This window comes from Bos javanicus, chromosome 28, assembly GCF_032452875.1.
Source record: "Bos javanicus breed banteng chromosome 28, ARS-OSU_banteng_1.0, whole genome shotgun sequence".
Lineage (NCBI taxonomy): Eukaryota > Metazoa > Chordata > Mammalia > Artiodactyla > Bovidae > Bos > Bos javanicus.
Window position 1 is genome coordinate 17,944,026 of NC_083895.1, and position 60,948 is coordinate 18,004,973.

A 60,948-nucleotide genomic window follows, 5' to 3' on the forward strand; every position below is an offset into this window, starting at 1 on the left:
AGTGAAGTTGCTCAGTCGTGTCTGACTCTTTGCGACCCCATGGACTGCAGCCTACCAGGCTCCTCTGCCCATGGAATTTTCCAGGCAAGGGTACTGGAGTGGGTCACCAGTGCCTTCTTCATTCAAATGTCACTACTTACTTTAAAAAATTTTTTTAATTTATTTGACTTCACTGGGTCTTAGCTGCGGCATGTGGGATCTAGTTCCCTGACCAAGGATTGACTCTGGGCCGCCTACATTGGGAGTGTGGAGTCTTACCCTCTGGACCACCCACGGACGTCCCTCAAGCGCACTTTCATCCAGCATGATCAAGCTCCCTTCATCAATCTCATGCAAGCCAGATACATCTCTGACACTATGCCACCTGTTATGTATGCTATTCTCTTTGCCTGGTTGTTCTCCTCAGGTGTCTCTCCTTCAATTCCCATTTAAACTGACATTGGCTTTCCTTCCCAACCCAATGCAAGGGTCAGGTCATTTAATGAAGACTGACCTGCCTCCCGCGATTATTTTTGCTTCTCTTCTGTGACCTTAGCAATTCACCCAAGTCTCTGTTTTAGTACCTACCACCAGAACTATTTTTGTGATCAATACAATCAGGAAAAATCCTGCATGTGAAGTGTTTACCAGGGGTGAGGCATTGGTCTAAGTAAACATTTAATGGATTACCTCATGTCATGTTCAAAGCAACACAGTTGGTTGCTAATACTATTGGCATTTGAGTAAATGAGGTGCAGAAACTTGAAGTGACTTGCCCAAAGCCACAGCAAAGTTAAGGGCAAGAACCAAGATTTAAAAGGATTTGAGCCCAGGTGATCTTTGGGCCTTGAGCTTTTTTTTTTTTTTTTTAATTGAAGTATAGTTAATTTACAATGTTGTGTTAGTTTCAAATGTATAGCAAAGTGATTCAGTTTTTCATACATACATATTTTTTCTTTTTCAGATTCTTTTCCATTATAGGCTATTACAAAATATTGAGTACAGTTCCCTAGACTACAGAGTAGGTCCTTATTGTTTGCCTATTTTATATATAGGAGTAAGTATATATTAATCCCCAGTTCCGAATTTATCTCAACTCCCCTACCACTACCTCCCCACTATCCCTGTTGGTAACCATAAGTTTGTTTTCTATCTGTGAGTCTATTTCTATTTTGTAAATAAATTCCTTTGTATCATTTTTAGATTCCACGTAGAAGTGATATAGTATGATATTTGTCTTCATCTGACTGATTTCACTTAGTATGATTCTAAGTCCATCCATGTTATCACAAATGGCATTATTTCATTCTTTTTTATGGCTGAGTAATGCTCCTTTGTATATATGTATCACATCTTCCTTATTCATTCCTCTGTTGAAAGACTTTTAGGTTGCTCGCCTGTCTTGTCTTGGCTACTGTAAACAGGGCTGCTATGAACATTGGGACCCTGAGCTTTAACTGTGATGGTATAGCTAGCCATTCCAGAGGGGCTTTTTGTCAGGACAGTATCTCCTCCTCCTCCTTTTCATTTTGAGTGTGCTGTTTGGGATTGGTTGGGGAAGAAATAAAAAACAATTTCTGGGGTAGGAAAAGGTATTTATCTTGTCTTATTGAATGAAAAGCTCTACTTTCCTCTTTTTCATTTTATGTTTCCCCGTCTGGACTTTGAAGTTTGGGGGCTTGCATTTGATTCTTGCTTGTTTGCCAATTATTTAAGTTAGTGCTTGGGGCATAATAAAGGCTTCATAAAGTTATCAAATGTTATTGAGACAGCAGGTATCTTTCTCTCTTTGTCTTCAATTCAGTTCAGTCCCCTCAGTCGTGTCCGACTCTTTGTGACCCCATGGGCTGCAGCATGCCAGGCTTCCCTGTCCATCACCAACTCCCAGAGCTTACTCAAACTCATGTCCATCCAGTCGGTCATGCCATCCAACAATCTCGCCCTCTGTGGTCCACTTCTCCTTCTGCCTTCAATCTTTCCCAGCATCAGGGTCTTTTCCAGTGAGTCAATTTTTCACATCAAGTGGCCAAAGTATTGGAGTTTCAGCTTCAGCATCAGTCCTTCCAATGAATATTCAGGACTGATTTCCTTTAGGATGGACTGGTTAGATCTCCTTGCAGTCAAGGGGCTCTCAAGAGTCTTCTCCAACACCACAGTTCACAAGTATCAGTTCTTCAGTGCTCAGCTTTATTTACAGTCCAACTTTCACACCCATACATGACTAGTGGAAAAACCATAGCTGTGACCAGGTGGACCTTTGTTGCCAATGTAGTGTCTCTGCTTTACCTATGCTGTCCAGGTTGGTCATAGCTTTTCTTCAAAGGAGCAAAAATCTTAATTTCATGGCTGCAGTCACCATCTCCAGTGATTTTGGCGCCCGTCCAAAAAATAAAGTCTGTCATTGTTTCCACTGTTTCCCCATCTATTTGCCATGAAGTGATGGGACTGGATGCCATGATCTTCATTTTCTGAATGTTGAGTTTTAAGCCAACTTTTTCACCTCCTCTTTCACTTTCATCAAGAGGCTCTTTAGTTCTTCTTTGCTTTCTGCCATAAGGGTGGTGTCATCTGCATATCTGAGGTTATTGATATTTCTCCCAGCAATCTTGATTCCAGCTTGTGTTTCATCCAGCCCGGCATTTTGCATAATGTACTCTACATATAAGTTAAATAAGTAGGGTGACAATATACAGCCTTGACATACTCTTTTGCCAATTTGAAACCAATCTGTTGTTCCATGTCTGGTTCTACTGTTACTTCTTTACCTGCATACATATTTCTCAGGAGGCAGGTAAGATGGTCTGATATTCCCATCTCTTTAAGAATTTTCCACATTTTGCTGTGATCTACACAGTCAAAGGCTTTGGCATAGTCAAATAGCAGAAGTAGATGTTCTTCTGGAACTCTTGCATTTTCGATGTTCCAATGGATGTTGACAATTTGATCTCTTGTTTCTCTGCCTTTTCTAAAACCACCTTGAACATCTGGAAGTTAACGGTTCACGTATTGCTGAAGCCTGGCTTGGAGAATTTTGAGCATTACTTTGCTAGTGTGAGAGATGAGTACCAGCTAAAGGAAAATATTTAATTAATTAGCACAAAAGAAGCATGATCACTTGCTGCATTTTTCTTATCTGGGCCTCTCCTGTCAAGCTCAATGAGAATAGATATAGAATTCATCTTTGGATATTTGGTTGCCACCAAATTATGCAAGATAAACTGAAGAAACTCAAATATTTGGTGAGTGGAGCTGATAGAGTTTGGTTTGCTGTCATATTTCATTCTCACATCCCTGGTATAAACTGATGTACAGCCAAGAGCCAAACAACTAATGTTCATGGTGGAGAGGAAAGCCTCGGGTGCCACAAGGCTCTCAAGTGCCTATCTCATTTTGAAGGATACAGTAAATTTTGTTTCATAACATCTTAGCAGTAAGAGGATGTTACTCTTACTTTGTTCTTTGAAACTTGCCAATTATAGTAAACATTTTGCATGAAGCAGAATATTTCATGGTATGAAATTGCAGGTCTGTATCAGTCCAGATGACAGTTTATTTAGGTAAAATAGAACCTCATTTCATTAACACCACTAGAAAAGAGACTTTTACATTAATCCCTTAACTTATTGATTAGAGATATAGTTACAGTCCACTGCCCGGGTTTATCAAAGTGACTTTTCAAAGAGAATGATTTAAATAATTACTTCTCACTATAAATTTTTAGCTCTGGCAGAAAGCCCTATGCTGCTGCTGCTGCTGCTAAGTTGCTTCAGTCGTGTCTGACTCTGTGCGACCCCATAGATGGCAACCCATCAGGCTCCCCCGTCCCTGGGATTCTCTAGGCAAGAACACTGGAGTGGGTTGCCATTTTCTTCTCCAATGCATGAAAGTGAAAAGTGAAAGTGAAGTAGTTCAGTCGTGTCTGACTCTTCGGGACCCCATGGACCGCAGCCTATCAGGTTCCTCCATCCATGGGATTTTCTAGGCAAGAGTACTGGAGTGGCATGCCATTGCCTTCTCCGAGAAAGCCTTATACTAGGTATTAATGGTATTGTGATAAAATTTAAGAGACATTACTAATTCATTCAAATTAGTAAAAGAATCTCAGATATTCAGCTAAAACAACAGGCCTGATAGTTTCTCCTGGCTCCAAATATGTATGAAAATGATTGCCAGTTTCAGAGTTCAATTCTCCATGAAGCTCATGGAACTTATGTGTCAGGATTCTGCCTTTGCACAGCCCCTTCTGGGCTCTGAAAGAGGTGTTCACATGGTCATGTCTTTGTAAAATGTATAACAAGATATTTTAAACACAGTTTGTTCACACTGCTGTTTTTTTCCTACTTCAATTCCCAGTCAGTCACACTTCCCCACCTGCCCAGTGACCTGTCCGTGAACACTGTTGAAATTCAGCTCAGGAGATGCTAAATTGAAGATACAGGTAGTTTAGGATGAGTGGTATCTAACACTTCCAAAAAACACATTACTTTTGTTATCAGATAAATGCCTAACTGAGAAACAGTCATGATAGTTCAGTGTTTTCAGTCATGATTAAAAGATCTTGGGACCTTCCTCGGCAAGGGGGCCGGGGGAAGGGTGGTGGGGGACTTCCTGGTGGTCTGGTGGTTAACTCTCCATTCTTCCAATGCAGGGGGCATGGGTTCAATTCCTGGTCAGGAAATTAAGATCCCACATGCTGTGCAGCATGACCAAGAAATTAAAAAAAAAAAAAAAGGTTTCAAAACTGTGTGTCTTGCTTTATCTACTATTTTACTTTCTGAATTAATGAAAAGGAACAGTCTTTTCCTTTTGGATACATGTTTTAAAAACTGCTCTGAATTTTATCCCATAGCAAAAGAGGCCTTGGCAAGATTCATTTCCTCATACATGCATTTCTTCATACATTCATCCATTTATCCATTTATTCACTTTTGAGCTAGGTAACACACCCAAATGGAGAAGGCAATGGCAACCCACTCCAGTACTCTTGCCAGGAAAATCCCGTGGGCTGAGGAGCCTGGTAGGCTGCAGACCATGGGGTCGCTAAGAGTCGGGGACAGGACAGAGCTACTTCACTTTCACTTTTCACCTTCATGCATTGGAGAAGGAAATGGCAACCCACTCCAGTACTCTTGCCTGGGGAATCCCAGGGATGGGGGAGCCTGGTGGGCTGCCGTCTATGGGGTCGCACAGAGTCGGAAATGACTGAAGCGACTTACCAGCAGCAGCAGCAGCAGCAACACACTCAAATGGTTCAAAATTCAAAAGCTCCAAAGCCTTCCTCCCATCTCTGTGCCCCAGGCATTCTTCAACTCCACACAGGCATGTTGTTATTAGTTTCTTGCATCTCCTTCCAGGTATTTTATGTATTTACAAGCAAATGTTTCTCAAACATTTTTATCTGAAAAAATACTTGTGTTTGCTTGGGCTTCCATAACAAAATACCACAGACTGGGTGGGATAAACAACAGAAATTTATTTCCACACCATTCTGGAGGCTGGGTCACAGTGTTGGCAGGGTGCGATCTGGTGAGAACTCTCTTCCTGCTTTGAAGATGGTGATTTGTTCTGTGTCCTCACGCGGAGGAAACAGAGTGATCGAGGTCTTATAAGGCCTTATAAGAATGTTCATCCCACAGCGTGCTCTCCACTCACATGATCTTATTTAAATGTAATTACTCTCCCAAGGGCCCATTTTAAATAACACCATATTTAGAGGTGTGTTAACACCAGAGGGCTGCAGTGCACAGATGAAAGGGGTGGGGGTGAGGAGAAACACAGTTCAGTCCATAGCAACACTTGTATTTCAAAACAAAGCCAAACAAAACTTCTGTGCAATGCCAATGGATCTCTGCACACCCCCTCTTCTAAATGGAGGTCACCAAAATATGAATACGAAAGTTTGGGGAGCACATGCCTTCTTATCCTCTCTGTTTTAGTTTTTTTTTTCCCATGCCACTTTATATACATTTAAAAATTTTTACTTTTCTGGTCCCTCCCTGAGGCATGTTAGTTCCCTGACCAGGGATCAAACCTGTGTCTCTTGCAGTGGAAACAAGGAGTCAACCGCTGAACCACCAAGAAAGTCCCCTAGTTCTAAAATACTGTTGCAAAACTAAACCTCTTCCGAGCAGCTTCTCAGAAGAGCATTCAGGGCTCTTTTAGATTCTGACTCCAAATTCCCTTCCCTGCTTAACACCTAAGGGGCCCTCTACCCTCTGATCAAGGCACCCTGAATTATATGGGCAGACTTCAGGGCTTTACTCATACAACTTCTGCTTGGAAGGCCTGCTTCACCATTCCTTCTCCAGTGTTCCTAGAGAATGTCACATCCAATATTTCTTCAAATGTCACATCCTCTTTTTGAATTAATAATTTCCTCCTCTATATTCTTATGTCACCTTAGAGCATAAGCTACAGCGTTAAGTGCCAGAAGCAAGTTACAAGTAATGGTTGTGTTCTCCCACTCCCAACATCTCAAGCAGGAAAATATCTGACTTATTTTTGTGGCACTGCATAGAAGTTGACCCAATGAACACTAAATTGTATTTGCCAAGATGAGAGCCTAAATTTAGAATATCCCCTGAACCCTTGTGGCTCAGCTGGTAAAGATCCCCCCTCAGTGCAGGAGACCTGGGTTCGATCCCTGGGTTGGGAAGATTCCCTGGAGAAGGGAAAGGCTACCCACTCCAGTATTCTGGCCTGGAGAATTCCATGAACTGTATAGTCCATGGGGTCGCAAAGAGTCAAACATGACTGAGTGACTTTCACTTCACTTCACCCCACCTGAAGCTTAAAAAGATAACTAAAAACAAACAAAAACAAGCTGAAAAAATAGAGAAAGATAACTGAGTTGCTCAACATTCAGAAAACTAAGATCATGGCATCTGGTCCCATCACTTCATGGGAAATAGATGGGGAAACAGTGGAAACAGTGTCAGACTTTATTTTTCTGGGCTCCAAAATCACTGCAGATGGTGACTGCAGCCATGAAATTAAAAGACGCTTACTCCTTGGAAGGAAAGTTATGACCAACCTAGATAGCATATTCAAAAGCAGAGACATTACTTTGCCAATAAAGGTCTGTCTAGTCAAGGCTATGGTTTTTCCAGTGGTCATGTATGGATGTGAAAGTTGGATTGTGAAGAAAGCTGAGCGCTGAAGAATTGATGGTTTTGAACTGTGGTGTTGGAGAAGACTCTTGAGAGTCCTTTGGACTGCAAGGAGATCCAACCAGTCCATTCTAAAGGAGATCAGTCCTGGGTGTTCTTTGGAAGGACTGATGTTGAAGCCGAAACTCCAATATTTTGGCTGCCTCATGCGAAGAGCTGACTCATTGGAAAAGACCCTAATGTTGGGAGGGATTGGGGGCAGGAGGAGAAGGGGATGACAGAGGATGAGATGGCTGGATGGCATCACCGACTTGATGAACGTGAGTCTGAGTGAACTCTGGGAGTTGGTGATGGACAGGGAGGCCTGGCGTGCTGCGATTCATGGGGTCACAAAGAGTCGGATTCGACTGAGCGACTGAACTGAACTAAACTGAGTTAAATTTAAATAAAAATCTAGCATGAAAGTGTGGAAGCTTGTGGTCTTCTTTATGCTGAATGTCAAATGTATATAATGAATTACTAGCTGTTTTTAGATGATATAAATTAAATCCTTTGCTTAAGCCTCTCAGAGAGAAAGCTATATATATTTATTCTTTAAAATTAGTACCCTAAACTAGCAGAAAATAGTCTTCTCTAGAACACAATTTTCATTTTATTTAAGGCAATTTAAGGCAGTTTTCATTTAAAATGTGAATTTTAGATTTTAAAAATAAGTTTTAAAAATTATTAGGTTCAGGCCAAGATTTCCCAAATCTCCTACTTCTACTATGAATTCAAAATATTCTGTCACCCAGGAGCACAAAATTGCCAAGGTTGAGTGTTTGTGCCACATATAGGGGGCCATGTGATAAACTTATTCCATTCCTTATCCTAATCTGGATCATCAAATACACAGTTGTAGAGGGCATGGTAATCAATATTTGTTCCATATCTCAATACAGTCAGTGGAAAGACTCTTACTATGCCCAGTTCTATTTTACTTTTTTATTTTCTTAAAGACTTAAGAATGATGTTCAGGTGCAGAAATCTCTTTAGGATATGGTGTAGGGCAATGAAAGAGTTTAGGGATACTGGATTATTTAAAGCATAATTTAGATCTTTTTCTTCTCCCACGGAAGTGTGAATTTTTGTTTTTTCAAGAACATTTAAAATTCTGTTGTGAGAATATTTTAACATTTAAGAAAAGAAAAATTCTGTTTTTTAATTTTTAATTAAAATGTTACATAGATTAAAAAATTGAAATTAAAAAAAGTGAAGTGAAAACATAGCACAGCCATATATGTGTGTGAAATGTGACAAAAATGTGTCTAACTTATACTCATATATATATATGAAAAGTTTCTTTACCCTGTTGAGGACATCTTTCCTAGTTTTCTATTACCTCTTTCTATTAAAACAAAGTTTATTTATTTTGTTTTTTGGCTGCCTTGAGTCTTAAGTTGAGCATGTGGGATCTTCCCCTTGGGACATGCAGAATCATGCTCCTTTGGTCCAGATTGAGATTCATTATTTTGGAAAAGCATAAATATACATTAGCTTTAAGTATCAGAAATAAAAGTAATGGGATCTGGATTACGTGTAGTACCACTTTTGTGATGAACTATTTGAATACCTCCAATTTTTATTGTGCCAGAATTGGGAGAGAAAAAAACCCAACCCAGAGAGGACAGTAGATTTCTTATGACTAGAAACAATGGGACGACCCTGTCTTGGAAAGCGCTTGCGCCCAGACTCAGTTGGCGCCCGCCCTTCTGCTTTTTCTCCAGCCGCCGTTTCCTCCACCTTTCGCGCTCTAGCCACCCGGGAAGCCCAGCGTTAAGGGCAGCTAGGCTCTGATTGGCTCCTTTAAAAGTCTACGGACTATCTGATTGGTGAATCCAGGACCCTTTAGCGCGGTGAGTTTGAAACTGCTCGCACTTAGCTCCAAAGCTGGCGCTTGGAAGTTAGGGACAGCGTCGCCGACTTGGTAGCCGCCGCAGCATTCGCCGCGGGATAAAGCCGGGTAGCGTTGGTGGGGTCAGGGTGTTGCCTATGGGGTGTCGACTCGGAAGGGCCGTCTTGCGGACCTTGGAGGGGGAGTATTAATGAAGCAGGTGATAATTGGGAGGCTGGGTTCCGGGCGGTGGGGTTCTGCGTACCGCCAAGCCCGGCCTTAACCGGAGGCCCCGGGCCTGCGCGTGAGGCGACGCCAACCCCGGCTTCAGTGGGAGGCTTGGGGGAGCCCAGCCCGGCCAGGGTTGTTCAGGCAGGGCTGGCATTGCTCTGGCCTCTGAATTGCAATCTGGGGTCGCGGGTGGCTGAGGAGGCTTTCGGGGGTTGATGGAAGGCAGATTTGTGCCAAGCGCTTGTGGAGTGCCAGGCTCGGCCCTGCAGCTCCTAGCCTCGCCTCCGGGAGTGGAAAGCAAGACCGCAACTCAGCAAGGTGCTCGCGCCTGCTTCTAATCTCAGCTGGTCCCAGGAAACCGACCGGAAGAACTAACTTGTGGGCCTTCTCAACTTGCCTCTCTGTTCCCAGGACCCTAGCCGACGTAGAGCTTTTAAGAACACTTATCCTGGGCATAGACCCCAAGAGAACTTGGATTTTTTGGATTTTATTTTATGCTTGGTGGTTGTTACATACAGTGGAATTGGCAAAAACTGGAAGTCTAAGAAACGCCGAGAGTTAGAAACGTGTCTTTTTAAGTCCTTTTATCAGTTTTAACATGCAGGTCTTGCTTTCTTTAAAGACCTGGAGGTGTCTGGGTGGATGAAGCCATTGATATTTTACATCCTGTCACTAGGAACAGAGGCATTCAAAAGGCATTACGAAGCCACATCCTTTATTTAAAATAGTTGCAACCAGGAAAAGGTGGAAGAGTAATTGAACCCAGCTTTGAAATTGAGTTAGTTTTCAGTGATTTTGTTTAAAATAAGCTCCACAGTTTCATTGTGATTTGGGCATATTACAGCTGGATATTGAAGAAAAGATTAGTTAATCCTAATCCGTTGCCATTTGTAAAATTGATTTTTAAGATGGCCAGTGTAGTGCAATTTTGTTTATTTAAAAAAGTTTATCTCTGCTTATGTCTGGAATGATTTTGAAAAAGAATGTGAGAAATTTAACTTAAGGTTCAGTGACCTTTATGATTTTATCAGTGATATAAAACGATGGTTTGGGCCTCTGAAGTTAATGTTTCCGTGGCAAACTTACCAGGAAGTCTTGAGTATCTGGTTGTGGTTTCGGCTTTTTTTTTTTAACCATTTTTTTTTTTGTGATTCAAGTATATGGACATTCTTTGTTCTTGACATTGCATGGGGTATAATTAAAATAGACTTTATGTATGGAATTGCCCATTTTCTTTTAGAGTGCTTAGTGATATTTCCCACTTTACAAAAGGTATCTTGAAAGTTTTTTATCATCTTTGTGTTACGTGACTCCTGACAACAAGAGAAAGATTAAAACTGTCATTTGAGCAAGTTGAAATGAATATACTTTGGCTGCTTTAAATATTTTCTAATGGTTGAACAGTGTGACCACGTTTTAGCTCCCTACTTCATGTCTTTAACTTCATAAAAGTATCATGAAGCTACAAATTCAAGTAGCATTCATTGTTAAACTATTTGGGTATAATTGGCACACATTGATGAGCCTTAGAAGTCTTATGTAAAGAACATCAGGGTTTGTTTGGAACGGATAGATAAGTTGATGTCTGAATTTGAAGGTTAATTTTGAAAGAAGTTCCCAGGTGGCTCTAGTGGTAAAGAACCTGCCTGCCAGTGCAGGAAACATAACAGACAGTGGTTTCCATCCCTGGGTCAGGAAGATACCTTGGAGGAGGGCATGGCCATCCACTCCAGTATTCTCTCCTGGAGAATCCTATGGCAGAGGAGCCTGGCCATAGGATCACACAGTCGGACACTGAAGTGACTTAGTATACCAAAGTTATCCAGGTATAGGATATACAAATATTTCCAATGTTTCAGAAGCTAAGAAAGGTGGGAGAGTCTTGAGTTCTTCCCCTTGTAAATACTGTTTTAATAGAATAGCTAATCTTATGGAAAATTTTTAAAAAGTTTATTTGTATTTGGCTGCACTGGATGTTCATTGCCACAAGTGACTTTCTCTAGTTGAGGCCAGTGGATGCTATTCTTTGTTGCTCTGCACCAGCTGGGTGCACAGGCTTCGGTACTTGTGACTCTTGGGCTTAGTTGCTCCCGGCGTGTGGAATCTTCCTGGACCAGGGATTGAACCTGTGTTCCCTGCATTGGCAGGTGGATTCCTATCCACTGCACCATGAGGGAAGTCCTATTGTGGAAAGTTAATACTGCTCTAGGCATGATGGGAAATTCTTTACTTGTAATATCTTATCAATAACTTAAAAGCACCCTTTGACTTAGTGGCATGTAATCAAATAAGTTTTTCTTCTCATTTTAGGGTCTACCATACCCACTGATTAACTATGGAAGACTATACCAAAATAGAGAAAATTGGAGAAGGTGAGTGGTTTTAATAATATAAAAGGATTTTTAAAAAATGATTTAATGATTTGACATCTTTGACATGTAAATATTCAAATTCAGTTTTTAAAGTATCTAACAGTACATTAATTAGTGCATTAATGTATATGTTTTCTACATAATAGCACAAGCAAAAAAAAAAATAGTTAACCTTTCAAGAGAATTGAAATTATTCTGACATGTCTCCCTACCAGCATCCCTCCAATAATCTTACATTCTTCTAATACTAAACAATATATCTATATATTAAAGCAATATATCTATATATTTTTAAAAAAACACTATTGCTATTTTGTAGGTGTGTTGAGGAGAGTGTTAGGGCAGTGAAATTATGTGCTTTAGTTTAAAGTACGTCTGCATATACTCTCAGAAGTTCTAGTCAGGGTCATGTATTTCATTTAGTGGTTAATGTCTTCTTAATGTCTTTTGATTAAAATATATTAACTCTTATTTCAATTATTACCAAATTGTTCTGTGATTTTCTTCTGAGTTAACAAAAATAATTCATTGAACTCAGGTTATAATTTGAACCCCTTTCTGGCTTTTTAGATCATAGAGAACATAACTATATGCATGATGTGGAACCTTAGTTGGCATTTAGCAGACACTCTATAACCATTTGTTGATAAACAGTTTTTCTGTTTATTGTTCAGTCTCCATGCTGCTGCTAAGTCGCTTTAGTTGTGTCCAACTCTGCGACCCCATCCATAGACGGCAGCCCACCAGGCTCCCCTGTCCCTGGGATTCTCCAGGCAAGAATACTGGAGTGGGTTGCTATTCAGTCTCCATAATTTGCCTGTATTGAAGATTTTTAAATTTTATAATGCTTAGTTCATTTCAAAGTGCAAGTCAGGAGAGACAGAGCACTTGTGATGTCTAAAACTCAATTCAGTATATATTGAGTGTTCACTGTAAGTTAATCAGTGGCTCTTATGAGTAAATTTTAGGACCAGGTGAATGTTGTACACTTGAGTGAGAGGTAAGAATACTTTAAAAAGTTTGAATTTACCATTAACTACTTATTTGACTATATTATGTAAATTACTGATCTTCCTGAGTTTGTCTTAACAGTGTGCTGGGTGAGGGTGCTACTGGCTTACCTACTTCTGTGTTTAATGCAAGTATAATTTACATCTGAAAAATGTACAGATTTTAAGTGTACAGAAGGTCCACCCATGAAGGATGTTGGTGAAGATCAAACAAGATCAGTTCTCCTTGATTTTTTTTTGACCTCACAGTGCGACTTAAGGGATTTTAGTTCCTTGAATCAGGGATTGAACCCAGGCACTTAGCAGTCAAAGTGCAGAGTCCTAACCACCGGACCATCAGGGAATTCCCAGATCAACTGGTTACCCAAAGCACAATTGCTCCAAATTTCGTCAAAATAATATACAATGGATTTTATGTTAACTTACGTTTTTAAAATGACACCATGACATAGACAACTGGATAGAATTTCTCTATTTAAAAAAAGAGAGTTTATATAGCATCAGTTTGTCACTGAGCAAACCATCCTTAATATTCTGATCAAACAAGTAGATCATTTATTTGTTAGTGGTTCTTATCCTTTTTTGAAATACTACTAGTTTTGGAGAAACTCTTAAAAAACTGTAAAATAGACTTGCCTAGATATAAGTCCCTCCTAATCGCTTTTGAAGTTACACTGATGTCATACAAAAAAAAAGTAAAGCTATTTAAGAAAATTTTCTTATAATTAAGGGAGTCAAGACCTCCCTTAAATTGTCCAACCCCAGATTAAAAATCACTTACCCGGGGGATTCAACATATCATGCACGTGAACTTGTTTTTAGCTGACTAGTCCGTCTCGATTACTGCTTTTTCTGTTCCGTGCACCCAACCACCCCAGGGTCCCTTATATTGAAATTATTGCTCACTAGCTAAAACCCATACATCGGAATCCATGTTCTCAACTTCCAAATGGATGTGAGGCTTCCTGCATTTATTTTATGCCTACCTTGGGGAGGATATTTGATAGGACATACATTCCAATTTGCAAATGATCCTTTTTCTCTAAAATGTGTTGGAAAATTACTGGTAATTTGAATTGTATGGGGAACCTGTGATGACTATATGGATTTTCTAAACTGCAGATAGGTTAGGTTGTGATTAGCCTCTTTTCTTTTGGAAGTGATGAGAGTATAATTATGAATGAGATGCTTTCTTTGTGGCCACAGCAGATGTTTCTGTCATGTGACACCTTATGGAATTCAATCATCTTCTAAAATTTTTTTTAGTTTGTGGTGGTTGTCACATAGACACTTACTTTGTTTATTTCAGGTACCTATGGAGTTGTGTATAAGGGTAGACACAAAACTACAGGCCAAGTGGTAGCCATGAAGAAAATCAGACTAGAAAGTGAAGAGGAAGGGGTTCCTAGTACTGCAATTCGGGAAATATCTCTATTAAAAGAGCTTCGTCATCCAAATATAGTCAGGTATGGTATAATATCTGAATTTGAATCATTTTTTGCATGCTATTTCACATGTGAATTTCATTTTGAAAAGTTTTACAGTTGCTTAATTTCTGATTGAACCTTTCTGAGTGGAATAGAACCCTACTGTTTTTGTTCATTGACAATGCTGGGCGTAGAAAAACATAGGCTTTTAAAGCAGGAATAGAGTTAGAGGGGCTTGGTGATAGAGATTAGTAGTGGGGGCTGGAAAATCAGGATAAACTGGTCAAGGGAGACAAGGAAGTCTTTTTTCACAAAGCTTTGTCACTGTTCCAACTCTGAGAGCTCTGGTCTTTAAGGACTCCTTAATCAGCGACCTGAGATAGGTAGCTAGGTCAGGTGAAAGCTAGGATTTAATTGCATTTTGTGGGCTTGAGATGGTGAACAACTGGTAAGGTTAGATAATACTTTAAAAAGTTTATTTCTATAAGTTGCCTCAATGGAGAGACAAGCTCTAAGCAACAAGCAGTCAGCCTAGAAATATTTTTCTGGACTGCAGGCGATTTACCAAGTTAACACCTGTAATACCACTTAATTTTCAGTTGCTGCCCTGAGGTTCCTTTCTCAAATTCTAGTTTAATACTATGGTTTCACTACTAGGGAAGGTACCACCTCTTCTATTCCAAAACAGTATAGCATGTATTTGTTACTGTAGAAATTTCTTATGGCCTGCTTTTTCTAATAGCAACTATGATGTATGTGTATAGAAGCCATTTTACTTTGTGAGAGATCAAAAATGTTAAGATTTGTAATTGTTTTATTTTTCAGTCTTCAAGATGTGCTTATGCAGGATTCCAGGTTGTATCTCATCTTTGAATTCCTTTCCATGGATCTCAAGAAATACTTGGACTCTATCCCTCCTGGTCAGTTCATGGATTCTTCACTTGTTAAGGTAAGAATCTTGCCTAATTTTGTTAGTGTTTATCCTCTGTGAATGTAAAGGGTCTGCACTTTAGAAGTGCTTGTGTTTCATGAGAATATACTTGGAAAAAGTGTTAGAAAGTAGAACAAGGAAGAAAGGAATGTTTCATTAAAGAATATTTTGTTTTTTCTCACATAGTCTATAGGTTGTTAACAGTTAAGTATTTTATTACTAGATAGTGCTTCTGGTTGTAAAGTGAAAAGTACTGCCTGAAAAAACAGAAAAGTACTAAGTGTGTAATGTTGGAAACTAGGGTATTCTGTTCTTTGTCAGTCAGATATGTGCAAAATAAAAGAACAAAAGCCTGGGACAGGGTGATGCTGGCAGGCAGTTTCACTTTATTCTGGATTTGAATATATATTTTGTTTAACTTATTGTAGAGATTCAGTTCAGTTCAATCGCTCAGTCGTGTCCGACTCTTTGTGACCCCATGAGTCGCAGCACGCCAGGCCTCCCTGTCCATCACCAACTCCCGGAGTTCACTCAGACTCACGTCCATCGAGTCAGTGATGCCATCCAGCCATCTCATCCTCTGTCGTCCCCTTCTCCTCCTGCCACCAATCCCTCCCAGCATCAGAGTCCTTTCCAATGAGTCAACTCTTCGCATGAGGTGGCCAAAGGACTGGAGTTTCAGCTTTAGCATCATTCCTTCCAGAGAACACCCTTTCGAATTCGAAAGGGCTGACCTCCTTTCGAATGGACTGGTTGGATCTCCTTGCAGTCCAAGGGACTGTCTGGAGTCTTCTCCAACACCACAGTTCAAATGCATCAATTCTTCTGAGCTCAGCTTTCTTCACAGTCCAACTCTCACATCCATACATGACCACTAGAAAAACCATAGCCTTGACTAGACGGACCTTTGTTGGCAAAGTCATGTCTCTTCTTTTCAATATGCTATCTAGGTTGGTCGTAACTTTCCTTCCAAGGAGTAAGTGTCTTTTAATTTCATGGCTGCAGTCACCATCTGCAGTGATTTTGGAGCCCAGAAAAATAGAGTCAGCCACTGTTTCCACTGTTTCCCCATCTATTTCCCATGAAGTGATGGGACCAGATGCCATGATCTTTGTTTTCTGAATGTTGAGCTTTAAGCCAACTTTTCCACTCTCCTCTTTCACTTTCATCAAGAGGCTTTTTAGTTCTCTCCACTTTCTGCCATAAGGGTGGTGTCATCTGCATATCTGAGGTTATTGATATTTTTCCCGGCAATCTTGATTCCAGCTTGTGCTTCTTCCAGCCCAGCATTTCTCATGATGTACTCTGCATATAAGTTAAATACGCAGGGTGACAATATACAGCCTTGATGTACTCCTTTTCCTGTTTGGAACCAGTCTGTTGTTCCATGTCCAATTCTAACTGTTGCTTCCTGACCTGCATATAGGTTTCTCAAGAGGCAGGTCAGGTGGTATAGAGATTAAGTTTCATTTAAATTTAAAATAATTATCCTTATACCGTCTCTACCAAACCACTCCTCAGAGGTAGCCTTTGTTTTATTAGTAATCTTAGAGATACTTGTATGTCAACTTTGTATGTGTATATACAGAAACTTTTTGTAAAAATGGGATTTTATATATATTAGTATATATGCATTACTTTCCCTTTTACTGTGTAAAATGTTAGTCTACCCATCTTTCTACTGTCTGATATAATTGCGTAAACCAAGTCCACACTGGTGGACACTGAAGTTGTTTTCCAGCTTGGTGACTCATGTCCTTATGGTCAGTGCTGCAGTGAATATTTTTATATTCCTGTGTATCTTTATAGGAGTCTCAGCACTGAAATCAGTGGGTTGAAGTTATTTATTTACACTTAAAATCTTGATAGTGCTGGTTAACCCTCTAAAAAAGTAGACCAATATCATGGTGTATGTATATTTTTTAGCACATCACTGTCAAAACTTGTTTTGATTAATCTTTTTGATAACAGTACTATGAAAAATACATTAACATCATTTTTCTTTCATTTAACATTTTTTATTTCTTAGCCATTTTATAAACACTACATATTTTTCACTGATGATTCTGTTAGGATACTTTTTTCACTGGTTTTTAAGAGCCTTTTATTGGTAATGTATTGATAATAGTTCTTTTATTGCTTTTTTTTTTGTCTTTTGTTAATGGTGTGTATATACCATTAGTTATTTTTATAATTTAACATATTTGTACATATCAGTACATGACTTTTGGAGATTTTTATGTCTTATTTAAGTCTTCCTCATGCAAAGATCACATGTATTAGAACAGTACATGACAGTGTTTTTCTAGTGGTTTCAGTAGATTACCATTCCTCCTTTTGTCTTAAATTCTAGATGAATCAAAGGTTTATTTTGATGTCAGAATTAGGGTTCTTAATTTTTTTTCCAAATGGCTAGCCAGTTGTTCCAACTGATTGGTTTTATGTATTTTATAATATTGAACTTTATAGTCAATACTATATTTTATATTTCTGTAGTACTCATGTTGCTTCAAATGTCAGTTACATTTTGTTGGCAACAGAAATCTTACAAAACACTTCTCTGAACTGCTAAACAGCGTTTTGCCATAATTATATCTATTTAAATACAGTCATAATATTCTTTTTTTTTTTCCTTGTGACCAGTGTTTCCAAAGAGGAAGTGAATATATAAAGATAAAAGACAGAAATGGAAAAGACTAAACTTACTCAGGGCAGAACTAGAGTTGCTATAAGTATATAAAACAAAAGTTTAAGAAACTTTCTATATAGAAAATTACCTTATTACTTAAGAATTAGGGACCAGAATAAGTAAAAGAAAATGAAATGAGTATCTATAGATGTTCCCATAAGGTGAATATCTTTGTCTTAGTTGTACAAACATAATACTTGATATAAATGGGCTTCTCACGCCCCAGATACTTCCTGTTAGTTTCAACTAAGAAACTAAGGCCTGAGAACTTTTTTGGTAAATTGTTTATTTCTCTGCAATATAATTTCTTATGTCTTTGAAAGAAACCTGCCAAGATTATTTAGAAAATCATTTCATCATATGGTTAAGTTTCTAATTTATATTTCCTCCTTCCAGAGTTATTTGTACCAAATCCTACAAGGGATTGTGTTTTGTCACTCTAGAAGAGTTCTCCACAGGGACTTAAAACCTCAAAATCTATTGATTGATGATAAAGGAACAATTAAGTTGGCAGATTTTGGCCTTGCCAGAGCTTTTGGAATTCCTATTAGAGTATATACGCATGAGGTATGTTGTTTTGGTACTTTTGTTATGTGTGACTGAGGGATTGTTTTCTGTATTCTTTAAGACAAGGAAAAATACTCAGAAAGATTTTCAATCTGCCGGTTATCAGTTTATTGCCTCTGTAGTCCAAACTTCATTGTCTGCTATGTGAAAATGCATCTGGAACTTTTGAGTGTTTTTCCTTTGCCAGATGCTGGGATGTTACCTTTGACAGTAGAGGGTGCTAGAGAGGCATTGCAGGAAGCAGTCATTTATTCTCACAAGTCAGTCTCCGATTATTACAAACCTCTGTTACAGTTACTAATCCTGTATAGTAAACCTTCCCTGTGCAAGTTACACGTGATTTCTGTCTCGTTTGGATCCTGTCTTGAAAAAGACTAGTTAAAAGGTTTTGTTGATTAAGTACGATTATTTCAGATGCTTTTGCTGCTGCTGCTGCTAAGTCGCTTCAGTTGTGTCTGACTCTGTGCGACACCATAGACGGCAGCCCACCAGGCTCCCCCGTCCCTGGGATTCTCCAGGCAAGAACACTGGAGTGGGTTGCCATTTCCTTCTCCAATGCATGAAAGTGAAAAGTGAAAGTGAAGTCGCTCAGTCGTGTCCGACTCAGCGACCCCATGGACTGCGGCCCACCAGGGTCCTCCGTCCATGGGATTTTCCAGGCAAGAGTACTGGAGTGGGGTGCCATGCTTTTAGAAGCTTGTAAATATAACCAAGTTTTGTCCCTGTTATATTGATGACTTGGCTTTTTGTTTGCTATTTCTGGAGGGAAAGGGAATGCTGAATCACAGTTAAGGATTGTTGGGAAACCTTGTCTTCTGTGGAGTTGTCTACTCTTGTGCTCAAAGACTTCCTCTTGATCAAAACTTGTGACAGTGCACCTCTGGTCAGGTGTCTTGGCTCCTTTTTAATCATTCCTTTTTATAATTTTTCCCATGGATCTGTAAATATATATTATTTGGTTTCCACTGGTTTAAATAGATGCTGTTGCCCTGCACTGTGACAAATGAGATATGCTCAAATAGTAGATTGGTGCAGACCACTGATAAGCTGCTGTGTGCCTTGGTTGTGATTCTAGCACGTGAGCGATGCGTGCGCTTGTGCAGCACGGTGTCAGCCCAGACCCAGCATCATTGTGCTTTTGTTCTTAAGTGAAGGCTGTCTTGACTGTTTTGATCCTTGCGTTTTACTAATTTGAAAAGATTTGGTATGCTTTTATCTTTCCTTCCTTAGTGAATATAACTTACAAATGAAGTATTTATCTAACACTTAGTATTGTGTATAGTGAATTGACTTTTAAACAGTATCAGAGACAATCGTGCAGCATTCTAAAGGATAGTCCTAATATAAATGTTTACATTTAGGTAATTTAATGTGCCACGTTTATTCCAAGTAAGGCGTTTTCTTTGTAATAGGTAGTGACACTCTGGTATAGATCTCCAGAAGTATTGCTGGGGTCAGCTCGCTACTCAACTCCAGTGGACATTTGGAGTATAGGTACCATATTTGCTGAATTAGCAACGAAGAAACCACTTTTTCATGGGGATTCAGAAATTGATCAACTCTTCAGAATTTTCAGGTATTTTTGATTTACGCTTGAGCTGTTAAGAACTTTAAAATTTACATGTAGATAGCAAGAATTATGTTGATGCTTTAACTTGTAAGTTTTTGTTTTGTTCTGGCTTTTTAGAGCTTTGGGCACTCCCAATAATGAAGTGTGGCCAGAAGTGGAATCTTTACAGGACTATAAGAGTACATTTCCCAAGTGGAAACCAGGAAGCTTAGCATCCCATGTCAAAAACTTGGATGAAAATGGCTTGGATCTGCTCTCGGTAAGGAATGCCCTTTATATTGGTTTTAATACCATGGATAATTAATTCTGAATGTACTTAATTCTGTCTTTACCTAGGAAATAGGAATAAAACCAATATTTGTTGACCTAGACACATAACTGTTATGTTTATTATATTACTAGCTCCATTTTAGTATGTGTGCTACTGAAGCAAGCACATTACTAATTCCATTTTAGATATGAAAAACACTAGTGGTTTTGAGAGGAGAGTTTGGCATTTTTTTGTTGTCCTTGTTGATTTGTTTTTAATCTGATAGATAGCTATAGATACTCTGAAGGAGAGGACAGGGTTAATAATAACGCTGTAAGTGACTGACTTGGAGTGGCCCCCCTTTCCAGCTTTTTTGTCTTGGTATTTACTGGTTTTTAGTTTAGACATAGGTGTCTTCCTTATTTTTTCATATTTTTAGTTACTTAAGCCTTTGCTGCATGAATTTCCATTTCTCACCTTGTGCCTCATTTCCACATCAGATAGGTTAGCAAAGGGATGAATGTAGTTCTTAACACCTTCCCCTCTATTACGTTGCTGTTCCAACTAAACAGCTGTGTTCTTTAAAAATAAGACAAAAAATAATTTGTTAGCATAAAATAAAAATGTCCTAGACCTGCCCCAGGAAATTTATTTTAGAACAGTATTTAAATACTGAGGTGTTGCTGCTGCTGCTAAGTCGCTTCAGTCGTGTCCGACTCTGTGCGACCCCACAGACAGCGGCCCACCAGGCTCCCCGTCCCCGGGACTCTCCAGGCAAGAACACTGGAGTGGGTTGCCATTTCCTTCTTCAATGCATGAAAGTGAAAAGTGAAAGTGAAGTCGCTCAGTCGTGTCTGACTCCTAGCTACTCCATCGACTGCAGCCCACCAGGCTCCTCCGTCCATGGGATTTTCCAGGCAAGAGTACTGGAGTGGGGTGCCATTGTCTTCTCCTAAATCTTATGAATCTCAGGTAATGTAATTCCAAAAAAGAAATTTTGGTAGGTTACTAAACAAAGGAAAGAAATCTATTGCTGTATCATCATACGTGTGTTCTAATTGGTCTTTGGGCCTCTTTCACAGGTTATAATCATGCCACCAACTCCAGCTCAGATTTCCCAAATGCTTACAGTGCAGGCCAGGGTCCTTTACTGCCACTCAGATATTTTATACGTCAGTATTGATGACGTGATGTAAAAGGCCCTCTGTATTCCTGGCCCAGTCTGGGATTCTTGAACATTTCAAAGAATGTCACTTTAGTTAACGAAATGAAAATTATGTTGTCAATCACGGTTCCTTATTCTAGCCAGTATTGACATCTTGGACTGGATCATTTTTTGCTGCTGGAGGCAGTCCTGTACATTGTTAAGATACTTAACAGCATCCCATTTCTGTGTCCTGTAGATGCCTTTAACACATTTTCATCCCAGTTGTGACAACCCCAAATGTATCTACACATTGCCAAATGTCCCCTTAGGGTCAGTCTCACCAGGTTGATAATCACTGCTGTACACCATATGTTAGTCTTGGTTTCAAATTTCATCTTTCTCACTTGTTAGCTCTGTGAACTTCGGCAAGTTCCTTAACCTCTTTGAGCCTCAGTATTCTCATTTGTAAAGTGGGACTAATTCCTACCTTTTGTTGTCAGGATTAAGTAACATGAAATGAACAAAGTAGAGTGCCAGCTATAGAATAAGAGCTTAGGTGGTAACAAGAGAGGAGAAGTATCTCTAGGTTGGCTTATTGATTTAAAGATTTCTTTAAGACACATTTTAACTTTTCTGCTGATGTGTAAATAAACTGTAACACTTAGGTTTCTGACCATAGTTCATTTAGTGAGTCATTTTAACTCTGTTTATAGCATAGTGCCTGCTGGCTTTGTTTTTATTAGAAACTGCTGAAAGCTACATTAGAAACCTCTATAGTTACTTACCACAGTTTCAGGAATGTTGTAAATAACTCAGAGGGCCTTTTAATTCTCAAAGTAAATATAATTAACTAGATAATCTTTCTTAAATTTATGCCTTGGTTTTAAAGTTATCCATGAATGCTTGTGTCTTAAAATGTAATTTATAGCAAAAAGGTTACCAAGATATTTGTGATTTAAAGAATAGATCATTGTAGAGCTAGAGGGTGAGGTAAAACATTTATGTGGTTTGGTGTTAAACTAATGGGAACATTCATTTAGTAGTTTTTCTTTAAAATTATTAGCATATGGCTTATTGGTAGAAAAGTAAGGCTTTGGGGGGAGTTTTTTTTTTCTCCTTAAATAAATAACCTTTTAAAATATCTTTTCCTCACACAGAAAATGTTAATCTATGATCCTGCCAAACGAATTTCTGGCAAAATGGCATTGAATCATCCGTACTTTAATGATTTGGACAGTCAAATTAAGAAGATGTAGCTTTCTGACAGTTTCCCTGTGTTGTGTCAAGAACAGATAATTGTACTTTTACTGTTCATCTCTGGTTTTGTCTTGTATATTTTTCTTTTCTTTGTTGTAAAACTTAATCTGTACTTCATCTTCTGATTTCAAAACTAAGTTAAAATGTAAATACTGTTCTATATGAATTTAAATATAATAATTCTGTATATGTTTGTAGATTCCACTGTAACAGCTGTTTGTTACTATAATAAAACTTTATAAATCTAGTATTGATGTCAGGAATCAGGAAATTTTTGAGTTAGCTTAAACCATCTAAAATGCTACCCCAGTCTTCTTTTCTTATTGGAAATACTAAAATTTAGGAAAGTGCTAAGTTCAAAGTTCATAATGCTTTGAAGTATTTTTATACTCTGTTTAAATTTTCTTGTCAGTTTCTTGTTATGTGGTAACTATACACCCTGCCTAAAGATGAATATTTTTCTACTGGTATTTCAGTTTGTGACCTAAATGTTTAGGCATTCAGAGTGAGAGAACTATCCAGATTTGAGAGACGATGCTTAATTTATAGAGGTTTTTAGTAACTTGTAAAACTAACATTAGTATATGCCAAAGCTTGCTAAGTTTTACAGTCAGAGATCAAGGGCTGTCCACAGCAGGAAAGAACAGTTTAGAAAATTTATGAGGTATCCTATTTTTAGGTAGGTTATGAAAGTTATTTGTCTGAGTGAATTCTTGTGCTTTGGTCAGAGGTAACAACCATACAAAGGAGTTGCTTATCTTGGCTTTCAAGTCTGACTAAACTCTTTGCAAATTTTGACATAGTTTAGTTTATTAGCAGCCTTCTTAGAAGGTTCTAATGTATAATTATTTAGCCAAGATCACTAGCTTTTGGAATTGTTTAATAATGCAGCTCATTGTGATTTTTACCTGTAATTAGCCTAATTTAGATTGTTATAGCCAAAAGAAGTGTCTCTAAAAATAATTTTTTATCATTTTTAGTGTACAGCTATCCACTGGCCACCCATATGCTCTGTTTTTCATGCTGATAGCCCGTGACCAGAATGAGCTTTCTTGTGTGGCTGATCCAGTTGATTGAGTAATGGGTGATCTACCTAATCTTGTTGTCTTCTAATTTTTTCACTTGAGGAGAAAGTATGGGTCACTTTCTTTGGCAACAGGGCACAAGGTGAGAGTTTTGGTGGCTGCCTTCTAGGTCTTTCGGTGGAAGGCAGCCTGCAGTAAGGGAATGCAACTAGAGATGGAAGTCATTTGAGGTCACACTGTTGAGAGATTTCATGGTGGGAATTTGGTAAGTGAAAGGTCAGTCACACAAAAGAGTTAATTGAGATGGTGAAATGGTGAAATGGAGTATCTGCAGATTGTCTATGAAGTATTGAAATGGGTCTACTTTTCAATTGTGCATTACAGACCTTTGGCGGTGTAGAATCAGCATTGATAACTGATGCCACTACCCCTCTGCCCCCACAAAACTATCAGTGTGTCTTATAAATTATTTCTTGGTCCTTCTGTTTCAATGATATGCAGATGCACTGGTGTCACCAGTGTTTGGGGCCTTGTGGCTTGGCCTGCCTGCATGCTCATTGCTATTGTTCAGTGCAGTCTAATTGTTTGAAAAGTCAGTAATTCATCAGTTTAGAACCTACTTGGTGGACCAGGGAAATGAGATGGAAGAACCCTGCCATCAGTTGCTGTAAACAGACATACATTTTGTTCTGCTCCAGCTCTCTGTGTAGTCCTAAGTAAAGTGTTTATGTCAGCTTCAGTGACTAGTTGAAAAGCCACTGAATTGGGTCCTCATCGCATGCATATTTTTAAATTGGCTTGTGCTGTGGCGCTTCTGATTGATTTTAAAGTGGATCTTGTCTGTGGGTTAGTAGCTCTTAAATCTGTTCTGTGCTAGAAACACCTGAGACTAACTCTCTTCCTACCCTGAACAGTTAAAAGTCCCCCAAGATGATTCTGATGCAGCCAGTTATCGCCAGTTGGTGGTGACTTTAACAACTTTGGGCCAACATCTAGTTTTAGTTGTCTGAAAACTTTGTTATCTTGCATTATCTCTAACTTGTTCTATTTCCATTTTAGGCTGTACAAAGTTCTTTGGTGAGGGGAGAGGTTTGTGTATTTTATCACCAGTAGGAGACTTCCATATACTGTGACTAATGCTGTATCTTATTGTCTGTAGGCTTTAGAGAAGGATTTGTTGTTGTTGTTAAACATAAAATACAAAGGCAGTAATGATGCAAAGAAGTTAATACATAATCTATAATAAAATCATTAATTTATATGTGGACATGGCCTGTGTGAATTAAATGTTTGAAAAAAACATTTTTTTTTAGTGAATAAAAGGTATTTTGGGGACTTGGATTAACAATGAAATAATTTTTAATTAGTAAAAAAAGGAAACTTGAAAGTTCTTGGTGAAATATACTTCTACATTAGTGCTTCTCGCAAACTGTACTTAATAACAGGTCAACTTAAGCCCCATCCCTGTTTAAATAGTTGCCTTATTCCTAGGACCCTAGGATCATTTTGCATTTTGTGGACAGAATAGAGACATTTAGATATGTTTGTGGGCTGTAGAGCTTGAGAGTAGTGGGCATTGTTTGAATAGGTCTGGGGCAATATTGAATGAATAAAGAGAAAGCAAAGGATGGAGGGATAAAGTGTGAAAGTTCCTGAAGAGGGAGAAAATTCTGACTTAAAAATAATGTCTAGGAAACGGCTCAGGTGGGACAGTAATGGTACTGACAAGGATTGTAACTTTTGACCTTTGGAGAAAGGAGTGATGTTAAATATAATTGGAAGCAAGAGTAGACCTTTTCAGTCCCATACTGAATATTTGGATATTTATTTAGTAGTTTGAATATTGAGTTTCTAAGATGCCTTAAAAACTTTAGAAGAAATGTGTTGAGAGTCATAGACTTGTTTGTTGAGAAGGGAAAAAGGTATCACAATACCTGCATTCCTTAGAATACTGAAAAGTCTGATTTTCAAACTTGAATTAGGATCTGGAGAGCTTCTAAGAGATTTCTTGTGCATCCCCAGATTCGGCAGGTCCTGTATAGCCATGAATACAATTTCTTAGCAAGTTCCAGGTGGTGATATGATGGTCCAAGGACCACTTTGAGAATCACTGCATGGGTAGTTCTCAGAAATCTGGAGAACTGAACAGAAACTTAGTCATCTTGTTATGAGAGGAAGCATGGTGCAGAAGGAAAAACTGACCCAGAGTCAGTATACATGTAGAAGTTGAATTGGAATTTAAACCTAAATCTTACATTGTCACTGTTGAGAATTGAGAAAAGTGAACCGCGTAATATAAAGATTGCAGTTTTAGAGCCATGTTAGGGCTTGGTTCCCAGTTTTGCCAATTCCATCTGTGGCTTTGGGTAGGTCACTCAGAGTCTCTGAATCTATTTCCTTAACTGTACAATGGAAATAATAAATGGCATTTATTTATATAAATACATAAGTAGGATTGTAAAATTGTTAGGGATATAGACAGGGCGGCCAGGCATCATGCATACACACAGACATACGCATACAGATACAGTACATGTCTCTTTGTCAGGATCCCCTAATGTTCTCTTCAATACATTGCAAAAATTGGGCAGTAAGCTATTTTTCTGTCACAGTAATCGGTTCTTAAATCTTAACAGATGGCATTTAACAATGGCATTACAAGGTACACTAGATGGGGAATATGGGTTCCTGGTACATGGTAATTCCTTTCTTCTTTGAAGTCTCCCACTTTTTTCTTATGTTACTCTTAGCACTGTTATTTTCTCCCTTACTGAGGGCTGGGGCCATGTCCCGTTCTTTCATCCCCACAGCCCTCAGTCTAGAACCTCAAGTGCTAGACTAATCCCAGGCCTTTAAGCTTGCTCATAGGTTATGGTACCTTCCGTTCAACTATAACTGAACATCTCTGGTGAGCAGCCACTGCTTCACATACACTTCCTGTTTTTCCCAGCAATCTTGTAAGGGAGTGGCCATCTTCATCTTAGAAACTAAGATTCATAGAGCTTAAGTAATTTGCTAAGGATTGCAAGGCTAGTTAAAAGCAGGAGCAAGGACTTGGGAGCTTTCTTTTTTTTTTCTTTTTTTTTTTAAATTTTATTTTATTTTTAAACTTTACATAATTGTATTAGTTTTGCCAAACATCAAAATGAATCCGCCACAGGTATACATGTGTTCCCCATCCTGAACCCTCCTTCCTCCTCCCTCCCCATACCATCCCTCTGGGTCGTCCCAGTGCACTAGCCCCAAGCATCCAGTATCGTGCATCGAACCTGGACTGGCAACTCGTTTCTTATATGATATTTTACATGTTTCAATGTCATTCTCCCAAATCTTCCCACCCCTCCCTCTCCCACAGAGTCCATAAGACTGTTCTGTACATCTGTGTCTCTTTTGCTGTCTCGTACACCGGGTTATTGTTACCATCTTTCTAAATTCCATATATATGCGTTAGTATACTGTATTTATGTTTTTCCTTCTGGCTTACTTCACTCTGTATAATAGGCTCCAGTTTCATCCACCTCATTAGAACTGATTCAAATGTATTCTTTTTAATGGCTGAGGAGCTTTCTGACTTCACAATGTTCTTTTCATGGACTTGTGTTGGTTCCCAAGATAAATTGATAGAAAATGTATTTAGTTTCTAAAGTTTAAGAAGAACTCAAGAAGGCAGTCAAATAGTAAAGCCAGTGCAGCCCAGGTGCCAAGGAGTTCCCTCCCAGCTCAGGGTCCAAACCAGCCCCCCAGGTTTCAGGCTTCCCCATGGAGCCCCAAAGCTCGTGAGACCTCTACTTCAAGGTTGAAAGGACCAAGGCGAGATAGTTTTCAATCAATGTTCATTTTCCCCGTCCCACTTTTACTATGCTGCATGTGGTCCTCTTGAGCTTCTTAATCCTGGCTCCTTTTTCATACAGATGACCCAGATTGGATCAGAGTGATAAACCATAACCCAGCAGCAGTAATTGGTTCAAGGGGTGGGCAAGTGACCTAAATAAGACCCGTGAGGGTCCATTTTGCTATGGAAACCCTGAGAGAATGAAGTCTTTCTGCTGACACTGCTAAACTGGGATGACAGGGCTAGGAGCCTGAGGCATCTCCCCCATTCTGCCAAAAAGTGATGAATAGAGAAAGAATCTTGGGGGTTTGATGTCCCTGGACTCTGGTCCTCAAGCCTGGTTCTGGCAGGGCTACCTTAACATTTGGAGCTACTCAGTATCCCTTGTAGGTGTAGGAGTTGTGGGTTTTTTGTTTTTGCTTAATTTGGTTTGAGTTGGGGTTCTGTCATTCCAACCCCAAAGAGTCACAGCCATCCATACTAAAATAACAGTCATATACTTTTAAAGGAACCTCTAACTTAGCACCCTTATAGTTATAATCCTTACATAATTAAATATCTTCCCTTTAAAAGCTCTATTGTTCATAATCATTGTTTTAACTGTAGCTTCTAGTTTTGATTGTGTAAAATGGTACTGATAGAAATGTATCCCTATTGTTTCAAAGAACCTACAAACTTGAGGAATGTTTGTGTATACGTACCTACTCTTTTACCAGTTAGGAGTAGAAATCTATAAAATACACTTCCACAGGCAGTCGTTTCTTGAGATACAATTTCAAAACCATGCTATTTTCTGCTAAGGAAATGATGGAATAACAGAAGCAGAATGGGGAGAATTTCCTAATGAGTGTTAGTTTTTGTAAAGAGCTTTGTAGTAACTAAGTAGCCTATGCTATTTCAATAGAAGCTTCCTATACTATAAAAATGCCTTTAACTATAAAACCACAAGAATAATTATACCATAATATACACTTTATAATAAGGACAGAAAAGATAGATTTCCCAACGGAACACAGCCATTTGTCTCAATGGTTCTGGTATCATGACAAACATATTTATGTGCAAGAAAATATAAATCTATTCTTCATGAACTGTGTTCACTGCTTCAAGGATCCAAATGGGAAGCCGAACATTTGCTCTATCTTAAATCTTGCTAAAATTTGAACATAGTTTTATAAATGCTTTTTGGCTTCTTGTTTGAATTACTTCTCATGCACAGGCACTAATGGAAAATGGTTCAGAACATAAAAGGCTTGTGATTTCCCAGGTGAGCAGAAAACTTTTTAGACTAGTCAACATCAATCCGAAGCCTCAGGGACTGGATGACAAATGCAATGTTATTTATATGTTGGGAGCTCTTACCCATGCTAACAGAAAGTTCTAGCAGCTTCGATAACCATAAAGGGCACACATCTCACCTCTTTCACCCCAGATTTTGGCATTCATTATGACTCACAAAGGTCCATCTAGTCAAAGCTTTGCTTTTTTCCAGTAGTCATGTATGCATGTGAGAGTTGGACCATAATGAAAGCTGAGCGCCAAAGAATTGATGCTTTTGGACTGTGGTGGGGGAGAAGACTCTTGAGATTTGGACTGCAAGGATATCAAACCAGTCAATCCTAAAGGATATCAGTCTTGAATATTCATTGGAAGGACCAATGCTGAAGTTGAAACTCCAATACTTTTGCTACCTGATGTGAAGAGCCAGCCGACTCATTAGACTCAGTTCCCTGATGCTGGGAAAGATTGAAGGCAGGAGGAGAAAGGGACGACAGAGAATGAGATGGTTGGATGGCATCACCGACTCAATGGACTTGAGTTTGAGTAAACTCCGGGAGTTGGTGATGAACAGGGAGTTTTGGCGTGCTGCAGTCCGTGGGGTTGCAAAGAGTTGGACACAACGGAGCGACTGAACTGAACTGAACAATATAATATAGGAGACATGGGAGATGCAGGTTCGGTCACTGGGTTGGGAAGCCCCATGAAGGAGGAAATGGCAAACCACTCCAACTATAAAATGTTCATATAAGAGAGAACCCAAGTGATCAGTGAAGAGAAGTGTCAGATCAGGGAATGCTGCATAGATTTTCAGTTCCTAGAAATTAAAAGTGTAATAGCTAACAGTACATGCAGCACATGCAAGCCAAGCACATTGTAAGATGTATGGAGTGTTTTCTTTGGAAGAGCAATGGTGATTTCCATTCTTCACTTCCCCTCAGAGGGTAATAGGGAGTTTAACTCAGATCTACAGGTATTTTAAATAGTCACATTCTGAAAAATAACCCAAAAGTAAACTTTATCCAAATACAATTGTATAAAAGTATATATCAGATAATAAACATTGTGATGTTAGTATTATATATTCATAAGTCTCTGTCAATGGAATAGCTGGCTCATGTATAAAGGAAAAAGGCAAAGAACTTCAGCCTTATCTCTTATATTGTTTTTTAAGAGAAATGTCTCGTGTGTTACCATGTTTGGAATATCTCCTAGCAAGGCTGAAAAGCAAGGAATAAACAGCAATAATTCAGTGTGCCTAATGGCACAAAATAAAGGAGGTATTCACAAACAGAAAACTGGACTTTTGAGCAAATGTTTATTTAAATACAAACAGCAACTCCTACTTTTCCTGTTATCTCCAATTATGTGATGCAATATTTTTACCAGAAGAAGTGCTTTTTAAAAACAGCCTTCCAGGGAGCAAATAAACAATACTATATTTGGCTAACAGCTGCTTTTGGAAAATGAGATGTCAGCAAAGCTGAATGTTGTTTAAAGAAAACTAATTATCCAGCTACCTTTGACTTGGATCAGAGTAAATAAAGCACTTCCCTATTTGCACAGAAATGTTTTGTCTAGGATTTAAATATTAGGTATTAGTCAGATATTTCACTTCCTCACTCATTTGCCATGTGGAGCGAATTGCATTAAAGTATCCCTGTGTTTGATTTTGCTGCCAGAACCACTTGAGGTCATCTGGTGCTGCAGAGCCTCCATTGCTTTCTTGCTTCACCATCCATGAGTTGTTCTGTTTGGTGTAAAGCAGTGTGTTTATAGACACACTGAAACACAGGTGACCTAGTGACACATGGAGTGGCGGCATTTGTGGGAGTTAAATTATGCAAATGTCAGGTAATATAAGTGTGTTTAAGCTCACATGTAGATCAGAAGTAATGGAAATACCACCAGATTTTGAAAATTCGTTTGAGGTTGGCAGGCCATGCGGACTGTAGCACTGGCATATGCATTGCTGTTGGGCAGTTTGGCCGGAAAACAAAAGACCTGCAGCCCTTTGTCAGTGTTGTCAACCAGGCTGTGGCTTCCCTGAGTTAGAGCTTCTGTGGGTAGGTGCCTATGGTGAGGACTTTCCTTATTTTCACATTGACCATTTTTTAAACTTAATTATATGTTCTGTATCATTAACACATACCTTGTCAGTTTTTTAATGGCTGCATAGTATTTCCTTATATAGTTGTATTTTAATTGTGCAGTTGAACTTAACTAGGAATGGATGGGACTTTGGGAGGTTGTTTTCTTTGCCTTTTTTAAAGAAAATTTTATATGTATTTTTGACTATATCAGGTCTTAGCTGCAGTGCCCAGCACTGTAGTTGTGCATGAGGGCTTAGCTGCCCCAAGGCATGTGGGATCCTAGTTCCTGGACTGGGGGTTGAACCTGCATTCCCTGCATTGGAAGGCAGATTCTTAACCATTGGACCACCAGGGAGGTCCCTCACATTGGCCATTTTATAATTTTAGATATTTTTACATTCTGAGGCAATCTTATCTGAGCATTCATTAAATGGGAGTGACAATGTTAGGGCTGAAAAACGGACTGAAACTTTGGTTTTTGAAATGAACTTTAGATGGGCTTTAATGGTCTTGAAGGCCAAACAGTGCCTATGACACATTTTAGAGCAAGTCTCTAGTTAGAGTAAAATGTTAGTGTTAGTCTTGAGAAAATAGAAAGCAGCACGAAAGCCAAAATGTACTATAGTTGTACATTTTGAGGAAGCATGTCTCATTCTGTGGAAAAATCAGTATTGAGTTATGCATGTTCTTTAAGAACATATCTTCTAAAATATGGTATATGCTTTTCATATAAACAGTTGTTAGAAAACAAGTCTAGGACAAGCACAGTTTCAATGATTCTGTAAATGTTTGTTCTTCCAATGAGTATTTATTGAAAGGTATTATAAGCCAGATACTATGTCATGAGGACAGTGTTCAGCTAAATAATCTTACCTTGGTGGACTTTACAACCCCTTGTTGGGAAGACAGGTTACAAACAAGTAAACAAATGTAATGGGGTATTAGGAAGGGACTCTCCCTGTTTTTACTTTGGCCATTAAAGTAGTTGTCAGAGTAGTTCTCAGAATTCCATACCTGGTATGCAGATTTACAAGGAAATGACTCTAAGAACCTGTCCCACAAGTCTTAGGTCCAGGATAAGCTACACAATTTCCAGAGCCCAGTACAAAATGAAATGAAAATGTGGGACCTCCTGTTAAACTATTGAATTCCAGACAACAGCAACAGAGCATTAAATCAGGCACAGGGCCTTTCCAAGTGTGGGGGCTTGTCTGACAGGTCACATGCCTATGAAGTTGGCCCTGCTTAGATCCTTTAGCCAAAAAAATAAAAACAGAAAAGCTTAGAGTAGAGAAGAGGGATTTGGGGGATTATGATCTTCCGAAAACTGCGCTTTGCTTTGGGAATGCTACTATCTAACTCACCCAAGTCTAGTGGGGAAGTGGTTCAAAGGGACTCTTGAAGAGCTTTGAAATGTGTTTCTTGTCATGAAGAGACACAGAACCAGTGCCTCTTGGAGGCCTGAGAAACTAACACTGAAGACTGACCAGGTGCATAGCTCCTACCCACGATATCTGCAGAACAGTCAGGAGAATGCCACTGGGTCTAGAACTCATGGGGCAAGTGGTGTTTGCCTAATTGGACTGGGTCCAAGGAGGAGAGGCAAGGAGGGGGTTTCTCTTGGGCCAATCTGCATTTGCCAGATGGCATCAAGTTCTGTCTCCAGACAAAGAATGGAGTCTTTTCCTGACATTTAGAATAGCCACTCTGACTCACAGTCCTTCAAGCGCCTTTGTAAAGTTAAGCATACTCTGAAAAAATTTTGTATAAACCATCAATAGCAATATACAGTGGTCCTGTGTACCCATCACCCAGTATCATTTTTACTACATTTGAAACTCTCGGCATGTCTCTTTCTGTTCACATCTCCCTTTCTTTTTCCGAAAGATGCATTCCTTTATACTTTTTTCAATTTTTCTGTGTACTTTTACAACATATCTTCTTCATCATCATCATCATTGTACGCTTTTATGCTTTATATAAATATATAAAATTCTAACATTTATTTGTTTGGCTTTGTGAGACTCATCCATGTTGATAAATGTAGCTATTGCTCATTTGCTTTCACCGTAGTAGAATATTCCATTGTATGACTGTACTATAATTTATTCACATTTCCTATTAATAGACACTTGTTTCTCTTGCTGTTATGAACAGTGGTGCTATAAGTTTTGTTATGTATGTCTCCATCTGCTCCCGTGCAAGGGCTTTTTTGGGGCAGTGGGGACAGACCCATTCCGTGTCCCTCCCCTGCTCTGTTCTGTATCTCATGTTGCATTTCCCAGATTCCTGTGTTCCCTGTCTGGCTTCTGGGCTTAGCCAATGGGAGGCATTGGCAGGAAAGAGGGGAGAGAGAGGTCAGAGTGTCTATCTCTCTGTCACTCAGATAGTGCTGCCTCTGCACCTCAGCTCCCACCTCACAGGTCCACCCTGGTTCTAGCTTCTACCCAGATACTTCAACTGACTTCCTGGTCTTCTGACAGCCTCACTCTTCTGTCTCTATAGACTGGGGTGGCAGTGGGCTCCTGAAGCGGCAGGTCATTGGTTGTCTCACTGTCTGCGGCTTTGCTTCTCAGTTTTTTCAACCCAGGAGACACCAGTGCGGCCGCTCTGCGCGACCCTTCGTATGCCTTCCCGCGTTCCATTACCCTCCAACCCGGTTACCAGGCAGGGTTACCGCCAGACCATTAGTGGTCCTGCTAAGCCATTGGCTGGCGCTCCAGTGGGCCCCTCCCCCAAGCAGCCAACTGTCAATGAGCGACCGTTGGTGCGTCAGTCGGCCAACTGTTTGCGGATGGAGGTCCTCAGGTGGCGGTGAGGTAAGAGGCAGATCTGGGCTTTCTCCCTGGGACCCTCCAGCTCACCCAGCCTCTGGCCAGTGGGTGAGCTGAGCTGGGGCCAGGCGAGCAGGCTGGGGGCTGTGCCCTGCAGGGCTCCAGAGCCCTCACCAAGGCTGCCCTCTGGCCAGGTCCAGGCCTTGAGGCAGCAGTGAAGCTCTCCCCCATCCCTGCCTCTGTGACCCAAAGGCAGCAGCAGTCTGCCTTGGACCAGCCTCTGCGATTTGGGTGGCCTAAGGAGCCTGAGGGCCAGTTGGGTCCTGGGCTCCTGGCTTTCTCAGGGATGACAGCTGGGTGGGGGGCTGGGGATCTGGCGCTGAGGGAGCTGCCAACTGAGACCTGCTTCCTCTTAGCCAGGACCTGGACCTCACAGGGTGAAAGTTGAGCCTTGGGACCTTGCCCTTTCTTCTCAGAACAGAGAATAACATTTTTTTTTTTTTTCTTGGTGGAGGACCTGTGACCAGACCTCAGAAACAAAGGATCTGATACCAAGAAGTTTGCAACAACTAAGCACATCCCTCCCTCACCTTTCCTAAAATAGAGCTTTGTTGAGAGCTTTTGGGAGTTTGGGGGTTTTTAAGGCAGGAGCTACCTGTCTCCTTGCATGGCCTTCAATAAACCTTTCTCTTCTCCAAACTCTGATGTTTTGGTATTGTTTGGCCTCAGTGTGCAGCGGGCACATGGACTTGTGTTTTGGTAACACCACCTCTAACTACCTAAGAGGTATAAAATTATTTGCCTATTTATTTTTTCTTCAAAAAGCTTTATTGTTTCCATTTGGTCCAAGGTTTGGGCAAGGATTCCAGGGTGGTTAAAAAGCTGCCTGGTGGCTGCAGAGAGGGGCTTCAAGCAGAAGCCCTGACACCAGAGGGGCACCTCCAAGGCCACCGGCCTACAGCAGCTCCTGGTTGTATTGGAGTTGAGCCTTTGCAAGAGACGCTCACTCAGCCCAGCCTGGGAGCCCACCAGCCTGTGGAGGTTGATCTGGGCTGTGGAGGTTGATCTGGGGGTTGCCCATCTTCTTGATGAGTTTCACCTGCTTATCTAGGAAGCGACTCTCCTGGAAGTCACAGAGGTGGGGGTCTGTGTGGGCAGAACCCAGCACATGCAGATCCAAAAGGCCTGGTTCAGGTTCTCCTTGAGAATGGTGGCTTCCGTAGCGTCCTGGGTTTTACCCCACTCTTTTTTTTTTTTTTCCCTCCCTAAATATTTATTTATTTTGGGTTGCATCAGATCTTAGCTCTGGGGTGCAGGATTTTCACTGTGGCACATTGGCGTCTCTCTAGTTGTGGTGAGGGGGCTCAGTAGTTGCAGACTGGGCTTTTTAGTTGTCCTGCAGCATGTGGGATCTTAGTTTACCAAACCAGGGCTTGAACTCATCCCCCCTGCATTGGAAGGCAGATTCTTAATCACTGAACTGTCAGGGAAGTCCCTACCTCACTCATTCTTGAGGTGGTTTCTGCACATCCTGGAAGGAGCTCAGCTGTAGCACTGGTTTCGCATTTTAAGAGACACTTGGAGCCTTCCTGCTTCTCCTGGTCCCGTTCGCAGAAAATGTGGCTCACACCCTCCAGAGCCAAATCCTCCCAGTGGAAATAGACACTCATGCACACACACACACTCACCCAGAAAGAGGTAGGTGTCAGAAGCCCACAGATGCATATTGACCAGGCAGCTGATGACAGCTTCCACCTCAGGAATAATTCTGATGATCTGGGAGCTCATGGTTGATCATTATTAAGGAGTTTAACTCAAAAAATGGTGTTTGTCCCAGTGGCCTGGGATAGCTCAGTGGCTCATTCTGAAGGTTTCGACTGTTAAAAGGGTTGGAGGGTGGTGGGAGGTTGGAGCAAGGGGTACCTCTGGGTCTGTGCCATCCAAATACTGTTGAAGAGACAGATCTGCAGAACTGCAGAGCACACTGCCTGTTTATTGATTGATTGGTTGGGTCTTTTTGATTTATAGGAGTTACTTACGTTATACATACTAATTTTTTGTTGATTATATGTGTGGTAAATATCTGCTTCCATTCCTTGTGTTGTCTTTTTTCAGTAGTATGTTCTCGTGAGCTGAAGTTTCTCATTTTAAGGTAGTTCTCACCAAGTTTTAACATTTCCCTGAGCTGCATGGAACATCGCTAATCAGTTGTGAGCCAACTTATGCGCCTAGACTACCTGTTTTGACAAACTTCTGCAACCCAGATCCCTTCCACAGAACATGTGCATGAGGCAGCTTGCAGTTGGATAATCAAGGAACCATATGCTAGCATTTCCCATTAGAATAAATGGATGGACTCAAGAGAGGCCGTCTGAGGCTCCATTTGATGCAGATCCTAGCTGGGAGCATGGAGTGGGCCTGGTTGCACTAGGGGACACCTTCTGGGCTTTTCTCACCCAACTGTATCTCAGACTCCACTGATCACAAGACTATAATCGGCATGTGTTGTTTTCAGTTTACTGAGCCTGGTTTATAAAGTTTGTTGAACAGAGAGAGCCCCTGAAACATAACCAGCTATGCTCAATGTGACCAACTGGCAACCAAGAACCCTCCTGGATTGGAGCAGAGAACATAGGCAGTGTGCAGCCAGGGTTTCATGCTGCCAGAGGAAGCAGATAAATCTAAGGAGGACGACACAGCAGGCTGAGGAGAGTGAGCCCAGGACCAGCCTCGTGCTTCCCTGGCCACATAAGCGTCCACATCCATCTCTCCACTGGCGAGGGTGGCCTCTAGCCCAGACCCAGTGTGAGGCCTGACTCCCTAGAACAAAGGTCAGGAGCACTTGTAACATTTGCATATTAGACTTGTTATTACTTGCACATTATGTTTTTATTATTTTTTTAAATTAATTTTATTGGAATATAGTTGATTTACAATGATATATGTATGACATTTTAAAAATTCAAACAATATAACAAAAAGTACACAAAGTCCTGTTTCTTTCTTGTTCTCATCATCCAAATTCCCACCTTTCACTCCGGTCTCCATTTCTCCCCACTAATGTTTTCTTTATACAAATAAGCAGGTGTGAATGTATGCTCTTATACGTCTCCATTTTTATACAAAAATAGCATATACAGACAGCTTTTTCTTTTAAACCACAGATCTAGGAGGCATTAGATAAAGAATTGTAAAATCAGATTTTATTTAATTAGATCTTTCCTATGAATAACTCTGTTATTTTGATAAATTTTTCCTAATCTCCTACCACAGTTTAAAAATATTCTTATGAACATCTGTGGTCACCCACCAATCTGAGATAGAAGTAAGTCAGGAATAAACTGGGCAATTTTTTTCTTTTTAAATATTTCAGAGTCAGAAAAAATGTTGTGTGATGTGTTTATTAAAGAAAAGTTGAAGAATATAGAAGAGCACAGAGAATAAAACAAAATTTAACAGTAATTCTACTACACAGACATATTCAAGTGATAACAATTATAGTGCTTAGGATACATTTTATAATGGATACAGTGCATGTCCCAATAAAGCACATGTACAATTAATATATTTTAAACTGTAAAGTGGGAAAGCATTTATCAGTACTTTTAAAAAAATTATTTTATTTTTGGCTCTGCTGGATCTTCATTGCTAAGCATGGGCTTTTTCTAGTAGCAGCAAGTGGGGGCTACTCTGTAGTTGTGGTGTGCAGGCTTCTCATTGCGGTGGCTTCTCTTGTTGCAGAGCATGGCCTCTAGGTCCTCGGGCTTCAGTAGTGCAGTGCATGGGCTTAATAGTTGTGGCTTGGGGCTCTAGAGAGCGGGTTCAGTAGTTGTGGCAGTCTGGCTTAGTTGCTTCAAGGCATATGGGATCTTCCCAGACTAGGGTTTGAACCCGCATCCCCTGCATTGCAAGGTGGACTCCCACCAGGGAAGCCTAATACTTGTTTATCATAAAATTACAAGTGTTCACTATTTCCAACCGTTCAGTAACAATAATGTGATGTGTTGATATATGTTAGCTTGCCTTCTCTACATATGTTTTTTAATATTCTCTATACATGTTGTTTTCAAAAGGAGTTAAGTAGAGGTAGATATTGATTTTTTGCCAAGTATATAGAATTGCATCACCTCTCTTCAGTTCAATGGGTTTCAACAAGTATTCATTCTCTAATAATAAAATTAATAGTAATCCTCACATTTGTGTACAGTATTACAGTTGGCAAAAGTCTTGTCTGCTCTTTGAACAGCCTGTTGAGTGAGGTAATACTATTCTTATTGGCTGGCTAAGGAAACTGAGGGTCACAGGAGTTAAGTTCCTTATCTAAGGCTGCCTAGCTAATTGAGTTGAAGACTTGCAAGTTTGGATTCCAAGTCTAGTTCTTATCCCACCAGACCATGGTGGGGACAGAAGAAAGGAGAAACGTCTCATATTCCCAGACGTCTTTAGGTTTACAATGTAGTTGATGAGACAAGTCAAAAAACTATTAGACACCCAGAGAAGACAACAGCTGGCCTAATGGAGGCAAAAATGGTCACCCTCATCAGGCCCAATGCATCGTCCTCCATTTTGCCAGTTTCCATCACTTCTCCCTGTTGCTTTACTGGTCTTCTTCTGGACTCTGTGGTACCTACCTAGACCTCAGAGGCCTTTGAAGAAGAGCTCCTGTGGAGAAATTGGAAAGAACTTTAGCTAAATTCTGGTCATGGGATTCTTAGACTGTAGGCCAGGCAGAAAATGTGCATTCCTCCAGCAATGGAGAATTTTCACTGACAAGTGAGAGTTACACTTAAATATTGTGTTTTTCCTGTAGCTTAAAAATATTATCATGCATTCATTTGATTGTTCAATCATTCACTCACTCATGTTTGAATTCAACAAGCATCACTGAGGAACCAGCATGTCCTTGGTGTCCTAGGGCACCCTGCCAGCCCTAGTGGAGAGCAAGATAAATAAAACACGAGTTATACCCTTAAGGAGCTCCATTTCCACATGATTCTTCTGGTTGCTCAGGCAATAGACTTGAGTGTGGCATTATTAGATAACACACAATCTGTACTTTCAACCTAGACACGACTAAGGGACAGCTCTGTAGAAGTATCGCTTAGCTAAAGCCCAAGCCAAGAATTGTTTTTCATCTTTTTTTGATACTACAGCCACTCTTACGAAGATAAAGTCTCTTTAAGTATTAAGATAGAAGGTGGTGGTGTCCAACATATATAAGACAACCCATATAGAGTGCAAGAAGAAAACATTAAAGTTAGTATTACTCTTTGCAACCCCATGGCCTGTAGCCTACCAGGCTCTGAGGAGCCTCTCAGTCCATGGAGTTTTCCAGGCAAGAGTACTGGAGTGGGTTGCCGTTTCCTTCTCCAGGGGATCTTCCCAACCCAGGTATCGAACCCTGGTGTCCCGCACTGCAGGCAGACGTTTTACCGTCTGAGCCACCTGGGAAGCCGCATAGTATCATATGCAGTAGTGCACATATATACTTTAATTCATAGCTATACATGTGCTTGATAGTGTTTTATCTATGGAGTGGGCAGTCAGGAATTTGGTTTTCTTTGTTCTCTAGCCATATAGCTACTCTCCCTCTCCTTTCTCAACAGTATATAAAACTGCTGAAAAGCTCATTTGGGAAGCTTTTTAAAGTCATTGCATTCAGATTTGTCCTGATGGCTGAGGAGAGACTTCATACAAGGTTTCTAGGGCGAGTGGTAAAATTTGAGTAAGGTCCTTTAGTCTGTGCCAAATCTCTCTAAAGCAGACAAAGGAAGGATAGATTTCTTCTTAGCTCAATCAGTCTTTCCTTCCTGCCAAGATCTTAAGTTTTAAGAGCTTACTTCCCCCCCTCATACTTGAAGAATTCTTTTTATGTTTATTTGATGTTGGAGCTCTTCTCCAGAGTGACTTTTCACTTATTTTCCCAAATAAGCACCAAGCTTTATCAACCCCCTTCACTCCTTGCCCCTGATATGGGTTGGAAGGGCATCGACTGGGGACAGAGTTCCCCTCTCTTCTGTTGCCAGACATCTACATTTGACAATAGATGTTAAGCAAGCATCATCTATCATGATCATTCTGTCTCTGGAATAGAATTCCAGAGCATTCTACCAACTTCTACCAACAAGTTCTGCTTATTTACTCACTGTCTGTGCATTGAACACTCTGCCTGCTTTCTGCCCAGGAATCCTTTCGACTGTACCATAGTCAATGTCTAGGCTGAGGCTTATTTTTCATTTTCATCTAAGTTTTCAATTAGTATTTTCTTCTTTCCCCATTCTTCCTTTGCTCTCACTTCAGTGATATCATGGAAGTCATTACAGCTTCTGAAAAATATAAATTGTGTTTTATTAAAAGAATTACTAGTCTGTGATATTTTAAAAAGTACTTAGGTCGGGAATGTGGATTATGATTTGAATTACAGAAAGGTCTTAAAAGACTCTTTTTTATCTTCTTGACTTACAGTTTGATAAAGATTTCAATTTTGATCAACTGTTCCAGAGACCCATCCATAATATAGTGTGAATTTTACTTGAAGTATCCCTTTCCTCCAGTTCAGGCCTTGGCTTGTAATAGAGTGTCTGTGTTTTGAGATGAAATTTGGAAAAATTGCCCATCCTTGTAAAGATAAGCCAGGTGACCCTTGCAAACATCCTCACCTAATTTCACACAAGAATTCTGAGCTTATCAATTCCCAGACTGGTGATGCTCTAGCATCTTCAACCCATGGCTTCCAGAGTTGCCTAGGAGGCATCTCCATACCAACTGTCCAGAAGGCAGATAAAATCAGAGCAAAGTGCCTGGAGAGGTCTGAACGTAGTACACCTCAGTTCTCACATTCCATCAGCGAGGACACTGTCACATGGCCAGGCTAACTGCAAGCCAGGCTGGGAAATAAGGGCTAGTTGGGCATTAAAAAAGAAAAGGAGAATGTGGGTACCCATCTCTGCCACTGAATACTTGCGTTTTGACTCATGGAAACATTTATTCCAAAGTCCCCCGTATCAGCCAGTGAGAGTCAAATGTGTGTTCAGAGGTAGTGGAATCCTTTCCCTACGCAGGCTGGTAACCCTGTTGTTTCATAGAGGATGGCAAACCCCTTCTAAATGGTGCACAGTGGATTTGAGTTTCACCAAAGGATTTCAGATGATCAGTAAATCTCTACAGAAACAAGCAGGGGTGACCTCTCTGGAACCATAATCAGAAGTGTGTTATATCTACCTCCTCACTGGAGGCTGTGATCTAGTGTTCCCAAGTGTCTGAAGAGCTAATGTTCATGGCCTTTTCATCTGACCAGGGGAAATTCTGGCCTTATCTTTGCAAATAAAAATAATTCTGCTGAAATTGCCTACTTGTTATCTGGAAAGACGGAAGGAATTCTTTGGCAAGAAGGGTCCTGGCAACTAGCCTCAAACCTGGGCGATGGAAATAGATGGTCTGGACAAATGTCGCAGACTTTCATCATTTGGAGAAACTAATACATAGGGCATCAGCTGAGTTTCCATTTCAGTGCAACTTAAGCCTGAGTGATAAAGGCAGCCTGCTCTGTGAACTTTGTATTACATAACCCTCATGTGATTCAGAGCTCCTATTTATAGTTTTCCTTTGTGTGGAAATGGAGTGGGTTACAGGGATGCAGCTTCCTTCTATCCCAGCATCCCAGAAGGAGACGGAAAAACAATTCTGTATTTACCACCTAGCCTAGGGCTTTCAAAACTGCTCTTGCTTTATCGTCAAAAACAATTTTGGCATCTTGTTGTTCAGTCGCTAAATTGTGTCCACTTCTTTGCAACCCCATGGACTGCCACATGCCAGGCTTCTCTGTCCTCCACTATCTCCTGGAGTTTGCTCAAATTTATGTTCATTAAGTTGGTGATGCTATCTAACCATCTCCTCTTCCGCCACCCGCTTCTTCTTTTGCATTCAGTCTTTCCCAGCATCAGGGTCTTTTCCAGTGAGTCAGCTCTTTGTGTCAGGTGGCCAAAGTATTGGAGCTTCAGCTTCAGCAGCAGTCTTTCCAATGAATATTCAATTCCTTTAGGACTGACTTGTTTGATCTCCTTTCAGTCCAAGGGACTCTCAAGAGTTCGTTCATTCATTCATTTGTTCTTTTTTTAAATTATTTTTTAATTTTTATTCTTTCATCATCCATTCATTCATTCAGATTACAAATATTTAGTGAATGTCTACTAGACACTAGGAGTGGAGATAAGTGGTTGAAAACACTGTTTCCTAGATCTCATCCCAGACAAATGAAAACAAACTATCTAGGGGTGAGTTCTGGTCATAGGTATGGAGATATGTGTGTGTATATACACACACACACATATAAATATATATAAATATATAAATATATATATATATATATGTATGTATGTATCTCACTGGGTGGCTTGCAGGATCTTAGTTCCCCAGCCAGGAATCGAACCTTGGCCACAGCAGTGAACGTGCTGAATCCTAACCACTGGACCGCCAGGAATTCTCTGGTCATGGGTGTATTTTAAAATCCCTTCAAGAGAGTCCAATGTGCAGCTAGGATTGAGAATCACTAGAATTTGTAGACTCTGAAACCAGAGGAAATTATAATGTTTAATAAATCAAGGAGGCGCACTAGAAAGAGAACCAAATAAAAAGGGTGTTGAAGAAGAGTGCAGAGAAAATTGGAAAGTGCTTGATATAGAGAAAGAGAAATAATGCTGGTGTCTGATTCACTTGTGGCAGAATGTTAGCCTTTCTACTTTTTAGCTTGTGTGATGCTGGACAAGCCATTTAACCCTCCGAGCCTCAGCTTTTGCATTTTTAAACTGAGGATATTAATCATCTTCACATTCTAGGATCACTGTGAGCATTTAAGTAGAATGCCAAGTGTGCAACAAATCTGTTATTTTTGTTGTTATTTGGAATTCTGGAGGAAAGACCAAGCATACAAGTTGGATAGTTAAAGATGTGAGTATGATCCTAGGTAAATCTCTCTTGCTGCCAAAGGTGAGTGAAGGCCACTATGTATCTGGGTGTCTGAGCCCTCAGCCCGATACAGTGCACCTTCCTTGGGGGAAAAGAAATCATTGTTATCTTAAAACAAATGTAGATATGTTGTTGATGAGAATGTCAGATTTATATCAATTGATTAAGAAAAAAATGAGAATTCACATGGTTTGAAACAATCCCATTTTGGGGAGGACACCTTCAGGGAGCTCTCAGGCCTCCCTGAGGGTTCTCTTCACATCTCTGCCGTTAGTCTTCCCTGACCTTCCAGTGAAGAGTGTATAGCCCTGAGCATAACCAAGGTCTCAGCATGTTGAGTGAGTCTGGACATTCAGAGGTCATTCCTTCTGGATTTTTAGTTAAACATTGTTAGGATTTCTTCAAGTGACAGATTTTGTAAGCATCAGCAGATATGTGTATTCAGTGTATTTCTTTTTTGATTTGTAAGATAAACGATAGCACAATCTATACATTTTTAAGCCCTGACATTCACCTTAACAATATATCTTTGAGATGATCTGCATCCATCCATAAAGAATGTCACCCTTTTCTTCTTGTAGAGCTGCACAGTATTCTTTTGTGTGGATGTATTATAATTTCCTTAACCGATATTCTGATGATGTTTTCAGCATTTTGCTGAAACATTGCTGTTTAAACTTTTTGTTTAAACATTGCTGCAGTGAATGACCATGTACATAAGTCATTTTGCATATGGAAGCATCTTTTGTTCTATAAATTCCTGGGAGTGGAATAGCTATATCAAAGGATATGTTCATTCACAGACTGTCCTTCACAAGGATTGTTCTAATTTCCACTTCCACCAGTGATGTAGGAGAAGGCCTTTATCCCCACACCCCCACCAATACAGTCTCCTATCAAAGTTTGATTTCTGCCAATGGGCTAGATGCAAAATGGCATTTTCTGATAGCTACATCTATCAGATAGTAAAGTACATCTCTCCAATTGTGAGTGATGTTGAATTCCATGTCACATGTTTTAAGACTTACTTGGGTTTTCTTTGCTGGGAAGAGTTGGTTCATATCATTTGTCTATTTTTAAAATTAATTTTATTAAAGTACAGTTGATTTACAATGTTGTGTTAGTTTCTGGTGTACAGTGAAGTGATTCAGTTATACATATGTATATATATACACATTCTTTTTCAGATTCTTTTCCATTATAAGTTATAACCAGATATTGAATATAGTTCTCTCTGCTATACATTAGGTCCTGGTTGCTTCTCTATTTTATATATAGTATTGTGTATCTGTTAATCACGAACTCCTAATTTATCCCTCGCCACCTTTCCCCTTTGGTAACCATAAGTTGGTTTTCTAGGTCTGTGAGTACATTTTTGTTTTGTAAACCAGTTCACTTAAAAAAATGAATGTATCACTTAAAAAAATTCCACATATAAGTGATATCATAAGATATTTGTCTTTCTGACTTATTTCACTTAGTATGATAATCTCTAGGCCCATCCATGTTGCTGCACATCACTGCCTATTTTTTAATTGGGTCATTGGTTTGCTCCTTATTGATTTTTAGAAATTCATTATATATTTAGAAAAATGAGCATGCTATCTATTACAAATATTTCTTCCTTCCAGTTTTGTCGTTTGTCTTTGATTTTTTTCTTTTTCTGCACAATGTTGTGGCTTCTGTGTTTCATGTGTGCATAAATGCAAAGGTATTCTGCACTCTGAGATTATTGAATAGTTCTCTCATGGTTTCTTATGTCACTTATAATACACTATTCTTTTTTATATTTAAATTTTTGTACCTCTTTGAATTTTTCTGGGTGTAAAGTGTGCGGTATGGGATCCAACTTTCTTTTTAGATGGCCATCCAGCTAGCCTAAAGTCTTTAATTGAGTAACCTACCTTTTCTCTGTGGATTTGCGATATTGTTCTTTAAGATATACTAAATTTATCACATACTAAATTCCCATGTATTCTTAGGTCTCTTCTGGACTTTCTATTCTTTTTCATTGGTCTCTCAATCTGTTCATGTATCAGCACTATATATTTTTAATCACTATAGTTTTATTTTTTATTTATTTGTTTTTGGGGGTACCAAATTACTTTATTTGAAGGAATGGTGCTAAAGAAAGAACTTAAGTAGATGTTTTGGTACAACTTATAGAAAAGGTGAAGGTAACCCAAATATGCATGCACTGCCTTGGTGCCCAGGAATGTCACCCCTGTGGCTATGGGAAGGCAGCCTGAGGCTTAGCTCTCATGTGTCCAAGGGTGTGCTTGTCAAAGAGGTACTCTGCTATGCCAGACGCAGGGGCCCACATCTTGCACAATGTGATTATGTGGTTACCCAATTCTTTGTGGCTTCTACCTGCTCATTCAGGTAATGAGTCTCAGTGAAATTACACAGCTGGGGGTCATTTTTTTCAGTGGGCACTTTGTGCAGTTCCAGTAGTGACTGATTCACACTTCTTCCCAAGCACAGCGCACATTCCGTTGCATTCAGCCCATTCTCCCAGTCATGGCGGTCTGGTTTCTTGATATCCTGAAGGAAGATTCGGCCACCTCGTTGGTTCTGCAGCTTCATCGGTTTCTCAGTATGTTCCCTCTCCTCATGAGATTGGTGAAGAAAGTATTTGGCAAAGTTCTTCAAAGCCACATCATCGTGGTCAAAAAAGTATGACATGGGCAGGCAGACACAGGAGGTGAAGCTCCAGGTTGATCTGGCAGCTGATGGAGGCCTCCAAGTGCTGCTGGTAGTTCTAGCGCACCTGCAAGGGGGATGCGGTTGTCAGGGCGGGTGGCTGAGAAGAGGCGGCGGTGGCCGGCGGCGCTGCGCGTTGCTGGAGTGGCCGCAGGGACCGTGGGCGGTGGGAGGGCCCTGTCAGGCGGTGAGGAGGGCTGGCTCTGAGTGGCCGGCAGGGGCGGGGGATGAGCAGCCGCTTGGGTTCAAGCACTGTTGAAGCAACAACCTGGCGACTCTCCGCGAAGCCTATCACTATAGTTTTATAACATGCTTTAATTTCTGCTTTGGAGGAAATTTGGTAATTATTATTTTTTTTCACACAGAACTGGAAAAAGCCAGTTTTTGTTCCAATCCCAAAGAAGGGCAATGTCAAAGAACGTTCAAACTATTATACAATTGCACTCATTTTACATGGTAGCAAGATAATGCTCAAAATCCTACAAGCTAGGCTTCAGCAGTATGCGAACTCAATGGACATAAATTTGAACAAACGCCAGGAGATAGTGGAGGACAGAGAAGCCTGTCTTGCTGCAGTTCCATACGGCCTCAAAGATTTGGACACAACTTAGCGACTGAACAACAACAACAATAGTATCATGAAACAGAAAATGCTTATTAGTATATGTGTTTTTTCTGGGCTTATTTCCGTGTCTACACCCTTCTCCACATAGACCTTGATACTGACATTTGCCTCCTTACTTGTGTAGACTGCTGCACTCTACAGATTGTCACACTGATGTGCATATAGGATCACAGCTGATATGTAACTTGGTGTTTTGCTTTTTTAACACTATATCATATCTTTTTTGGTATATTTTACAAAGCTTCCAGTAATAATTTTTTTATTGTATATTATTTGCTATATTTATTTTTTAAAAGTCAAGAATTATGCAAGCAGGTTTTTAATCTCCATTGACACTAGTTTGGGTGGAGAAATAAAGTTTGGAGGGTTATTATTTATACATTTCATCTAAATACTAAACAAGCTAAATGAACAATCTGTTAGTTGCTGAAAGCTTAGAATTAGAAAGAATGAGAGCTTATTTAGAATCGCTGTTTCTCGTCTCTTTTTTGGGAAAAAATTTGAGTATTTTTCAGAGTTATTACTGAGTAGCTTGTGTAATACTGTTTGCATGAGAGAGTCCAACAAAAAGGCAAAGCAAGAGTTATGTCCTTCTTTTCCTTTCCAGAACACAGCATGTTTATCCTTTCTATGGGGTAAATTTGAGTAGTTCCCGTAGAGCAAAACAACCTGGAACTCTAGAGTGATTTCAGCCAACTAGTAAATAAAAAGCAAACAACATTAATCAAGAAATACTTGTGGGAGAATGAACTAGATCACTTCTGTCATCCCACTGCTTTTTGCTGTGTCTCTGGCAGTTGACCACAAGATGTCACTATGGCATCTTTAATCCTCATAATCCTGTAGCTGGCTGGGGGTGGGAAAAGAACAAGGAAGAAAATCTTACAGTTCTATGCAAAATGGAATTTTCTTTTTTTCTGGCTGCCTGCCAGGCTAATAAAAAAAAATTTTTTTTTAAACCAACACATGAATTGAAAAGGCTTTCAAGAAACATCTGCACAGTGAAACTGTTAACTCCAAAGAAGTCCAACATTTTATTTATACTGTATAAATTAAAATGGAAAATAAAACCCATTTGGGCCAATGTGCAAAATCTCCAAAGCAAGAGAAAAGTACTTCTGAAGTCAATCCATTTTCGAAACGATGGCATTAAATATGGAGGATGTAATAGTCTAAAACAACTGAAATTCTGCCCAGTGAAGCTTTAAATAACCAGTTTCTCAAAACAAATATTGTTAATTAACCAAATTTCCCTCCATGGACTCCGATTTTAGAGGAAAGAAACAAATCATTTAAAACAAATGCAATCTCTCATGTTTCTTGGGTGAAATGATTTTCAGAAATGGCTAGCACAGACTGTAGCATCCCCTCCATAGGACACATCTACAGGTCAGCGGAGAAGAGCCACTGCTTTGGATCATGATTCTGAAGAACGGAAAATTATATTAAAAAAAAAAATCCTGTTTATTTATTTATAGAAAGCGAGAAAGTGCTTTTAAAAACCAGCTGTACACAGAACACATCTTGTATTTGAACAGCCATCTTTTAGGTGGTCTGCCCAGCTCCCCACCTGTATATGGGCATCCATACCGTACCCTATACCCCACAGTCATGGTGTGACTGGCGTGTTCTGTGACCCACCCAGTGTTCTCACCAGTGCTAGCAGCCTGACCAATATTCCTTTCTTAGGAATTTGGGATTAAGTCAGTTGACTCTCTTTCCTAATGACTGGACAATGACAGACAAACTCTGGAAATGTTGGTCACCATATTTTCCATCTTGCCAGCCAGGAAGCAAAATCAGAAGTCTACAGAGAGACAGAGGATGATGAAGGGGATCCTGAGGACCACTGAGAGAGAGGAAGCCTTGGTGGCATCCAGGTTTCCAGTAGGTTTCCAGTTCCATCTTGTCCTTGAGTCCAGAGTCCACTCTTTTTGTTTGTTTTTAATGAGAGAACACCCTGCATCTTCATAGTAAATAATCATTTTGTTCAAAACACTCTTATGACTCTTCAGGATAATCTGGAACTCAAGTCATTGTAATTCTTTCTCTTTGCACTCCAATCCTTCTCTGCCCTCCAGCTGTCTTCTGCCCCCCATCATTTATCCAGACATTTAGGTTATGGGATATTTTATTTGGTCACTTGAAGCAACACTTATGGCTTGTGGAGGGACAGTGAGAGTAACCTAGACAGGCCTCAGGGAATACTTTGAAACATCAGTCTGCACAATCTTTGGGTGAACTGGATCTATGAATTAGGATTCTACAATAGAACTTCCCCAAATTTGTCCCTTAGAACATTAATCATGAAAATGTTAAGAATACAAATAAAGTATTCCATGGTAAAATAAGTCTGTGAAAAAAGCAAAATACATCTCCCTCTTGCATGTGCACAAGAGGGGACTAAAGATCCTCTTGATGAAAGTGAAAGAGGAGAGTGAAAAGTTGGCTTAAAACTCAATATTCAAAAAACTAAGATCATGGCATCCGGTCCCATCACTTCATGGCAAATAGATGGGAAAACAATGGAAACAGTGACAGACTTTATTTTCTTGGGCTCCAAAATCACTGCAGGTGGTGACTGTAGCCATGAAATTAAAAGACGCTTGCTCCTTGGAAGAAAAGCTATGACCAACCTAGACAGCATATTAAAAAGCAGAGACATTACTTTGCCAACAAAGGTATGTCTAGTCAAAGCTATGGTTTTTCCAGTAGTAATGTATGGATGTGAGAGTTGGACTATAAAGAAAGCTGAGTGACAAAGAATTGATGCTTTTGAACTGTGGCATTGTAGAGTCCCTTGGACTGCAAGGAGATCCAACCAGTCCATCCTAAAGGAAATCAGTCCTGAATATTCATTGGAAGGACTGATGCTGAAGCTGAAACTCCAATATTTTGGCCACCTGATATGAAGAACTGACTCACTGGAAAATACCCTGATGCTGGGAAAGATTGAAGGTGGGAGGAGAAGGGCATGACAGAGGATGAGATGGTTGGATGGCATCACTGACTTGATGGACATGAGTTTGAGCAAGCTCCAGGAGTTGGTGATGGACAGGGAGGCCTGGTGTGCTGCAGTCCATGGTGTCACAAAGAGATGGACACGACTGAGAGACTGAACATTGCGTGTGCATGTGTACTCAGTCACTCAGTCATGTCCTACTCTTTGTGACACCATGGACTGTAGCCTGCCAGGCCCTTGTGTCCATGGAGTTTTCCAGGCAAGAATACTGGAGTGGGTTGCCATTGCCTACTCTAGGGTATCTTCCTGACCCAGGGATAGTCTTACATTTCATGTTAATATATTAAAGGCTCTGATAAGTCCTGCAGTCAAAAAGGGATCAAAATTTGTTTAGCCTAGGATTTTCAAAGTTTATGTCATAATATTAATAGATTTCTTTGGGGAGAGGAGTTAATCCTTATTGGCAACATTTTAAATGTTACTTAAAAATGTCTGTTCATTTCTGCTTTACAGCCAAACTGAATTTGAGGTGGGCTGACCTTGGGAATTTTGATAGGAAAGACCCTGGAAAATCCTCACTTCCTTACCTCCTACCTCACAGCCCTTTATTAGTCAGGTAGTTAGTGAGAAGGCTAAGAAATGGCCTAGATATCCAGCGCTGTGGGAGAGACTGCCTATGGCCTCTCTTGACATTTCCTAGAGCCCTGACTTTATGCCCTCATTTGGTCTTTTTCAAAATATAGCACACACTGACAAAAGTGCGTAAGTTACAAGTGTACAGTGATCAACTTTTCCAAACGGTTTCACACACTATTGTAGCCAGCACCAGGGCAAGAAACGACATTACAGGCTCCCAGAAGCCCTCTCACGCTCTTTTAGTCACTTTGCCACACAAGGGTAGCCACTCTGACTTAATGTCTTTTCTTTCCGCATAAATGGATATATCCTGGAGAATAAGGACCGACCCTAGATCTCCTGGTATCACTGCAGTCTAGAATAGGACTTAGGATAGTTGATTGGGCTTAACTGTAAAGCAGGAACTATAAAAGCACAAGGTGCCCTCAGACTCCTGGACAGGGTGGTGGAGGGGCCCTGGGGTCAGACTGCCTGGGTTCAAACCTGTCTGCGACTCCTACTTGTCTGACCAGGGCCATCACTTAAGTCTCCAGGAACCTCAATTTCCTGCCTTGCGAAGGGACTGGGTGGGTCCTGAATGTCATCACAAGTATTCTTATGAGAAGGACAGAGAGAAACTTAAAGATGGCCTTGAAGATTGGATGATAGAGTCGCAAGCTAAGACCTGCCACCAGCCACCAGAGACTGTAAGAAAAAGAGCTGATTGTCCCATACAACCCCTGGAAGGGAGTGTGGCCTTTGCCAAAACCTTGACTTTGGCTCAGTGAAATTGATTTTAGACTTCTGGCCTCCAGAAAGGTAAACGAATAATTTTCTATTGCCTTAGGCTACCAAGTTTGTGGTGATTCGTTAGGTCAGTCATCGGAATCTAATATACGTATCCTGTGACTGGTGTTGGGGAAACAGCAAGAAAGAAAAAGCAGCCTTTGTAGAGGTTACATTCTACCTTGGAACACAGATTATGAACAGATACATGGATGAACAATCTAATGTCAGGGTTCTGCTGGCTCTACACTAAAGCCATTGGTGGGAGCCCATGGAACCTGGGAGAAGGGCAGAAAACAAGTTGGGCAAGGTGTGCAGGACTCTGCAGGCCCTAAATGATAAGGAGATAAGGGCTCTGTATTTTCTTCTAAGTATGGCTTTGGAGATTCTCCGTGCATGTGGGAAGCCAGTGGGGCTCCTCTTCAAATTGTCCTGGGAAAGGCTAGGGACAGCAGTCAGTCTGCTGTTCCTGTCCTGGGTTACCCCTTTAATTTGCTGTGCCCTCAGGACATTTCTTTAACCTCTCTAGATTTTAACATCCTCAACTAAGGTTGAATTAACTAATTTATAAGGCTCTTCCTCTTAAAACAAGAAACCAAGTCTCATGACTCTTGTCTGAACAGGGAAGCCACGGTCAAAAACACAAAGGCTCCTCCTGCCGTGACTATCCTCCTCGGGGCCACTAGAGGGAGTCCGGCGAGGCAACCTGTGCAGAATTGAATTAAGAAAAGACGGAGGGTGTGTTGTTTTAAAAAGAAAAAAAACCTCTGCTCATTCCCAGAATCTGCTTCTAATTATCCGTTGGGCTAGACTCTTAACCACACACGTTTCAGCCAATCCTAGACGGCCTAGACTCCTTTTTCACCCTAAGAGCAGTCAAGCCACAAGAGATGCACTTTCAGACCAGAGGAGTGGAACGAAGATTCACGGATTCCCTCGTCCCACCCACTGGCCCTGCTGTCCAGAGCCTCCTGAAACTGAGAGCCGCTGAGGATTAACTTCCCTCCCAGCTGTACGAACTCCTGATGGCCGAAGCTGAGATGGGACTCAATCGCCTTTCTAGTTTATTTCAAGAGTAATTTTCTAATTACTCTTTACTCTTCATTTTGTGTTAAAGGCTGGCAAACGATCCTCTTTCCCTCCACATCAAAGTAGGAGAAAAATGATTTGCAGTTCATGTAATGAAAACCTCAATTTCTGGGATCCAAAGGCCCTTTTAAGAAAAAATGACAAAAGGAGGTAAATTTGGGAGGTACTTTTAGCACACATTGTTAAAGCAAATTAAGGATATAATAATCATTAAGAGGCTTTTTGATTTTTGTTGTTTTTTAAAAAGTTTTTATGGAATATATTCGATTTGCAATGTTTTAATTTCTGCTGAATAGCAAAATGACTCAGTTATATATATATATATTCATTTTCATATTATTTACATTACAGTTTATCACAGGATATTGAATATAGTTTCCTGTGCTATACAGTATGACCTTGTTGTTTATCCATCCCATATATACTAGTTTGCATCTGCTAATCCCAAACTCCCAATCCCTCCTTCCCCTAACTCCCACCCCCTATAGCTACGGCAAGTCTGTTCTCTGTATCTGTAAGATTTTCCTTCATATAATCCTTCTTACATCTAAATCCAGAAACTAAAGAAAGTGGAGTATCTAGAAAATGATCCACTCGTGTATTTGTTGAGTAAACCTTTTCTGTTTAACTCCTTGTTTTGACATAATTTTGGACTAACAGAAAAGTTGAACTAAAGCTGGACCATAAAGAAGGCTGTTCAGTTCAGTTCAGTTCAGTTGCTCAGTCGTGTCTGACTCTTTGCGACCCCATGAATCGCAGCACGCCAGGCCTCCCTGTCCATCACAAACTCCTGGAGTTCACTCAGACTCAAGTCCATCGAGTCAGTGATGCCATCCAGCCATCTCATCCTCTGTCGTCCCCTTCTCCTCCTGCCCTCAATCCCTCCCAGCATCAGAGTCTTTTCCAATGAGTCAACTCTTCGCATGAGGTGGCCAAAGTACTGGAGTTTCAGCTTCAGCATCATTCCCTCCAAAGAAATCCCAGGGCTGATCTTCAGAATGGACTGGTTGGATCTCCTTGCAGTCCAAGGGACTCTCAAGAGTCTTCTCCAACACCACAGTTCAAAAGCATCACTTCTTCGGCGCTCAGCCTTTTTCACAGTCCAACTCTCACATCCATACATGACCACAGGAAAAACCATAGCCTTGACTAGACAGACCTTTGTTGGCAAAGTAATGTTTCTGCTTTTCAATATGCTATCTAGGTTGGACATAACTTTCCTTCCACGGAGTAAGCGTCTTTTAATTTCGTGGCTGCAGTCACCATCTGCAGTGATTTTGGAGCCCAAAAAAATAAAGTCTGACACTGTTTCCACTGTTTCCCCATCTATTTCCCATGAAGTGATGGGACTCGATGCCATGATCTTCATTTTCTGAATGTTGAGCTTTAAGCCCACTTTTTCACTCTCCACTTTCACTTTCATCAAGAGACTTTTTAGTTTCTCTTCACTTTCTGCCATAAGGGTGATGTCATCTGTATATCTGAGGTTATTGATATTTCTCCCAGCAATCTTGATTCCAGCTTGTGTTTCTTCCAGTCTAGCACCAAAGAATTGATGCTTTTGAACTGTGGTGTTGGAGAAGACTCTTGAGAGTCCCTTGGACAACAAGGAGGTCAAACCAGTCAATCCTAAGGAAATCAGTCCTGAATATTTATTGGAAGCATGCTGAAGCTCTAATACTTTGGCCACCTGATGTGAAGAACTCATTGGAAAAGACCCTGATGCTGGGAAAGATTGAAGGCAGGAGGAGAAAGGGACAACTGAGAGAGGATGGTTGGATGGCATCACCCACTCAATGGACTTGAGTTTGAGCAAGCTGCTGGAGATGATGAAGGACAGGGAAGTCTGGCATGCTGTAGTCCATGGGCTTGCAGAGTCAGACACGACTGAGTGACTGAACGACAACCATGTGTGTGTTAGTTGCTCAGTTGTGTCTGACTCTTTACACCCCCATGGACTATATATAGTCTGCCAGGCTCCTCTGTCCATGGGGTTCTCCAGGCAAGAATACTGGAGTGGGTTGCCAGTTTCTTCTCCAGGGGATCTTCCTGACCCAGGGATCGAACCAGGGTCTTCCACATTGCAGGCAGATTCTTTACCATCTGAGCCACTAGATGACAAAAACAGGCAAGGAATTTCTGAACTTCCTTTTCCCAAATTCCAAATATTGTTTTACCACGTTTGCTCTTTTCTCTTCACCCTCTCATATTGTTCTCTGAACCATCTGAGTCAATAACAGAAATGATACCTTTCCCCCTTTAACTGTGTATTTCCTAAAAACAAGAACATTCTCTGACATAATCGCTGTGCAATGAGCTAGATCAAGAAATTAACTTTGACTATTATTTTCTTATCTACAGACTTTGTTCAGATTTTTCCAATTGCCATTAATATTACCAGCAGATTTAGATGGTATTCTGTTGTCATACCTCTTTAGGTTAGTTTTAACCGAAACCATTTCTTGGTTTTGCTTTGTTGTTGTTAGCTTTGTGTTTTTATATTGACATATTTAAAAAAAATACAAGTAAAATATTTGGTAGAATGTCAATGCTTGGGTCTGTCTGATGTTACTTTATGATTAGATTCAGGATGTGCATTTTTGTTAAGAATACCGTAGAAATGATGTGTCTTTCTCAGTACATTACATGGAAAGCACGTGATGTTGATTTGTCCCATCACTGGCGGTGTTAACTTCGATAACTTAAGATAATAGTAAACATAGTGTGAAAACTATAAAATATATATTAACACGTATAATATAGAAGTATAATATCTAAGTGAAAAAGAATATGTAAGCAAAATATAGTTTAGTATAATATAATAGGAAATGTGCTAGGCTCATGGTTCTTAACCTTCTGGTCTCATCTCAGAAATAGTTTATACTCTTAAAATTTATTGAGAGTCTCAAAGAGCTTTTGTTTATTTTCATTATGTCTATCAATACTTACTGTAGTAGAAATTAAAACAGAAATTTAAAAATATTGACTTATCATTTTAAAATAATAATAATGAACCCATTACATGGAAACATGAATAATATGTATTTTATGAAAATAACTATATTTTCCCAAGCATAAAAATAAATAGAGTGTCACTCTTATACATTTTTGCAAACCTCTTTAATGTCTGGCTTAATAGAGGGCAGCTGAATTTTCATATCTCCTTGCAATATGGATTCAATTTTTTACAGGATGTTTTTTGCTTAAAGTATATGAAGAAAAAGAAAAACATATGTACACAGTTGGGAAAGGAAGGAGTATCTTAGTAGCCTTTTCAGTTGCTTTTGGATAATCTTTGATACTATACTAAAACTCAATGAGTATAATTTCTTAAAGGCATTTGCAGTATGAAACTTGAAACCATATCAGTGAACATTTTGTTCTCTGTTAGGTTAAAATTCTGGTTTATATTGTACTTTGATTGGATCTGTTACCCATGCATGATTTTGTTAACATTATATGCTGGTCATTTGGAAAATATTGGCACCCTGAGCTATACCTGTCTTCCTAATGTTGCTACTTCTTTATATAACAACCAAAAAAATTTTCACATTTGTTAATATCCCCCGTAACTTCTTCTGAAAAGTGTTTAGATATTGAGAAGCTGTGAAGTTCACAGTGGTAGATACAAATTTTCCAAAATTTGAGTCTTCATTTGAAAGCTCAAATTTTAATTATTGGCAATAAACATTGCAAGTTGTTTTCTCTGAAGTGACAGGTTTACTTTGTTTATTTTGACAAAAGTGTCCACTGAAGTCTCAGTTCTGAATGGCCATGGTTTGTCAGTTGTTATTTCTAGTCAAAATGGTGTTACATGAAAAAAAGCCACTAGCTCAGTTCACAGCTCAGACAATTGCACAAATGCTTTTTTGGGACAGCACTTGAACGCTGATGTGCAGCAGAAGTGCTTTATGCACATCACCACTTACACAAAACATTAAAAAGATGGTCATTAAAGGGTCAAGATTTAATGAAATTAAATGCATTTTAATGCTTAAGGACTTTTAAAGTGAAACTTCTCTTTTTTGTAAAAAAGCCAACAGTGCATGGCATTGATGATTACAAGGACTACCAGTGTGGTATAGTAATACTATACTATATGTGGCTACTATGTTGATTTATGCTAAGGTGCCAGCAGTTTTACACACCATTGCTTTCATGATTTGTGCAAATGTCAGCCTATGAAAAAGGCAAATGACATCTTAATATTATTATAAAAACACTTTGAACTGAACTGAAAGTGTCTCAGGAATTCTGTGTCTAGAGATCACATTTTGAGAAGACCATGAAACATAAACATCTATATAATATATTAATACATATTCTGTCCTCCATGATCTTAACCTCTAGCTGGGCCAACTGAGCAGCTCACAAAAAGCAGGATGAGGGAAGCATCTATAGGTAGACATAAGTTATTGGCAGTATTTTAGTTCTTGTTTTTGGTCATGTGTGTGTGGAATTTGGCTATATTATAAATCTGTGCTGTCTAATATGGTAGCCACTGGCCATGTATAACTACTGATCATCTGAAATATGACTAGAAACAATTAATATATGCTCTAAATGTAAAATACAAACCAAGTTTTGAAGGCTTCATGTGGGAAAAAAAACAAATGTAAATATCTCATTAGTAATGTTTGCATTGATTATTTGTTGGAGTGATAATCTTTTGGCTGTATTAGGTTAAATGAATTTATTATTAAAATTAATTTCAGTTGTTACTTTATGCTTTTTAAAATAGAGCTACTAGAAAATTTAAAGCTACATATGTATCTTCCATTATATTTATACTAGGTGGTATGGTTACAAATAAGTAAAGAGAAAAAACAAAACACATGTTGGACTTCCCTGGTGGTCCAGTATTGAGACTCTGGGCTTCCACTACAGGGGGCATGAGCTAGATCCCTGGTCCAAGAGCTAAGATCTCATATGCTATGCTGCTGTTGCTGCTAAGTTGCTTCAGTCGTGTCCGACTCTGTGAGACCCCATAGACAACAGCCCACCAGGCTCCCCCGTCCCTGGGATTCTCCAGGCAAGAACACTGGAGTGGGTTGCCATTTCCTTTTCCAATGCATGAAACTGAAAAGTGAAAGTGAAGTCGCTCAGTCGTGTCCAACTCTTCACGACCCCATGGACTGCAGCCCACCAGGCTCCTCCATCCATGGGATTTTCCAGGCAAGAGTACTGGAGTGGGGTGCCATCGCCTTCTCCGCATATGCTATGCAGTGTGGCCAAAAATAAAATAAATTAGAACATGATGATAAAACAGGGTTAAGTACAAACCAGCAATGATAATGCATTACAAACCAAGGATTATTTTTCAACCATTACTGTGCCTATGAAGTCAAGGGCAAAGAACTTTAAATAGTGTGGTGAAGATTATTTAAGTCATTTCATAAAGACTCAGGTAGCTGAGAGAGCACAGTGGAGGGGCAACTAACCAGTCTTAGATTACAGAAAGACCTCTTCCCAGACAAAGGGTTGTCTCCCTTGTAACTAAAAGAAAATTAGAAAATTTTCAGGTGAATTAGGTGTAAGTAGTGAGGAAGCAAACGGGTACTCCAGGGAGAAGGAACAGAATTTGCAGAGACTCAGAGCTTTTGCTCAGAGCACAGCTGAAAAACTCCAGAATTTATAGGGGCTATTGTAATACTGTTACATCACCACCTGCAGTTATTTACATAAAATTCTGTTTTCCCTGAGGTATGTGTATATAAAAGAGAAGATTTATTTGACTTTCCTGCATTTTTTCTCAAAAGGATCATGAATTTTAAATTATATATTTTAAAACCTGGGAAACATCCCAGGCTCATGCTAAGAGATACTTTGGAATTACTGTTTAGTTTTATAGACACACATGGGGTTTTGCTTATCCACCTCTTGCCAAAATTGTGACCTTTCACGTTCAGGATAGTAAAAACCTGACTCCATGATACATGGAGCTGCACATGGCTCTCAGCAAGAGGAAGAGTAAAAAAAATAAGAAGTCCACAAAGACATAAAAATCATATTGTGCAATGACATCACATCAATATTATGGTTAATGTTAAATTGAGCAGTGGGATCCCGGTGTCAGAACTTGGAAAAGTAGCCACCTTGCAGCCCAATTGCTATTCCATCAGTTGAGAGACCAGGCCCAGGCAAAAGGTGGAGACAGGATTTCTTTATTTATTAACTTTTTATTTTGTATTCATGTATAGCTGTTAACAAACAGTATTATGATAGTTTCAGGTGAACAGTGCCAAAAGGACTCAGCCATACATATGCCTATATTCGTTCTCCCCCACACGCTACTCCCAGCAATGCTGCCACGTAACACTGAGCAGAGTTTCACGCACCCTTTAGTAGGCCCTTTGTGTACATGTCCATCCTAAATTCCTTATCCTTTCTCTCCATCCTCCCCCAACCACCCACCCTGGTAATCATAAGTTCGGTCTCTAAGTCTGTGAGTCTCTTTCTGTTTTGTGAGTAAGTTCATTTTTATCATGTCTTTTTAGATTTCCTCAAAGAAGGGATGTCATGCAATATTTCTCCTTCTCAGTCTTACTTCACCCAGTATGACAGTCTCTAGGCTTATCCATGTTGCTGTAAGTGGCATTATTTCACTCTTTTTAATGGCCAAATAACATTCCATTGTATATGTGTACCACATCTTCTTTATCCATTCCTCTGTAGATGGACAAGGGGCATTTAGGTTACTTCCATGTCTTGGCTATCGTAAACAGTGTTGCAGTGAACACTGGGGTGCATGTATCCTTTCGGAACATGTTTGTAGATATTTGCCCAGGAGTGGGATTGCAGGGTCATATGGAAGTTCTACTGTTAGATTTTTTTTTTTAATTTCTTTTTTTTAAAATTTTATTTAATTTTTAAACTTTACATAATTGTATTAGTTTTGCCAAATATCAAAATGAATCCACCACAGGTATACATGTGAGGAAACTCATGCTGTTCTCCATAGTGGTTGTACCAATTTACATTTCCACCAACAGTGTGGAGAATTCCCTTCTCTCCACACCCTCTCCAGTGTTTATTGTTTGTGAATTTTTGATGATAGCCATTCTGGCTAGTGTGAGGTGATATCTCATTGCAGTTTTGATTTGTATTTCTGTAATAATTAGCAATGTTGAACATCTTTTCATGTGTCTCTTTGGAGACAGGATTTAAATGGCCTTCTAACTTGACCTCTCCCTTCCCCCTCCTTAGATGAAAATCATGTCTGAAGTCCTCAATCTTTCAAAAAACTGGAGACTAAGACATCTTCAGTATGAAAAAAGCATAGTCAAACCCTAAACCAATCACCTGAGCTCCACAATTTAACTTCGTAATCATCTCACTCTGGCATTACCCCAGAAACACGATCCTAATCCTCTGTGCTTGCTTGTTTGTGGTTCACCAGAGTACAGACTTTTTGAGAACTGGGGCTTCATCTGCCTTGTTGGCATCACTGAGAATGATAATGTGACCACTTAACCCAGATGCTCTTGGTTCCCCAGGAGGCTGAAGAGGGCAAGATTTAGTAATCGACCTTCAATAGTTAAGCCACCAACAACACTGGAAGAGCAGAAGCTGGGAATAAAGGTCATTCCCCATCTCTCCCAGCCTCTCCAACCCTCTGCTTCACAATCACTTCCATGGATGCAGTGCCTCCTCTGTGCTAAGCTGGGGGCTTCACAAATATCATTTTTAGTTCTCCCAACAACCCTACAAGATGCAGACATTGTTATGGTCTCTGTTTTACAAGTGAAGAAACTGAGGCCACTTGCTCAAGTCCATGCTGTTGGTAATAATCCGCTTAGCTGGGATTCGAACTCTGCTCTAATTTCACTCCCGAGTCTGGCCTTCCTCTTCCATCCCCATGTAATTTGGTCTCTAGTTCTGGAATGCCAGCAGCTGGAGGAGAAGAATCAGTGTCTTTGAGGGCACCTGGAAGAAAGTAGAAGTGAAGAGCAAGTGTAATCAGGGGCCTTTAACACTTTCTGAACACATGTCATGGGCCTGCCTTACATCAGACATGTTACTGGTATATCTCAATTACTGATGGGTATGATTTTTATGGAGAAAGAAATCTCAGCCTTGGTGAAGTCATAACTTTTGTAAATTTTGTTCCAGGCTTTGGAACTAGTGAGTGGTGGAGCCAGAGTTCAGACTCTCATGAATCTGGGTTCATACTCCTTAAAAAAACAAAAACAAAACTAACAATGTATTTTTTTTGAATAGGCATTGAATCCATGAGCCTCAAAAAGTCAGAAGGACATTCAAAGATCTGCACTTAAAAAGTTTCTCTTATCTGTGGCTTAAAGCTCAACATTCAGAAAACGAAGATCATGGCATCTGGTCCCATCACTTCGTGAGAAATAGATGGGGAAACAGTGGAAACAGTGGCTGACTCTATTTTCTTGGGCTCCAAAATCACTGCAGATGGTGATTGCAGCCATGAAATTAAAAGACACTTACTCCTTGGAAGGAAAGTTATGACCAACCTAGATAGCATATTGAAAAGCAGAAACATTACTTTGCCAACAAAGGTCCATCTAGTCAAGGCTATGGTTTTTCCAGTGGTCATGTATGGATGTGAGAGTTGGACTGTGAAGAAAGCTGAGCGCTGAAGAATTGATGCTTTTGAACTGTGGTGTTGGAGAAGACTCTCGAGAGTCCCTTGGACTGCAAGGAGATCCAACCAGTCCATTCTAAAGGAGATCAGCCCTGGGATTTCTTTGGAAGGAATGATGCTAAAGCTGAAACTCCAGTTCTTTGGCCACCTCATGCGAAGAGTTGACTCATTTGAAAAGACTCTGATGCTGGGAGGGATTGGGGACAGGAGGAGAAGGGGATGACAGAGGATGAGATGGCTGGATGGCATCACTGACTCAATGGACTTGAGTCTGAGTGAACTCCAGGAGTTGGTAATGGACAGGGAGGCCTGGCGTGCTGCGATTCATGGGGTCGCAAAGAGTCGGACACGACTGAGTGACTGAACTGAACTGAACTGATCTATGTCTAACACCACTCCCCTTCCTCCCATAAGTATCTTTCTGATGCTGCTCTGTGCAAAGAAAAGAAAATGCAAATAGGGCCTCTTATATTCTCTCATTTCTTTATAATATGCTAAATGTAGCATTATATACACCTCCAAACTTTGCTATTTTCACTTAATGGAATATAACACTTGTATGGTCCTCCTCTGCTGTGTGCCAGGCCCAGTTCTAAGCATTTGTGCATATTAACTCAGTTAATACTCTCACCAACTCTATGAGATAAGTATTATTATTATTTGTTTGATAGATGATTATGTCAAGGCACAGAGAGGTTAAGTGACTTGCCCAAGATCACACAGATAGAAAGAGGTAGAGACAGGCTTCTGACTTAGGTAGTCTGGCTCCAGAGTCTGTGCTCTTAACCTCTCTCCAAGCTGCCTTACTCATATATATATATATATATATATATATATATATAAAACTTATTTATTGTGCATTATGAATATATAATATAGATCACATATTATAAAAAATCAATTCACTTTCGTATAATATGAATTATGTATCTTCTGTATAGTGTTGAATATCTACTATATCAGTATGTAGAGGACTTTCTCACTTCTGAAACATCTATATAATATTCCATTATGTTCATGTAATTATTTAACCAGTCTTTTACTAATGGATATTTTGGGTAGTTCTAAATCTTTTGCTATAGTAAGAATAATAGTATAGACTAGAATAATATATACTTATATATAACATATCATAATATAATTAAATTATACTTATATTAACATACCAATACTTAT

The 60,948-nt window shown here is 39.9% G+C and overlaps 1 protein-coding gene and 1 pseudogene across 8 annotated transcripts; one reads left to right on the top strand and one right to left on the bottom strand.

Annotated features, from left to right (window-relative positions):
- Window positions 1–8,855: 8,855 nt before the first annotated feature.
- On the top strand, window positions 8,856–59,461 carry CDK1 (cyclin dependent kinase 1). 8 transcript variants are annotated; one of them, XM_061405055.1, is made up of 8 exons: window positions 8,856–8,983; window positions 11,503–11,564; window positions 13,884–14,040; window positions 14,827–14,950; window positions 18,018–18,188; window positions 19,601–19,764; window positions 19,876–20,017; window positions 20,743–22,302. In XM_061405055.1, the coding sequence occupies exons 2-8, from the start codon at window positions 11,528–11,530 to the stop codon at window positions 20,962–20,964; spliced, it is 1,017 nt and encodes a 338-aa protein (XP_061261039.1). In that variant the 5' UTR covers window positions 8,856–8,983; window positions 11,503–11,527; the 3' UTR covers window positions 20,965–22,302. The 8 variants fall into 8 exon arrangements, with proteins under 8 accessions (XP_061261039.1, XP_061261041.1, XP_061261043.1 ...); XM_061405057.1 differs by lacking the exon at window positions 20,743–22,302 and adding an exon at window positions 22,313–24,704 and having other exon boundaries at window positions 8,978–9,090; XM_061405059.1 differs by lacking the exons at window positions 8,856–8,983; window positions 20,743–22,302 and adding exons at window positions 8,990–9,090; window positions 59,379–59,461.
- LOC133240231 (ferritin heavy chain-like) lies at window positions 44,337–47,319 on the bottom strand (annotated as a pseudogene).
- Window positions 59,462–60,948: the final 1,487 nt, after the last annotated feature.

What these genes read in the sequence shown, in the direction of transcription:
- CDK1 (XM_061405055.1), top strand. Translation starts at nt 11,528, where the DNA reads ATGGAAGACTATACCAAAATAGAGAAAATTGGAGAAG. An exon ending in TGGATTCTTCACTTGTTAAG is followed by an intron (nt 14,951 to 18,017) that starts GTAAGAATCTTG and finishes TCCTCCTTCCAG; the next exon opens with AGTTATTTGTACCAAATCCT. An exon ending in TTAGAGTATATACGCATGAG is followed by an intron (nt 18,189 to 19,600) that starts GTATGTTGTTTT and finishes TCTTTGTAATAG; the next exon opens with GTAGTGACACTCTGGTATAG.